The following is a 72,089-nucleotide window of genomic DNA, read 5'->3' on the forward strand; positions in this document are numbered from 1 at the left end:
GGTAAAAAAAGATCATTATGAGAACGTGTGGACAGTGGCACACAATGGGCTTAAAGTGACCGTGCACCATTTACAAATTAGATAAACAGCATCAAATGTCTAGTATTTCTTAAGAAATTAATACTTTAAAACAAAATTACTGTCATTATTATCTTTTAAATAATATAAAAGTGTTGACCTTGGCTTCCCTTATGAGTCACACCACTGGCAGACAGCCTAATAAATTGTTTGCAGGCAAATCTGTGGCCTAGCGCAGTGAAATACCATCAGTCAAATTATTACTCATCCTTACAGTGGGCTCCGCAATTTGGAAAAACATTATATATATTTGCAGCTGTGCTGAGTGTCATGTAGCTATCCATTTTGTAGAGATTACTCAGGTATGCACATGTGTATATTACACAGGTATGCACATGCATATGTCGTAAAAGATTACAAGACAGAAACATTGAACATATTTTAATCTGTATTTATAAAAAAAATACTGTGGATTAGATGGAAGTGCTAAAATTATGATCGATAGTCAAATAATGGCATTATTAAGTGAAGAGTACCTGATGACTTGTTCAGGACTTGAAAAAGATTGGGACTTGGACTTGGACTCGACTTGCCCTTCTCTGTATTTACTTGGGACTTGACTTGGACTTGACAGCTAAGACTTGGGACTTACTTGTGACTTGCCAAACAGTGACTTGGTCCCACCTCTGCTACAGACCACCCCATTTTAGATTTGCGTCAGGCGCAACAGTCATTATCCCGCCGGTAAAATAGCATCAGCGCCCAAGATCCGCCCACAAAGCGATTAGCGCAAAGTCAATTGCGCTAAAGTGCAAAATAGAGCCCACAGTCACATATAAGAAAGTGAGATATTTCAGAAGTATTGACACACACACACAGACACTTATTCACATCCCACACACACACTGACTCATTCTCCTCATCACACACTCACTCCCCTCATTTCACACACACTCCTCATCAACACACATACACTCATCAACACACACACACACTCCTCATCAACACACACACACACACACACTCCTCATCAACAAACATACACACACACACTCCTTATCAACACACACACACTCCTCATCAACACACACACACACACTCCTCATCAACACACACACACCTCATCAACACACACACACACTCCTCATCAACACACACACACACACACTCCTCATCAACACACATACACTCCTCATCAACACACACACACACACCTCATCAACACACTCTCTCTCCTCATCAACATACACTCACTCTCATCGACACACACACTTCTCATCAACACACTCTCTCCTCATCAACACAAACACACTCCTCATCAACACACACACACACACAAGTGTTTCCCATACATTGATTAATCTGTAGTCATAAAATCATCAGCGGCCGCCACAAAATAATGTTCTATTTAGTACTATTTAAAAAGAAACTATGCAGTACTGTTTAAAGGTAAACTATGCAGTATTGGCAATTTCTTCACTATTTTCCCGGATTTTGCGTCTTTTTCGCTGGCTCTGTCATGGCGAATGTCTAAGAAACTCCATCGCTACCTTGTTCTAGCCGGTGCCTGGCGTGTATGTGTATTTGAATGCAGTAAAGCAATTTGTTACACTCGTTATACACTGAGGCCGTCGGCCCGCCGGTCTTTCTGCTCACAGGCGCTAGGGGGAAGCGAGACGGCCACCATTCAACTCGAAAAAAGTCATAACCATTCCAATGACTCCCAAGCTGTTAAGTTAAGGTAAATTAAGCTATAAAACCCTGCATATTAAGCTAAAAAAACCTGCATAGTTCACCTTTAAATTACATAAAATCCTCATTGAGCTGCGCTTTTAACGCACGCAGCCTTTCCTTGCCCCATCCCGCTCTCTCTCGTAATGGACCCGCTGCCCCTCCTCTGCATGTGCATCTAACAACATTAACGATTGTTGAAGTATTGAAGTTGCAATCCTTCCATTAGATAAAGAGATAGATAGATACTGTAGATAAGTTATTTATTCCAAAGGGGAAAGATGACGGGCATCGTGACCATGCTGCGCAAATTTACTTTCATCACAATTCGATACAATATTGATTCTTAAAGACAACAATTCGATTATTTTCGATACTTCAAAATTTGTAGCAATTCGATGTGTTACTGGTCTGTTGTCAATAGGAAATTATAGATTTGGTTAATTTTCATTCAAGAAAGGCAAATATTATAGGCTTAATTACAGGCCAAATACTGAACATTGACTGCGGAATCAGGTAGGTTACAGAGTTTGTTCTCCTTTCCCCCTTTAAGCCTCCTGTCACTCTCTAGATGCTTTCCAATTTAACATGCCCTGCTGAAAAAACCAGCCTGACCAATTGAATATGCCCTGCTGATATTATAAACCTAGCCTGACCAGCTAAAGGTGGTTTGCTGGTTGACTAGCTTGATGATAAACATGGTTTAATCGAAGTTCATATGACATAAATGGCCTCAAAAAACGTCCTCTCAACTAAGGTGGGAAGTCAATATCTGGTCCTCGCAACAGGATAACTCAACATTCACACACACACACACAAACTCACACATATATACGGTCACACACACAATTCTCACACAAACACACAGCCAATCATACACACACATGCAAACACATTCCCACACTCATACACACACACACTCCCTTGTCCAATGTCACAAGAGCCATATTGTCTATTTTGTGAGGTAGCAGAGAGAGTGGAACATCTGGGGATTCCCATCATGCATTGGGGGGGGGGGGGGGGGCATGGGGGAGGGGTCACGTCCTGACTGACAGATGTGCTGCGATGTGGGGGTGCTGTAAATGCCACACACTCATTAATCACACACAAGCCTGCACAGACACACACACACACACACAAACCATTATACATGCAGTCATACACACACACACACATGCCTGCACTCACACACACACACAAACCAATATACATGCAGTCGCTCACACACACACACATGCTTGCACAGACACACACACAAACCAATATATATGCAGTCACACACACATGTCTGCACACACACACACACACCAATATACTGTACATGCAGTCGCACACACACACACACTTCTGAATACACTTCTGCTGCTCTTACATAACTTGCACCACTATGCCACTTGCATACTTAGGTCAAACAGAACTACCTCAGCCATTTATTGGCCTGGCTTTTGCACTATTATATTGACTGTCTACTGTATGCACAATCGCACAATTTCAACCCACATTTTGCTGCTTTTATTTCTTCATTGTATGCAGGGGCGTCGCTAGGTATTTAAAACATTCGGGGCTAGAGCTCAGAAGTTAGTGACCTTTTTGTTTGGGGGTTTGCCCCCCGAGAGATTTTGAAAATCGGGCTGAAAAACATGCAATTTTAACCTACTTTGAGAATGAAAAGGAAGGCCAATTGTAATGACTCACATCACGGCATTCTGAATATTTTGATGTTTAAAGACCGTGTAAGGAGAACGTCTCTTCTGCCAAAGTGCACCACATACAACACCCAAAATATGACATTAAAATAGCCTGTAGAATAAACATCGTCATGCACCTCTGTCAAGTGCACAGGTGTGAGCGTTCGTCTCGGGATAAACATTTGGACGTCACCCCCTTCAATTAATAGGCTATGGGTGCCTTGAAAGCAATGCATTTGGGTTGTGTAGGCTATCACAAACTTTTGCCCAAAGAAAAAGTTCCATTCTGTCAAAATCAAGCCCAACATGCATTGCTTGGAAGCCCCCTCAAACGAGGTCAGGTTTACCATATTTACTGTGCATGTGATTCAATAGTAAATCACAATATATTGAAACTGAGCTGATCGAAATGTCCTCCTGGGTTGCGGGAGATGATGACACACTGTGAGTTTCCACTTCTTGTCCCTGCTCTGCCCTTTTTTCTCTAAAGAAACTTGTGATATCAATTTGTCCTTCTGTACACTTATTTCGCTAAGGCTAGTTAGTAGAAGCACGAAACAGCAATGCGTAATAGCGTAGAGGAGAATTGAAATTGCAACATTTTGCAACAAATGATTCTAAACCTGCCCAGATCACGTCAGATTTTCTTGCACTGCCGTTAATGCACACAATGGACACAAAACACAAAAGTCTCTTCTACGGGGCTATTTATTTCATTCACGATTAGAGTTTTTTTTTTGTTGTTGTTGTTGACGGCCCATAGATCCGAATGCCCAGGTCTAACGACGCCACTGGTAATGGCACAAATTTAATCCAATCAACTAGTACATGTAGCTAAACTACTTTAAAGTAGTGTTGGCAATTCAGCCACTTAGTTTTTTCTGCGTTTTATAATCTCTGGATACCAAAATTCACATTTTATAGACTAGCGACTGTTTTGCCGATTTGTTAATGTTTTTGGTGAGAAACATCAAAATACGTAGTCTAACTTCCCTACAGCGCTCTGTCTCAAGTGCCACACCAGCTTGAAACAGGCAGATAGAGCATATGGGCAACAGTTTTAGCCACATGTACTATGATGAGGCAAGTCAGGGGCCAATTTATACATAGCCTAATTGTGTTGAGTTGAATGCCATGCCAATGATGTTTCATGTTACAGTACCCAGCATTTCTCAGTATTTCACTGATATTTGGGCCTATTACATAAGTGCCCGGGGGTCCAATAGAAACACTCCAAGGGCTGCATCTGGCCCAGGACCTTATGTTGCCCATGTGTATGATTGTGTATGAAATGTCTAACATAGATTAGGAAAAAAATAGTATGAATAACTTACTGTTCATTTGGCTTGGTTAAGTTTCCCTAAACAGGCAAAGACAAAAGACAAAAATTAACAACATGTATTTCTCCTGAAGCAGTAAATGGGATACTTAGGACTACCTATGAATGTTGAATGGAGATAGGGTAAGGTGCCCTGAGAGCAGTATTAGAATGTACAGTATGTTGCAAAAATGTTCTTAGAGCAGCCAATTGTAGACCTAATGTCACATGGTGCTCTCAGAGCAGCATTACAATATCTGCAACAAAAAATGCCCTAAGAGCAGCCAATGAATTGTTGAATGGAGATAGGGTAACGGTACCGATCCACTTGCACGACACTTCATTTTGTCGTGACGCATTCCATTCTAGTCCTATGGGTGACGTCAAGCGACTTTATCGCGCCCGCAAAGCATTCCGGGAAGGCAGCGCTGCATTTGAAAATATGTCGCGAGTCAAAAAGCTGGGCGAAGCCCATCTTTATGCAAATGAATCCGTTGAACGCGAGGCGACTCTTCAATGAAAGGACGAGGTTGTAGGTCCTTTGTTCTACCACAACGGTGCCTGTGAAACTTTGGTTCCGCTTACAAGACAAATAATGTTTTAACGATCTCTTCCACGACCACCTAGTAGTCCATAAAACAAACGAAACAAGGATTTGGATGAATATATTGACTGTTGGTGTTTCTGGTGAGGATTTGAGATTGCATTGAGTAGTTTAAATAAAACAAGATTTCCAAATGGCTTGCATAGTTTGTTTAGGCTATTAATGTGTTGTATACTGTTAAGTACATGCTTAAAATTGTGGTCCATTTGTGGAAAAACACTTAAGATACGTTAAAACGAACAGGGTATGAGCTGGTAACTGACATTTTAAACAAAAATACTGAACGTGGGGAGGCAGCGCGACATCTATGCGACACGACAAAATGAAGTGTCGTGCAAGTGGATCGGTACCGTAAGGTGCCCTGAGAGCAGTATTAGAATGTATGCTGCAAAATAATATTCATGTTTCATGCAGATACTACAAGGTGCCCTGAGAACAGTATTAGAGTAAGGAGGCAGCAAAATGCACTTTATGCCAGTTAATGTTGCCTTCATATAAGGTGCCCTCAGAGCAGCATTAGAATATATGCAACACAAATGCACTAAGAGCAGCCAAAGCACTTTGCTGCATGTAGCTATGACATGAGAAGCAGCAACAATACCACAGCAGAAATATCCCTCAAACATAACGTGCAATGAGAGCAGCTAACTTGCTATCATAGCCAGTAAGAGTTATAACGTTAAATTCAATCCGTCTAATTTAATTAAGTTAATTAATAGAATATAAGCTAACATTAGCTATTATCCTTTCTTAGAGCTAGCTAATTTTGCGAGTTAGCTTACTTCATTATCTTGACATTTTAATCTAATAATCTAATATAGTTCAACATAAAGCATAACATTACCTTAACTGCAACGAAAGTGTGATGTCTCCCGAGTCCTGAGAAAAAAATTAATTAATCCATGTCCCGCCTCCTGCCATTGCTGATTGGACGACTGAGAGAACCAATAAGATGCAATGCTGCCCTGAGAAGATATTTCAAAAACTAAAAGACCCATCTGCGGCTTACATCTGGGATTTATGAGATCTTTTGAGAAATATTGGTGTCTCAGGACACAATGAAATGGATCGGGTATTTGTATGTTGTTATTCGCCAGTTTTTCTGCATATCTGCTCTTTTCTTCGGTTGGTAAACCTAATGCATCTTACATACTCGACGTTCCCGACCAGTAGCGCGACAATGTGACGTCAAAAGTACAGATCTCTTTGGCGCACCAGGATTTTGGCCGGGTAGCGCACCACTCTTTTTTTTTTTCAGCTGAGCGCGCCAAACCGGAAACCGGAAGATGGACTAGTTTGAAGGCAAGTGAGAGTTGCAGTTCGGAGGACTGTTTTGTTAGTCGTGAATTTTTAATAGTCTACTCGATAAGTTAACAAAGTTACCAGCGAGAGTCGAAACACATGGAATTAAAGGGACACCAGGCAAGCCTGATGCTTTTATTATTTAACACTTTATTTGTCCCAGAAGGGCAATTATTTTGCAGCAAGGTTACACACACACACACATAAACACACACACACACACACGCTTCCACAAGATAAGTCAAAACACAGAATTAAAATAAGTCGAAGCACAGAATTAAAAATAATAAATAGAAAGAGAAGTGTATGGGGCAGAGGGTTCTCTCCGTGTCCTAGAGTTCAGTAACTGAACAGCAGATGGTATGAAGGAGTGTTTGTATCTGTTGGTTCGGGCTAATGGATATTTTAAACGGGAACCAGAGGGTAAGATCTCAAATCTCAGAGGGTGGGTATAATTTAACAGGATGGATTCAGCCTTCTTAATTGCCTGTTCCTCATACAGCATTGACATACTTCTCTGTTGGACACCAGTGACTACTACACACCTTAATGACTTTAGAAATGGCATTTTTCTGTTTCACATTGAGCAGGGCATACCAACAGATGGCTCTACTGCACACCTTAAGGACTTTAGAAATGGCATTTGTCTGTTTCACATTGAGCAGGGCATACCAACAGATGGCTGAGAAGGTACGTATTGACTCAATGAAAGATCTATAGAAGAGAGTCATCAGGGATTTATCTACATTAAACTTTGCCAGCTTCCTAAGACAGTATAGACGCTGCTGACCTTTTTTACACAACATGTCTGTGTTATGGGTAAAAGTTAGCTTGTTGTCAATAATGGAACCCAGATACTTGTATTGCTTTTTTCTCTACGAGGCTCCCCCTAGCGTCTGTACGTGTCGATACGTGTGCGAGCCCTCGCTCAGTCTGAAGCTCTTTTCCTTTTCTTTGCATCTTCAGTCAAGGGTTTTCGATACTTCTTCATCGGCTCTGCCATTATACACGTTTGCAACAATCGCTAGCGCTTCGTTAGCCTGCCTCTGTGCTGGGGATGCAGGATGTAAACTGATCCTGCTTCTTGCGATTTCTGAGACTTTGTGAGACTGAAGGTCGGCGGGTCGGATACACCAAACTTGCAAGCGGGATATTCTTCCTACAGGCAGTAGGGGCGGGCGAGAGAGTCTTCATTTGCCCTGTAATGAGTCATTTAACCATATACCGACTTACGAAGATGATTAAATAACACGAAAACGTTGCCTGGTGTCCTCTTAAGAGGAAAGAATAGAAAAGATTTATTTTCAACCAAAGGATATCAAAGGAGGGTTGCCGGTTCGAACCCCGACCAGTAGGCACGGCTGAAGTGCCCTTGAGCAAGGCACCTAACCCCTCACTGCTCCCCGAGCGCCGCTGTTGATGCAGGCAGCTCACTGCGCCGGGATTAGTGTGTGCTTCATCTCACTGTGTGTGTTTCACTAATTCACGGATTGGAATAAATGCAGAGACTAAATTTCCCTCACGGAATCAAAAAGAGTATAAGTAAGCAGTGCATGTTGACCCTAAAGCACGTCCTTTATCATATTGTTTAAAAACCCAAATGTTTGAAAATATTGTCTTAGGCTATGTGACGTATTTATCCAGTTAGAACTAGCTAGCAGCTAAGAATTTGGCTGCTGTATACCAGCACTTGCTGGATCAGCTAGCACTAGGGATCTAAGTCAATTTGCCAATGTGAGTTCTAAAAATATGAACTAATTAACCCCCGTTAGCACTATTTAACACAATAGCTTGGAAGTGCAAGCTTTGTGGTGTGCTGCTTGATAACAGGGGACAGGTCCTGCAACATTATCGTTTACAGCATGTTAGCAATGTTTCCTCCATTAACGTTAGTCCACTGTCTTGATGCACATTTAAGTCAGTAAATTCATTTGACACGGTCACACACAGTTCATGCTCAGTCAGAATGTTTATTATTATTTAAAAAAAATATATTTTTTTATAGCCTATAATTTATTATAAAAAGTATTTCTTTTAAAATATTAATTGCTTAAAAATACTGCTAATTATATGCTGTTTAACAAATGTATAAATTGTGCACTGTCGCTTTAAGACAGTCTCTTTAATTCACGTTTATTTCTCAATGATCTTCTGCCTGCTCCGCTATGGCTAGTGCTGTACCTACGGCTGGGCCCACTCACAGTTTTTAAATGGTCAGTAGTGGGAACTACTGTTGCCTTCATGATTTTCTTTTAAAAGTTTCTTATAAGAAGAAAATATCAATTATCAACAATGACAAGCCAGCTGGAACCTGCGGCTCTCTCTCAGACAGACGCGTTCCCAATTAAATGGATCGCATAATGTTCACGTTAGATCGGCCGCAAAGGAGATAACTAAGAGTTTACTTAGTTTTACATGATGTTATCTCTATTTAACATGATGTTTTGACATTGACATTGTAAACGTTCTCTAAGGAGAGTGAAAAGCAGTTTTCAGTAAAGCTAACCAAGGTTGTCTCTTTCGCAGGAAAAAAATAGCGAGCAGCCTGATAACCACATGAAATGCTTGGCGGGCCGGATGAAAGTGCTTGGCGGGCCGGATTCGGCCCGTGGGCCGCAGTTTGCCCACCCCTGAGCTAGAAAGTAGGGAAGTACCAAAGGCGGAGGGGGAGGAGAGTATTTTTGATCTAATCTACGAATAATGTGAATGAATAATCCCTTCATGAACTTCTACATACGAATCTAATACAACTCCTCCATGCACTTAAGATAAAAAGAATGCTTTGGTTTCAGAAGCTGTACTATCAAAGAAAGGTAATCCTATTGAATTGCATGGTGTAGTTATTAACTGGCTTGACTCCATGTTTTCTCATGCAGGGATCCTCAGATGTAAAAATCCGACGTGCTGTGGCGCTCCGTGGCCTTCTTTTCTACCTCCATGAGGATGATGCCACTTTTCTAAAGACATGGGATTTAAGTAAGCATGTTTTCTATTGACATGACAGTTAAAGCGTAACTGTGGCATTAAGCGACCCATGGCCTGTTGTTTCGAGATCAACGCATGCTATTAGAATGAAAAACAATGAGAAAATTGGGTACAACATAAAGCAAATACTGGTCCAGCAGCTTAAAGGGGTGGTTCAGGATTTTGGACATAGGACCTCATTTCCAAGTTAGCAAGTGTGATATTTATCATTGGAGACCGTTTTTAACACGTTTCATCCAGTCCTCGTCCATCCAGGCGTTATATTTATTTGCCTCCGTGTACTATGGAGTGGGTAAGACTGTTTTTAGTGGCAGGCTTACACATACTGTTGACTTGCGCTAGCCTAGCACCTGCGAACTCTGCAACTAGAAGGACTGGATGAAACGTGTTGAAAACGGTCTCCAACTTGTGTTTTTACCTTGGATCTTGGCACAAGGGATTATAACACCTAATCCTGTGTATTAATGTAATATCACACTTGCTAACTTGGAAATGAGGTCCTATGTCCAAAATCCTGAACCACCCCTTTAAACCCCCCTAACCTAACAAGGCATTTGAACTGAACTGAAACTAAAGCCAAATTCCCTGGTAGGTTATCAATAGCTGCTGGGCCACTACTCGGTCTATGTTGCACCAATTTTTTTTATTCTTTTAATTTTATTCTTACGAACAGCCGTGACCTCGAACAACAGGGCTATACGTCGAATAACGCTGGAGTTACATAATTATTTCAATAATGCAACTGTCCTGGAAAAGTTTGAAGAGAAAATGTTAAACTTAATATGACATGGTATCACTTGACATGTAATGCCTATTAGATATTCAATTAACACACAATTATTCTTTGTTCATTTCTTCAGGTCTCTCAATCGGAGTTCCCAGATATTGAGGACCTTACTGTTCAACTCATTCTGATCAGCACAAACAGTGCAAATGCATCCCTCTGCCCAAAGAAGACTCCTGTTGTTTTGGAGTGAAATGATTGTTGAATTTCCTAGCATTGGGCAGGCATTTGTCATTAGGTATCTATCTATCTATCTATCTATCGATCTATCTAGTCTTTATGCCCTTGATCTAAACTTGTTCTGAACTCCAACCTGTATTTGTTTCCATGGTTTACATGAAAATAAAAGATTAAGAAGAATTTCACTGGCCTTTGTCAACCTTTTTAATATTTTTTTAATAATTTTCTTAATATTCTTTAATAAGTCCTAAGTTGAAACTAATCAAAATTGACAAGTTTGTTCAACTTTCTGGAAATTAAAACTTTTAAGTTTTAAATTTAATTTAAAGAATTGGATGAAGCTAAATGAAATATTTCATGCTGACATTAATTTTATTAATTACTGTGAACTCATCTAGTTGATGTTTCTTTAACTTAAAAAAAACTTGTTGAACACACTCAAAATTTGCTAGTGAAGACTAATTAAAAAAGTTACGTTTCTTTGACTTAGCAAAACCGAGTTACTATTACTTAAAAAAAATTGTGTAATCGGTTTCACCAATTTTTTTGAGTTCAATTAACTTGTCGGGTTTTACAGTGTAAGGAAGTGTTTTTATAGAGTTTTATTAGGTGTTTAGCACAGTGCTATTGAATTATTTTTGTTGAATACAACTTTTTAACAAGTTACAACTAACCCTCTATCTGTTACAACTAACCCGCATATGGGGCAGGTTGTAACATTCTACCTATGTAGGTCCTACAAACAAACTTCCAGTGCACATTTGTAGCAGAGATGTATGTTGCTTGTATAAAAATATGAGCAGTGAAACTAGAATGGTTTTAGAAATATTTAGCCAAAACCAAAAAGTGTTACTTTTCAACGGAACAGGTCATTTAATCATCCAAATTATTTCTTAACAGGTTTATTAAGTTGAAATAGTCACCAAGGTCCCCTTTAAGTGGTTTGAGTTAAATTAATCACAGGAGATCGGTCAAAAGAATAAGGGAGAATAAGAAGTTGTGTGATAACATACAACAATAGGAAAGCATGCACTGTAATAATAATAAGAAGCCTAGGAAGAACAGCATTTTCATGCACTGTTATAATTTCAGTTTTCTTCTCAGTAAGTTGTAGAAAGTTGGTAGTTGAACATATTTTCCAATAAACAAGTACTATCAGGGGTTACTGGAGGGTAGAATTGAGTGTCATCTGCATAACAATGATAACGAAAACTGTATTTCTTAAAGATGGTGCTGAGGGGGAGCATGTATAATGAAAATAACATATGAAATACAGAAATGTCTTAAATCCCAAATAAATGTCCCTATGTAGGATGACCCATGCTAGTCCTTTCGATAGAACTCTGCTATCTCAATGGGAAGGTCGAGCACAGGATATTTTAAAGATCAGCTATGATTTTTCTTTTCCCTGGAACTACAGTACAGTATGTATGAAAGAGACTTAGCCTGTGTTGCCCCGTAACTGCAAGGGTGCACCGACCGGTCGATGTGAGTACTGCAAACAGTTGCTGAAGTGGGCGGCCGCTGGACGGTTTGGCGCTAGATACAATATCCTCCGGGTACCGGCTTGCAGCATCCCTCTACTACGCATTTACTGTATGCTCACGGTCTAATTTGCATAGCGACTGGACTTAACAGTGTAACTTAGACGTTCGTTATTAAACCGAAGTGGTTTGCTCCCTGCAAACCCATTACATTATTTCCCATCGCAGTCACAGAAATAATAATGATGAGGTAAGTGCTTCCGGTCGCCATCTTGTCGCTAGCCGTGTGTTTGAGAGGGTTTGTTTGGAATAACCGGCCAACCTCGTCTATATTTTACTTTTAATTTTAAAAGATGTCTAAAAGACATCGCTTGGATCTAGGCGATGATTATTCGTCGAGTAAGAAAAGAACCTCCTCCGATGGGTAAGTAGGGGTGTGGACGTCCGGAATGGTAACATTATTTCTTTCGATGCTGACTTAAGCGGTTAGAGACCATGACAGCTAAATTGGCTAGGTAGCCGACAGGGCTAAGCCTATGTTGAAGGAGCAGTATAATGGCCTAATATAAGCGTTTCTCTTGGAAATTAGCAAGTAGAAGGACTGTAACGTAATCTGTTTAGACGGTTTCGTTGGAGGACCTTAATAGATCAAAACAAAATAGCCCATTTAATACACCCAACGTAGCTAGCACGTGGACAGTGATTTGATAGGGCCTCGGCACGCTAGCATCAGGGCTAACGCGAATGTTCGTGCTCAACTCGCTAGCTGCTATGTGGCTTCTTGCCGCTCGTTTTGCGCGGCCTAATAATATGGCCTTCGTTTGTGATTGTCGATTTTGAGTTTGTTTAGTTATAGTGAGCAAGTAACGTTGTGTCAGTCATTTAACCTTAAACACAATTGTAGTAGGTAACGTAACTAATTAAAACGCCATAAAGTGTAGTAACTAGCGTTACCGACGTTCACAGATAGCCAGTTAATGTATGATATCAAGAGGACTATTGATATGGAAGTGTTGTAAATAATGTAAGTGTTCGGCAGGCTGCTAGTATTGCATACTGGTTGTAATATACATTTGTTTGTGCATGTTAGTATATTGTAATTGCAGACTGCAAATGTACCCACTCGTAGGTTAACGTTATTACTGCTGTTGTGCTAGCAAGCCAAAGTCGGCAAGTTATTGTCGCAGCTAATAGCTAATTAGCAGTCCAACGTCAAGACAACGTGGGGCTTCGCTGGCCAGTAGACCATAAGACCTGTGTTATCTTAACATGCACCAAACTAACGTTTATGAGGCGCAACGCCGCTGTCCTTGATCAGGGGATTGGATGTGATGTGCATTGACAACTTGAAATGTGTAACGTGAAATTGTAATGTTAACATTGTATCCACGAAGTGGAGTCTGCTTAGATATGACCGGCTCTGTCGCCTACGGTGCAGGTTGTGGAAAGAAACATCTCTAGTGATCTGGTCAACTGATGTGGTTTAGCGTCGTGATTGTGACAGGCATCTAATACTTTGTTTACAAAGATAAAAATACGACGTTTTTTCTTGGATTTCCCCTTGGGGATCAATAACTTGTCAATCTATCAATCAATAACTTGTCAATCTAAATCAATCTAACTAGCTATAACTAACAAATCTTAAATAGACTTAATACCAGAGTTTTGCTGTCTCCGTCATGAATAAATATGGAGTCTCCCAGAAATCTTGCTTATATTAAAGAGCGTTTCCATTTTGCCATATAAGAACATATTAACTGGTCATGTATTGAAACAGCATTTGTCACATTTAATGTTTAATCAAACGGAGAGACATCCTCTAGTATTGATGCATAGTCAGATGCAGAGTATACTCAAACTAGGTTAACCTTACCTAACTAGCAAGAAGAGTGGGAAATGACATTTGTTTTCATGACGTGAACGTTTTTGACCGATGTGGTAAGGTAACGCTGGTAAAAAACGAGATGACTGGCTAGTCCTGCCTGACTAACACACTGCTGTGTTTTCTGTCAGTGACCAACAGAATGTCACCAAAGCCCTGAGCTGAATACTGTGACTGCGATTGTTGGCCTGTGTGTGTGTAATGATGTAGTGGGGGGTTAAATAGTCTCTAACCCTCTATGGGGCCTGTGTGGGTTAAATAGTCTTACTGTTGAGCCCTCTTCTCATCCTCTTCTCCCCTCCTCTCCTCTTCTCCCCTCCTCTCCTCTTCTCCCCTCCTCTCCTCTTTTCTCCTCCTCTTCTCCCTCCTCTCCTCTTCTCCCTCCTCTCCTCTTCTCCCTCCTCTCCTCTTCTCCTCCTCTTCTCCCTCCTCTCCCTCTCCTCCTCTTCTCCCTCCTCTCCTCTTCTCCTCTCCTCTTCTCCTTCTCTTCTCCTCCTCTCCTCTTCTCCCTCCTCTCCTGTAATACTGTAATACAAACCCCTGTCTTCTCTCCACCACAGAAAGGAGCGAGACCGAGATCGTGACGAACGTTCGAAGGACCGAGAGCGCGAGAGGGACCGCGACCGGGATCGAGAGCGCGAGCGAGACAGCCGCAGTTCTGGGGCGCCGATGACCCTGGGCCTGGGTCTGGTGGGGGGGGTTCCGGTGGGGGGCGGCGTGGGTCTGATGCCTCCCTTGAAGCAGACGGCCATGCACCAGCAGATCAACCCCTTCACCAGCCTGCCCCACACCCCCCGCTACTACGACATCCTCAAGAAGCGCCTGCAGCTGCCCGTCTGGGAATACAAGGAGCGCTTCGGCGACATCCTCACCCGCCACCAGACCTTCGTACTGGTGGGAGAGACCGGCTCAGGCAAAACCACACAGGTGTGTGTGTGTGTGTGAGAGAGAGAGAGAGAGAGAGAGAGAGACCAGCTCTGGCAAAACCACACAGGTGTGTGTGTGAGAGAGACCAGCTCTGGCAAAACCACACAGGTGTGTGTGAGAGGGACCAGCTCTGGCAAAACCACACAGGTTTGTGTGTGTGAGTTAGAGAGAGACTGGCTCTGGTAAAACCACACAGGTGTGTGTGGGTGATAGACCGGCTCTGGCAAAACCACACAGGTTTGTGTGCATGTGTGTGTGTGAGGGAGAGAGTGTGAGAGACCAGCTCTGGCAAAACCACACAGGTGTGTGTGTGTGTGTGAGTGAGTGAGAGAGAGAGAGAGAGAGACTCTGGTAAAACCACACAGGTCAGTGTATGTGTGTGAGTGTGAGAGAGACCGGCTCTGGCAAAACCACGAGTGTGTGTGTGTGTGTATGAGTGAGAGACTGGCTCTGGGAAAGCCACACAGTTGTGTGTGTGTGTGTATGAGTGAGAAACCGGCTCTGGTCAGGTGTGTTGGACGATATGGACAAAAAAAAAATCTTTATTTTTTATGATTTTGATAGCAATAATTAGTTGATATCCTTTGAAATTTGTTATTTAAAAGTGTGAGTTACTTTACAGCTCATTATTTATGAATAGCATAATTACAATTGTAACCAATAACCTGTGACTTTAACCAAATCAACCAATGCATTGTCACATGTCTGACACATTTCCAATTCTATTCCATTTCCAACAGTGGCATGGTCTAGTCAGCTACATTAGCTGAGAAGGTAGATAACAGTTTCCCAAGAGAAAGTCTGAAGCTGAAGTTCCTTTCAAACCTTAGGATTCACTGTAAAACGAAGCAGACCAACAGGGTACATCTCAGTTATTTCCTTCAATTTTTTGTTTAAGAGCAATCATGTAGGCTGGCATTACAAGTTACAGAATAGAAACTAATGTGTTAGCTAATGGCTAATGTATATGCAAAATCCCATACAGATGCTAACAGTTAGCATAACCAATTAAAGTAAATATACTGCTCAAAAAAATTAAGGGAATACTTCAATCATACACTGGATCGGTACTCTGACACCGTTTGGTTCTGAACACAAGTAAAACTTTAGAGGCGAGTGTTTTATTTTGCAAGAACTGCCAGACATTCTGTGAATGTAATTTGAGAATAGGGAAAAGGGTGGAAGGTTAAAAAAATGTGTTTTAACAATTGTGGAAAACTGTAAGTGTTCCCTTAATTTTTTTGAGCAGTGTATTTAGAGCAAACTTCAGTCCATTTACAAAAGGGTTACATAAGAAGAGTTGTTTATTTGTAACTTAATATTAAAATACTCAAAGGCTATTGTTTTCTCTCCATATAATACTGTGTAGGAAAAAACGTGACTAACTTATCAATGCCATTTGAACGAAGTAGCCGCACAAAATAAACTTTAGGCGTGCGTGTGACTTCAACCCACTAGTGATTATGTGACAATGCTACCCACTAGCGATCATGTGACTTGCTCTGCTGCAGCCAGGGGCTTCTCCCACTTCTGTTGCATCCTGATTTAGGTAATGTGTGGGGTTTCAGTGTGTGATATCACCTCCTGATTTAGTGGATGTGTGGGTGATTCAGTGCGTGATTTTGAGTGTTTTTTCCCATAAGTAATATAATACTCGATAGTCAATTTGCATATTGTTAAAACAACAACCACAGGCCCCAGCCGTGGCGCAACTGGCTGGGGCACCTGCACCGTACGCCGGCGACCCGGGTTCGATTCCTGCCCGTGGTCCTTTCCGGATCCCACCCCGACTCTCTCTCCCACTCACTTCCTGTCAATCTCCACTGTCCTATCCAATTAAAGGCATAAAAAATATAAAAAAAAACAACAACCACAGTATTATCGTAGTATTTTATGGTGTGTGTGTGTGTGTGCAGATCCCCCAGTGGTGTGTGGACATGGTGCGGTCCCTGCCGGGCCCCAAGCGTGGTGTGGCGTGTACGCAGCCCAGGCGAGTGGCGGCCATGAGTGTGGCTCAGCGTGTGGCCGACGAGATGGACGTCATGCTGGGACAGGAAGTGGGATACTCCATCCGATTCGAAGACTGCAGCTCCGCCAAGACCATTCTCAAGTAAGCACACGCACACACACACACGAAGACGCACGCACAGGCGCACACATGAAGACGCATGCACACGCACGCACACGCATGCACACGCACGCACACGCACACACACAAAGACGCACGCACACACACGAAGACGCACGCACACGCACAGGCGCACACACACAGAGCGTCACACACACACAGCGTCTCACACACACACACACTAGCACAGACGCTGTCAGAAAATAAATACACTTCATACACGTTGAAACTGCATGAAGATGATTCTCCATATTTAGATGAAGTATGTGTACACACACACAAACTTCTGACTGTGCTAAAGATGAAGTATGCACACACACACACGCACTTCTGACTGTGCTAAAGATGACTTCATAGATTGTTCATATGTCCCTGACTGCTATAGATAAAGTCATAGATTCTTTGAGTTAAAAATTTGACTCCAGACATCAGGACGCAGTCTTTTGCCAATACACACAAATTAGGACACACACATTCACAGACTAACACACACACACCAATACACACACATTAGGACACACACATTTACAGACTAACACGCGCACACACACACACCAATACACACACATTAGGACACACACATTCACAGACTCACACACATTAGGACACACACGTTTACACACACACACACACACAGCTAGAACCTTTTCTCACTGACCAGAGCTTGACCCTGATGTTGGTTTGTTGCCATGTTAACTGGTGTGTGTGTGTGTGCGTGCGTGTGTGTGCAGGTACATGTTAACTGGTGTGTGTGTGTGTGTGTGTGATGTAACTGGTGTGTGTGTGTGTGTGTGTGCAGATACATGTTAACTGGTGTGTGTGTGTGTGTGTGTGTGTGTGTGCAGGTACATGTTAACTTGTGTGTGTGCGTGCTTGCGTGCATGACTGACAGTATGCTGTTGAGAGGCGATGACCCTGATGTTGGTTTGTTGCCATGTAAACTGGTGTGTGTGTGTGTAGGTACGACGGGACGGTATGCTGTTGAGAGAGGCGATGACCCTGATGTTGGTTTATTGCCATGTTAACTGGTGTGTGTGTGTGTGTGTGTGTGTGTGTGTGTAGGTACATGACGGACGGTATGCTGTTGAGAGAGGCGATGAATGACCCACTGCTGGAACGGTACGGCGTCATCATCCTGGACGAGGCTCACGAGAGAACACTTGCCACAGACATCCTGATGGGCGTCCTCAAGGAGGTGGTGAAGCAGCGCTCAGACCTGAAGGTACACACACACACACACACACACACACAGGCATATACGAGAGCACACACACACACACTAGGGGTCGACGAATTACCGATTATTAGGGCCGATATTTAGCATTTTTATAATAATCGGTATCGGTCATTTTTCCCGCCGATATTGAAATGGATAAAGAATGAAACACACACTCACTCACTCACTCACTCTCTCTCTCTCTCTCTCTCACTCACTCACTCACTCACTCACTCACTCACTCACTCACTCACTCACTCACTCACTCACTCACTCACTCACTCACTCACTCACTCACTCACTCACTCACTCACTCACTCACTCACTCACTCACTCACTCACTCACTCACTCACTCACTCACGCTCCTTTGTCTGTAAAGCGTCTGTCACTCCCTGCATTTGCTACTCTGTGGTCGAGAGCATTGTCTCGCCCACTACACCGTCTGATTTGTTAGTTAGCACGAATGCAGCCAATCAGGATTGAGGACTGAACACAGAGAAAGTTTAGGATTCTCACTGAGGCAGACTGACTGGGCTTCAGCTGTACGGAGCTATTTTTCGAAGGTAGCCTAAGGAAGGTAGCCTACATTGCTGAAGTTGCAATGAATCACAATCATCTACAAAAACACCACTTTGTAAGCTATTGTCTCTTTGATCCGGATCAATAAGTAAAGCACCCACTTCCTTAATTTAGCGAATTCCTGATTGATGCATGTTAGTGAAATGCTGTTTAGCGTAGTTACAAACTTGGGTGCTGCGCGTCGCGAGTCCTTTGCCTCCGCCTCGTCCATTAATTGTGAATAACGGGACACCTTGGTGGAGGCAGACGTGATCCCTTAGGCCTACATAGTCGACAAGTCCTAAATTAGCGAACGTCAAAAAGTCCTAAATTATGCCATAGCGAACGTCAAAAAGTCTAGTTGCTCCTTTTTGAAACATACTGTCAGAAAAGACCAGGCTACAGGCACCCAGGGCCAGCCGTAATTTAATCCGACCTGAAGTAAATCGCGTCCTGAACTGGCTATTAACGTGCCTTTTACACTCACAAATTGCCTGCTTAAATAGCTACTATAGAACTATTTTAAAACTGTTTTGTTAAACTATTCAACCATAACACTTGCCTTCACGCATGCACCTCTCCCTCTCGTGCACTCACACACACGATGGCAAAGCATCCTCTTTGTGACAGGTCCCTTAACATAGTTAACAAGCCCATTGTGTAGGCCTAGTCTATATAAATAATTGCTATCACTCAGCTCTTGGATTAACATCATACATAGGATTAACACTTGTGATGCAAGTTGATAGACAGTTGTGTATCAAAAGAAGAAAGGAAAGTTTGCATAATGAAATGCTTTTGAATGACCCTCCTTTTTGACAACTGACATATCGGTTATTGGCCTCCTGTTTTGGTAATAATTGATATCGGTATCGGGCCTGAAAAAAACATATCGGTCGATCCCTAACACAGACATATACGCGCATGCGTGCACACACACACACACACACACAGACATATGCGCACACACACACACAGACATATACGCTCACACACACACAGACATATACGCTCACACACACACAGACATATACGCGCACACACACACAAATATATACGCACACACACACAGACATATACGCTCGCGCGCACACACACACACAGATATATACGTGCACACACACAGATATATACATCAGTCCCTCCAGGATTTCGCAAGGATTTTTTGAGGTTCTTGCGACCTAAAATGCCTGATTTCGCGACAACTTTTCTAAAAAATTGTGATGGAAGTAGCGTTGTTTAAAGCTGTTTGTTGCGAAGAAATTGCGGGAGGAAGTAAAATTGCAAAAATAGTTTTTTTATTTAATTCTTTTAATTGAGGGCAATTAAGGTTAGTGAGACCAAAATCACACTGATCATCTTGATGCTTATTAAAAAGGATAAGTAAAGGTAAATAGTAAGGGTTACAGAAAATCAAAGTAGGCCTAGGCTACTTTATTTGTGTAAATACTTTGACTGGGGTAATTCACAAAGCCCCCTAAAGAGATGGCATCATGTCATACGTTTCAATATATTCATATATTTTGTAATTCATATTAAGTTCATATCTTTTTAATAATTCATATTCTGTGACCTGCATAATAACTACTAGCTAAGTATCTAGTAATTTTATATTGATTTAAACTATTCTTGAATTTCCGCTCCTATCTATCTATCTATGATATGTGGATGCAATTCGGGATTTTCTTTGTCATTAGTTAAAATAAATGTTAAAAAATAACTCTAATGAAATCATTCTTGGATCACTGAAGAGGTAAATGTCTTGCAATGTGATTAATGTCTATGATTGTGGTAGCGCTGCACAAACTAAGCCCACGAGCTAAAAGGACATCTCCAGATGTAAACGTTTGCCAATGGGTTGCATAGCCCATCGGTCCCCAACCACCGGACATTCCTAACCGGGCCGTAGCCTACGACAAGAGTTTAAAAAAAAAACTAAATAAACTCAATTTAATTCGCAATAATACCCACTGACGATGGTGAGCCAGATTCCTCAAAGAAAAAGGGGTCATTCAATACGAAATACGACGAGTCATCTTTAAAATAAGGTTTCGCAGAGACCGGTGACTCGCATGCACCAAGTCCTTTATGTGTGGTATTTGGCGATAAGTTGTCAAACGAAGCAATGAAACCATCAAAGCTAATTCGACATCTAGAGTCCAAGCATCCTACACTTAAAGACAAACCCCTTGAGTTCTTTGAGCGTAAGAAACGCGAGCAAGAAGGACAAAAAACTAGTGCGTAAAGCAACCACATCGGTGAACGTGGCTGCGCTAAAAGCCTCATAGTGGCTAGTCTGATTGCTAAATCTAAGAAGCCCTTTATTATTGGGGAAGAGTTAATTCTGCCTGCTGGTAAAGGCATGTGCAATGAACTCCTTGGGGAGGCTGCAGCTAAAAAAATAGCTCAGGTACCGCTTTCTGCAAGCACTGTCCATAGGCGAATTGATGATATGTCAGAGGATATTGAGGCACAGTTGTTAGAGAGGGTGAATGGGTCACCGTGGTACGATATCCAAGTTGGTTGGTTGCAGGTCACTGGCCACAGTGTTTGAGTTGCGAGAGCCGCTGCAGAGATTTCTTACAGAAAAAAAGTCACCGTTAGCTGCATATTTTAGTGATGAGGGCTGGGTGTCAAAACTCGCTTACCTGTGTGACATATTCGGGTTGCTTAATGACCTCAACCGGTCACTGCAGGGGAGAATGACGACTGTCTTTAAACTAGCAGATAAAGTCGCTGCATTTAAAGCCAAGCTTGATTTGTGGGTACGACGAGTGGATCGGGGTGTATTTGATATGTTCCAAACAGTAGTGGAGGTTTTGGGAGAGACTGAGGCAGGGCCCTTTCTCTCGCAGCTGGTGCGCGATCACCTTGTTGCGCTTTCAAATGAGTTTGAGCGTTACTTCCCATCCTCCAAAGATCCACGGCAAACCAATGAATGGGTCCGCAATCCATTTGTCAATATCCCGAATAGTCCTAACTTGTCAGCGCAGGAGGAAGAGCAGTTGATCGAAATTGCAAATGACGGTGGTCTTAAGAGTGTGTAGGCTATGAGGAAACCTCTCTGGCGGGTTTTTGGATCAAAACCAAAGCAGAATATCCCGAGATAGCCGTAAAAGCGCTGAAAACGTTGCTACCATTTCCCACCACTTATCTATGCGAGGCCAGGTTTTCGGCAATGATTGCAACTAAGACCAAATTGCGCAATCGACTGGACATTTCAAACACATTGAGGGTGTCACTGTCTTCCATCACCCCCAGATGGAACCTTCTTGTTGCAGGGAAACAAGCACAGGGCTCCCACTGATTATATTCGTAATGCACGTTTTGTTACCATATTTTGTTAAGCATGTTAAGCTAGTTCTTTTCAAGTAATGCATGCACAACACTGAACATGGAACCCACGGTCCGTGAAAAAAAAATTGGGAATCAAACCGGTCCATGGTACATAAAAGGTTGGGGACCCCTGGCATAGCCTACTCATGTCTGTAAACCAAGTAGACCTTAATGAACTTACTTTCATAGCCTAGGTAGGTTAGCAACACCAGGTTGAGAGATGCAAGTAAGCAGATCATTGTCATCAAAACTGCAGAGGAACGAACAAGTTATAGCTTAAGTTAAATCCCTGAGCGCCGCTGTTGCAGTTGCCTTACCTCACTGTGTGTTCACTGTGTGCCACTGAGTGTGTTCCACTAATTCACGGATTGGGATAAATGCAGAGACCAATGGGATCAAAAGAGTATATATGCTTATGCTTATAGGGCAGTCTCTGGTGTCTGCAGAACTGAGTTCTCATTTCTGGCTCAATATTCTGTTTAGGTAGGAGGTAGGTGGAATTTCACAGGGAAACTATGAAGATTGGTCAAATTTGCGGTTTGCGGTGTTTGGACGAAATTGCAAGGGATTGCGGGGATTTGCTGAATTCGCGTTAATTGTTGCGTTCGCAACATCGCAAATTCCTGGAGGGACTGATCCATGCACATACAAACATACGCGCACACACACACATACACATACACACACAGATATAGACATGCACACACGCACGCACACACTCAGATAAATGCACGCACATACACGGGTTGTGTTGGCTCTGATTGGGTGATGGATGATGGGGGATGGAGCTGATTGGGCTGCACTGGAGGCAGACAGCAAAAGTTTCAGCAGTAAAAGATTCTGACCAGTTGTGTGGTGTGTGTGTGTGTGTGTTGTGACTGCACATGTGTGTGTGTGTTGTGACTGCACATGTGTGTGTGTGTTGTGACTGCACATGTGTGTGTGTGTGGTGACTGCACATGTGTGTATGTGTGGTGACTGCACGTGTGTGTGTGTGTGTGGTGACTGCACGTGTGTGTGTGTGGTGACTGCACGTGTGTGTGTCCCTGTAGATTATTGTGATGAGCGCCACGCTGGATGCGGGGAAGTTCCAGGTGTACTTTGACAGCTGTCCTCTGCTGACCATCCCTGGACGCACACACCCCGTGGAGATCTTCTACACGCCCGAGCCGGAGCGCGACTACCTGGAGGCGGCCATCCGCACAGTCATCCAGATCCACATGTGCGAGGAGGACGAGGGAGACGTGCTGCTCTTCCTCACAGGACAGGAGGTCAGTCACACACACACCATCCCCCACTGACATACCTGGCCTCCTGTGTGAACATCTTTTAACACCTTTTTCCTACTCTCTCTCTCTCCCTCCTCCTCTCTCTCCTCCTCCTCTCTCTCTCCTCCTCCTCTCTCTCTCTCCTCCTCCTCTCTATCCTCCTCTCTATCTCTCTATCTCTCTCTCTCTTCCTCTCTCTGTCTCTCCTCCTCTCTCTCCTCCTCGCTCTCTCTCCCTTCCTCCCTCTCTCTCTGTCTCTCCTCTCTCTCCTCCTCTCTCCTCTCTCTCCCTTCCTCCCTCTCTCTCTGTCTCTCCTCCTCTCTCTCTCCCCTCTCTCTCTCTCTCCCTTCCTCCCTCCCTCTCTCTCTCTCTCTCTCCCTCTCTCTCCTCCTCTCTCCTCCTCTCTCTCTCTCTCCCTCTCTCTCCTCTCTCTCTATCTCTCTCTCTATCTCTCTCTCTCTCTCTCTCTCTCTCCCTCTCCCTATCTCTCCTCCTCTCTCCTCTCTCTCTATCTCTCCCTCTCCTCCTCTCTCTCTCTCTCTCCTCTCTCTCCCTTCCTCTCTCTCTCTCTATCTCTCCTCTCCCTCTCCTCCTCTCTCTCTCCTCCTCTCTCTCCATCCTGGCCTGTGGCAGGAGATAGACGAGGCGTGTAAGCGCATTAAGCGTGAGGTGGATGACCTGGGGCCGGAGGTGGGGGACATTAAGATCATCCCCCTCTACTCTACCCTGCCCCCCCAGCAGCAGCAGCGCATCTTTGAGCCGCCACCGCCACGCAAGCCCAACGGAGCCATCGGCAGGAAGGTAACGCGCACACACACACACACACACACACACACACACACACACACACATATATATATATATATATATATATATATATATATATATATATATATATATAAATAAATAAATATTACACGCACACATATACATGCACACAGACACATATATACACGCACATATACACGCACACAGACACACACACATATATACACGCGCACACACACATATATGCAGACAGACAGACACATATATATATATATATATATATATACACACAGACATTTGTGTTGTTTATGCATATGGTGTTTTTAGTTCAAGGATACAGACTAATGCAGTTCTCTTTCTCTCTGTGTCTGTCTATATCTGGCTCTCTCTGGGCAGCCGTGGCCTACTGGTTAGCACTTCGGACCTGTAACCGGAGGGTTGCCGGTTCGAACCCCGACCAGTAGGCATGGCTGAAGTGCCCTTGAGCAAGGCACCTAACCCCTCACTGCTCCCCGAGCGCCGCTGTTGTTGCAGGCAGCTCACTGCGCCGGGATTAGTGTGTGCTTCACCTCATTGTGTGTTCACTGTGTGCTGAGTGTGTTTCACTAATTCACCGATTGGAATAAATGCAGAGACCAAATTTCCCTCACGGGATCAAAAGAGTATATGTACTTATACTTACTGTCTCCGTCTGTGTGTGTGTGTGTGTGTGTGTGTGTGTGTGTGTGCTTCTCCTACAGGTGGTAGTGTCCACTAACATAGCTGAGACGTCCCTGACCATTGATGGTGTGGTTTTTGTAATCGACCCTGGCTTTGCCAAGCAAAAGGTAAGTTTCTGCCTGTTGGTGCAGAGGGCATAAATGGGCAATCTCTGCCTATATTGGATGGTTTCATTTTAAACTTAAATATCTATGGCTCTACATATGGCATAATAATCAGTTATGGATTAAAGTAAAGAGGACACCTGGGCCATCAACTTCAAACATTTTCAGTATTTTATTAAGTTAATTTTGTGTTAAATTTTACAGCTGCAACAGCAAAAAAAAAAAAAAAAAAATGCCTACTGTTTTGTTTGTTTATTGTAGTGTGGAACTGGTTATGAGAGTCTTAGGAAATTAAAAACTGCACTTAGACTGTTGTGGAAGGCTGATTAGAAAATTAGCTAATGTAATATTATAAACTGCAAGGTCTTAGACTGTTGTGGAAGTTAGTTAATGTAATATTATAAACTGCACTTAGACTGTTGTGGAAGTTAGTTAATGTAATATTATAAACTGCACTTAGACTGTTGTGGAAGTTAGCTAATGTAATATTATAAACTGCACTTAGACTGTTGTGGAAGGCTGATTATTAGAATTAGCTATAGGCGAGTTTCCCTGCAAATAATCAGTTCCAGGACCTACCTACTTTTTTGCTGCACGATCGCGACGCTAATTAGATTAATTAAAGCATAGCAGCTGCAGCAAATACTCTCTCCACACAATACACCTTTGCTAAGTCCTTTATTATCATTTTGCTCATGTGCAGAGACGGTAACCTACACATTTTTACTACCACTACATTAGTCTATCCACCTCGAGGAGAAAAATATCCGTGCTGGTTTGAAACATTTTTGCATGAGCTAAGCCTGTTTTACGCCTTCAAATGGAGTAAACTGAACTCAAGAGACCAAAGGCTACCTTTGAATAGTTGTTCCAAATCAAATGTTTCATTTGTAATTATCACCTACTTTATCTCAATGAATATGCCATCGAAATTCTAACAACAACAAAAGCCCATAGGCAGACGTTTGTTCTTTCAGTATGCTACCTAGCCTAGGCCATTTTCATTACATTAGCTAGCATTAGCTAACTGTAGTTCGCAAAAGGCTAACTTTAGCCAATACATATAGGCAATTCTACATATAGGCATTTCTTAAATATATGTGAATGCAAACTCATTCAAGCTCTTAATGCATGTTCATTTCAGTACGCAATCAAACTACAGATACTTATATGTTCAGGACCCAATTTAGCCTTTCTTCAAATAGGATTCCATGGTGGCTGGAAGCTAGGCCATCAAGAAGACATGTTGCCATCTTCTCCCTCGCTAGAAAGCATGTTGAAAACCTGCTCCCTGTTAAATCTCTTCAATTCTGTTGGTTAATTCTACCAATACTGCGAAAATTATGCAGACCTGACTGGCACAGGCAGGATTCGTCAAGAACACGTGGTGTGCGCAATTGTCAACAAGGCACGTGAGAACAGGACGCACCACTGTCAAGTTTGGTTACGCACCAACCAATCACACCTCAATGTCTTTCGAAGTCAGGCAATTGTCATACCATTTTGAAGCTGAAAGCCAGTACTATTGGATAAAACAGGTGTCAATCAGGTCAGGGACCATGGTTAGAAGAATCATCATGTTAGATGTGCTGGTTTCAAATGCGGAAGTAGTTTAGCTACTTGCGCTAAACATGGAAACTGTTATAAAACAAGGAGTACAATGTATTTGAGTGAATAAAAACCATATAGTATTGTAGAGGACATGTTAAGCTTTCGTAATATAGCCATGGTTTTGGAAAAAACGTTTTTATATGACCCCTACGAGATCGGAAATGTTGATTGCGTCATATGGAAAATTAATACACGTTCTTCACCATTATGTGAGTACGATAATAAACTACTCAAATGTGAATAGATAATCTACCCAGTCTTGTGATTTCATCTTTTAGATATGAAATGATTTTAGATGGTAAAAAAAAATACTTTTTTGACAGCTGTAACATGACTAAATGAACGATTAGTTTGGGAGACATTACCAACAGGTTACAATTCATTGATTTTGAGCAGTTTTTCTTTTATCTGTTTTCTAGTGAACTGTAGGACCTATGCATCTGAAATTGTGTGTGCTTGTATGAATATTAGTTCTTATTATATTGCCACATTGTTTATGAAAATATATTATTTAGTTTTGTTGTTAGTTTATTGTAACTTTGATGTTATCAGTTCGGGATCAGCAGCGATACAACTAGGGGCGCTTCTGCAGGAACAAATAAAAAATAACAAGAAGAACCGTACAGAACCGAAAACCGTGACCTTAAAACCGTGATACGAGCCGAACTGTAGGTTTTACGAACCGTGCCACACCTAGTGTGTATAACCCTGTGGAGTCTCCGCTGGATCCTTACTGGTGTGTGTGTGTAGGTGTATAACCCCCGTATCAGAGTGGAGTCTCTGCTGGTGACGGCCATCAGTAAAGCTTCAGCACAGCAGAGGGCAGGCAGAGCTGGGAGAACGCGCCCAGGGAAGTGCTTTAGACTGTACACAGAGAAGGCCTACAAGACAGAGATGCAGGTAACACACACACACACACACACACACACACACACACACACACACACACACGCCCAGGGAAGTGCTTTAGACTGTACACAGAGAAGGCCTACAAGACAGAGATGCAGGTAACACACACACACACACACACACACACGCCCAGGGAAGTGCTTTAGACTGTACACCGAGAAGTCCTACAAGACAGAGATGCAGGTAACACACACAGACACACACACACACACACACACGCCCAGGGAAGTGTTTTAGACTGTACACAGAGAAGGCCTACAAGACAGAGATGCAGGTAACACACACACACACACTCTCACCCTATCCTAACCCTCTGCAGGACAACTCTCGCGCACACTCGCACACTCACCCTGTCCTAATCCTCCGCAGGACAACACACTCACACACTCACCCTGTCCTAATCCTCCGCAGGACAACACACTCACACACTCACCCTGTCCTAATCCTCCGCAGGACAACACTCTCACACACGTACAGTACAGACACACACTCACCCTGTCCTAACCCTCCGCAGGACAACACACTCACACACTCACCCTGTCCTAATCCTCCGCAGGACAACACGTACCCAGAGATCCTGCGCTCCAATCTGGGCTCTGTGGTGCTGCAGCTCAAGAAGCTGGGCATCGATGACCTGGTGCACTTCGACTTCATGGACCCTCCCGGTAAGGAGTGTGTGTGTGTTTGTGTGTGTGTGCGTGTGAGAGGATGGGGATCGATGACCTTGTGCACTTTGACTTCAGGGACCTCTTTCTCTTTCTCTCTCCCCCCCTCTCTCTGTCTGTCTGTCTCTCTCCCTCTTTCTCTCTGTATACCCCTCTCTCTCTCCCTCCTCTCTCTCTCTCTCTCTCTCTCTCTCTAGCCCCTGAGACGCTGATGCGTGCTCTGGAGCTGCTGAATGATGACCTCTCTCTCTCTCTCTCTCTCTCTCTCTCTCTCTCTCTCTCTCTCTCTCTCTCTCTCTCTCTCTCTCTTTCTCTCTCTCTCTCTTTCTCTCTCTCTCTAGCCCCTGAGACGCTGATGCGTGCTCTGGAGCTGCTGAATGATGACCCCTCTCTCTCTCTCTCTCTCTCTCTCTCTCTCTCTCTCTCTCTCTCTCTCTCTCTCTCTCTCTAGCCCCTGAGACGCTGATGCGTGCTCTGGAGCTGCTGAATGATGACCCCTCTCTCTCTCTCTCAATCTCTCTCTCTAGCCCCTGAGACGCTGATGCGTGCTCTGGAGCTGCTGAACTACCTGGCTGCGCTGAATGATGATGGGGACCTGACTGAGCTGGGCTCCATGATGGCAGAGTTCCCGCTGGACCCCCAGTTGGCCAAGATGGTCATCGCCAGCTGCGAGTTCAACTGCTCTAACGAGATATTGTCCATCACCGCCATGCTGTCAGGTACTCACACTCTCTCTGTCTGCCTCTCTCTTTCTCCTCCTCTCTCTCTGTCTCTCTCTCTCTCTCTCTCTCTCTCTCGTTATCTGTATCTCTTCATTCTGGCCAGACTGCACTTTAAAGCAGGTCAGATCCTGTCGCTTCTGAACAGGATCCATGCGGAAGTGTGTGTGTGTGTGTGTGTATGTGTGCGCGCATGCATGTTAAGCGAGACTGAATTGTTGCTGTGGATAATGTATGTTGGGCTAGTTATTAATGGTTACCGTTGATGACCAGTGAGGCAGTTACTATAGTAAGGTAGTAGCTGCTCTTTGACCCCTGGGTGACCCAACCACGACCCTAAACGCCCTCACATCCTGCTGTCCACCACGCGCACACACACACACACACACACACTGGTAATCCATGAAGCACTCATTTGAATGATGGACCGTCTGAACTATTTCATGGAAGCTGAAATGAAGAATGCACAAGGCTAATGTTCATGGCAGGTGGCATCTGACACAAAGTCTAATTTATTTAGCAGTTGCAAAGGGCCATTGCTGTCCTGGCATCACATTTGTTGATCGATTGCCAAGGGCCATTGCTGTCCTGGCATCACATTTATTGATCAATTGCAAAGAGCCATTGCTGTCCTGGCCCTAAATCTTGTTGGCTAAGTGCCCTGGTTTGCCAAAAGAAAGATGGTTCCCATTTAGTGGGCTTTGGTAAAGAGATCTCAAAGGGTAACCTTGAGCCCTGGTGGAAGGTGTCCGCACTAAAGTGAGTTTGTGTTTGCATGGTCAAGGGTGTGTGTGTGTGTGAGAAAGGCCTGTTGATGTGAGCTCTAGGTCAGTGTTTCTTAAATGGTGGGTCGGGACCTAAAAGTGGGTCGCAGAACCGTTCTGGGTGGGCCACAAAGCTAGTGGTGAAGAAGTGCTTTAAACGCTACGCTATCAGATCTGATGTCGGACCTTTATTGAAATGCAAAACGCTACCCTATCAGATCTGATGTCGGACCTTTATTGAAATGCAAAACGCTACCCTATCAGATCTGATGTCGGACCTTTATTGAAATGCAAAACGCTACCCTATCAGATCTGATGTCGGACCTTTATTTTGGTTATTTCATTTGCCAGTTGAATTGCTGGCACATGAGGACATGAAACCTGTCGACACAGAAGTTGGCGACTTGGCAAATGTGCCTAACATCAGCATGTTCCACACAAGTACAGGCACTTTGCGCTTCTTACCTCGGCAGTTGGCTTGAACACTGAAACATATGGGTTGCGTCTTAATGACCATGGCAAATGGAGGGTCCCAACTTCATGACCATGGCAAATGGAGGGCCCCAACTTCATGACCATGGGAAATGGAGGGTCCCAAAGCCAGACCAGTTAAGAAATACTGCTCTAGGTGGTTCTGTGTGTGTGTGTGCGTGAGAAACTGCCTTTGGTGCCTGTGTGTGTGTGTTAGAGAAAGAAACACCCCATGGTGTGTGCTCTAGGCTGGTGTGTGTGTGTGTGGGGGGGGGGGGGGGGGGGGGGGAGTGAAAGAAACACCTGGGAAAGAGGGGTCTTAAAAGTATTTATTTTACACTCTGCATTTAGTATTGATTTTACACTTACAAAGTTCGGAATTTAGTATTGATTTTACACTTATAAAGCTCTACATTAGAAAAATCAGTTTTTCTTACATAGGATTCAAAAATGATAAGTATGAAATATCAATGTTATGTTTTAACATCACAATTTCTTCTGTTCCATGACCAAATGTGGATCTGTGTAGAGTCTGTGAACCCCATTAGGGTTGGGTATTGATTTGGAGCCCAACACAGACCCTGTACCCCATTAGGGTTGCGTATTGATTTGATGCCCAACACAGACCCTGTACCCCATTAGGGGTTGGGTATGGATTTGGTGCCCAACACAGACCCTGTACCCCATTAGGGTTGGGTATTGATTTGGTGCCCAACACAGACCCTGTACCCCATTAGGGTTGCGTATTGATTTGGTGCCCAACACAGTCTGTGAACCCCGTTAGAGTTGGGTATTGATTTGGTGCCCAACACAGACCCTGTACCCCATTACCCCATTAGGGTTGGGTATTGATTTGTTGCCCAACACAGACCCTGTACCCCATTAGGGTTGGGTATTGATTTGGTGCCCAACAAGGACCCTGTGGACAGCTAGTTGACAGGAAGTGGAGGATGGAGCCATGAAGTCTGCTAATGATGAGGATCACTGTTAGGCAACTCTATCATAACCCTAGGCTACTCTATCATAATTGGTAGACAAGGATACACACAGACTTGACTTTGGGTACCCTGGTGAAAATGCCCTGCAGTTTGTGTGTTTGAATACCGTGGTGCGTGTGTTCTAGGCTGCTGTGTGTTTGAGGAGCTGGCCCTCACCTCTCTGGGCGGCTGTGTGTGTGTTTGTGTGTGTGGAAACGCCCCGCGGTGTGTGTGTTTGAGGAGTCGGCACTCACCTCTCTGGGCGGCTATGTTGGGGCCCATACCAACCTTGTTTAGTCCCACAGTGCTTCGTCCGACCCACTGAGGCCAAGAAGGCAGCAGACGAGTCCAAGATGCGCTTCGCTCACATAGACGGGGACCACCTGACCCTCCTCAACGTCTACCACGCCTTCAAACAGAGTAAGACACACACACACACACACACACACACACACACACACACACACACACACACCTGACCCTCCTCAACGTCTACCATGCCTTCAAACAGAGTAAGACACACACACACACACACACACCTCACCCTACTCAAGGTCTACCATGCCTTCAGAAAGAGTAAGATACACACACAACTCACTAGGGTTGGGCACCAAAACACGGTTCTAATTCGCAGACGGTAGTAAACACATCGAATATATCGCGCCGACACAAACGGTAGTAATCACATCGAATATATCGCTCCGGCGCCGACACAAACGGTAGTAATCACATCGAATATATCACTCCAGCGCCAGCAGTTGTAATGTGAAAATTTCACATTACAACTGTACAGTGTTAGCTTGACAAGCCAGACCCACATTAAAATGTAGGGTCTGGACACTCACCGTTCGCAGTGCTCAGTCCGAGGGGCGGGATAATCAGTTGTCTTTCAAATTCCCTCTGCACGCAATAGGACAGCGGCAGCGCTATGAGTCCCATGCGTTTCCCACTAGCGGAGCTAGTTGGCTAGTTCAAACGTTTGCCAACTTAATAAAAGCTTAACTCGTGTCACACTGTTCGCCAGCAGCAACATCCATCTTATTTGTTTTCAAGTAGCAGGGAATTCAAGCCAAACCGTTGCAACTCTGCCATCAATCATTATGTTAAGCCCACCTAACGACTCTATACACGATTTCATTGGCCTGATTAAGTTTCGATTTCTGGAGCTCACAAGCCAACGGAGAGTTGCTAGACTAGCCCTGGCAGCAAATGTAATTAGCTGCCGCTAGGGGCGCGTCTAGATTTCTAGGCTAGCACAGTGTTCCGAACAACATAATGACATGACATTAGGCATGGGCAGCCGTGGCCTACTGGTAAGCGCTTCGGACTTGTAACCGGAGGGTTGCCGGTTCGAACCCTGACCAGTAGGCACGGCTGAAGTGCCCTTGAGCAAGGCGCCTAACCCCTCACTGCTCCCCGGGCGCCGTTGTTGTTGCAGCTCACTGCGCCGGGATTAGTGTGTGCTTCACCTCACTGTGTGTTCACTGTGTGCCGAGTGTGTTTTGGGATAAATGCAGAGACCACGGGATCAAAAGAGTATATATACTTATACTTATTAATCTTTCATGTGCATGAGGCCCCTATAGCATCACAATGTGCATGAGGCCCATATAGCATCACAATGAATATGACGATCATGCTAAGAGTTAGCTGGCAAAAACATAAATATGTAGGTTACATACCTCTGCATTGATATCCATAAATATGTAGGTTACAATACCTCTGCATTGATATCCATAAATATGTAGGTTATATACCTCTGCATTGATATCCCTGAGCTGTCAAAACATAAATATGTAGGTTACATACCTCTGCATTGATATCCCTGAGCTGTCAAAGAGGCTACAGAATCATCTGCGTACGTTATCGCTAATTAAGCTGCTCGCGTAGCCTGTTAGCGCATAGTTGCTGTTAAAATGCCTACTAGCGCTGGGAATCTAAATACTTCAACACCGGCATATGTCTTGAAGCATTTTGGAACACACTGAATGAACTGGAAAGCAGAGTCCCTGACGTTAGATTAGGTTGCTTGCAAATGCCGTTGTCCATGACCTGGCAGTTCCACGGCAAGCGGTAAGCCGCTTACACTGGATAAACTTGAAAGCAGAGCTTGTTGTGTGTGCATCCATGGCAAGCTGTTTTAACATTTAAATGTATTATGCGTAGAAGCAATGAGACATTGATATTAAATTGAATAGAACAGTTCAATTCCATGTTCCAATTTGTCTTAAAGCGATAAAAACAAAGTACCGTTTTGGCACCGGCACCGTTTTAGAAGTATCGATTTAGCACCGGTATCGGATAAAGCCCAAACGATGGCCAACCCTACACCTCACACTACTCAACGTCTACCATGCCGTCAAATAGAGTAAGATGCGCGCACACACACACACACACACAGTGGCAGAGTAACGCACACACACGCACTGCCAGAGAACCACACACACACTGCCAGAGTAAGAGACACAGACACAATGAAATGGCGCCCCCTGGTGACCATGTGTGGGCATGTTTGTAGAAACACAGCCACAGCCTTGCTTTGGTGAACAGCGCTGCAAATCATCTCCCTCCCTTGCTTTGGTGTCCCATAAAATGTACAACAACAGAACCCAATGGTTAGAACTGTTCGCTGATTGTGTGTGTGTGTGTGTGTTTCAGATCACGAGGCGGTGCAGTGGTGCTATGATAACTTTGTTAACTACCGTTCTCTGATGTCGGCGGATAACGTGCGCCAGCAGCTCTCCCGCATCATGGACCGCTTCAACCTGCCGCGCCGCAGCACAGAGTTCACCAGCAGAGACTACTACATCAACATCAGACGCGCCCTCGTCACTGGCTTCTTCATGCAGGTGTGTGTGTGTGTGTGTACTACATCAACATCAGACGCGCCCTCGTCACCGGCTTCTTCATGCAAGTGTGTGTGTGTGTGTTGACCCTGTGCTTGTGTGTGTGTGTGTGTGTTGACCCTGTGCTTGTGTGTGTGTGTGTGTGTTGACCCTGTGATTGTGTGTGTGTGTTGACCCTGTGATTGTGTGTGTGTGTTGACCCTGTGATTGTGTGTGTGTGTTGACCCTGTGCTTGTGTGTGTGTGTGTGTGTGTGTGTGTTGAACCTGTGCTTGTGTGTGTGTGTTGAACCTGTGCTTGTGTGTGTGTGTTGACCCTGTGCTTGTGTGTGTGTGTGTTGACCCTGTGCTTGTGTGTGTGTGTTGACCCTGTGATTGTGTGTGTGTTGACCCTGTGCTTGTGTGTGTGTGTTGACCCTGTGATTGTGTGTGTGTTGACCCTGTTTTTGTGTGTGTGTGTGTGTGTGTGTGTGTGTGTGTGTGTGTGTGTGTGTGTGTTGACCCTGTGTGTGTGTGTGTGTGTGTGTTGACCCTGTGTGTGTGTGTGTGTGTGTGTGTGTTGACCCTGTGTGTGTGTGTGTGTGTGTGTGTGTTGACCCTGTGTGTGTGTGTGTGTGTGTGTGTTGACCCTGTGTGTGTGTGTGTGTGTGTGTTGACCCTGTGTGTGTGTGTGTGTGTGTGTGTGTTGACCCTGTGTGTGTGTGTGTGTGTGTTGACCCTGTGCTTGTGTGTGTGTGTGTGTGTGTTGACCCTGTGCTTGTGTGTGTGTGTTGACCCTGTGCTTGTGTGTGTGTGTGTGTGTTGACCCCGTGTTGTTGCTCTCCCAGGTGGCGCACCTGGAGCGGACGGGTCACTACCTGACGGTGAAGGACAACCAGGTGGTGCAGCTGCATCCCTCCACGGTGCTGGACCACAAGCCGGAGTGGGTCCTCTACAACGAGTTCGTGCTGACCACCAAGAACTACATCCGCACCTGCACAGACATCAAGCCAGAGTGGTACGCAGGCCTGTGTGTGTTTGTGTGTGGGGCGAGATCAACCAACCTAGGGCAGCGCCTCTCAAACTTCTTTGAGCTGAGGCATGTTAAAGCGATGGTTCGGAGTAATTTCACCCTAGGGTCCTTTGCACCATGACCCCGAGCCAAACACCCTCCCAGAACCTGTTTTCCCTTGAACCCTGGTCGAGTAGCGCTGTCAGAAACTAATGACGTTCTGCAGGCGTAATGGAACCAACTTAGTATCTCGTAAATGACCCCACTAATAATGCCCTGAATGGTACGAAACTTCTACAGTATGTTCTTTACTCATAAAACGAGGCATTGAAAAGTTTGTAAGTACACCAGGAGTTTATTTAAATAACACTTGCCTGATGGATGCTATTATCTGCTACTAAACCGCTGCGTCAACGTTACCTTTTGGGAAAAGTCCTGGCAGGAAGCATGCATGAGCATGTAGATCCAGGAATGCACTAATATTTTGTTCGTAGTACCAGTTTGCAACAATTATTAGTTAACACTAAGTTGTAAACACTTCGGAAAAAAATATATTAAAAACTGGATATACCAAAAAACGTTGATGTAATCACTTCCTGCCAGGACTTCAAGGGCTTTTCCCAAATCTTGAAAGTAACGTTGACGCAGCGGTATAGTAGCAGATAGTAGCATCCATCAGGCAAGTGTTATTTAAATAAACTCCTGGTGTACCTACAAACTTTTCAATGCCTCGTTTTATGAGTAAAGAACATACTGTAGAACTTTCGTACCATTCAGGGCATTATTAGTGGGGTCATTTACGAGATACTAAGTTGGTTCCATTACGCCTGCAGAACGTCATTAGTTTCTGACAGCGCTACTCGACCAGGGTTCAAGGGAAAACAGGTTCTGGGAGGGTGTTTGGCTCGGGGTCATGGTGCAAAGGACCCTAGGGTGAAATTACTCCGAACCATCGCTTTAAGGTGTCTGCGTACTCGCCGTTCCCGACCTGTAGCACGACAATGTGACGTCACGGGAGCGCCATAACCATTTATACCATTTATACTGAACACTGCCATCTAGTTTAGTGTTCAATGATACTATACCACTACCATCTAGTTTAGTGTTCAATGGGCGCCTATACCACCACCATCTAGTTTAGTGTTCAATGGGCGCCTATACCACCACCATCTAGTTTAGTGTTCAATGATGCTATACCACTACCATCTAGTTTAGTGTTCAATGGGCGCCTATACCACCACCAGGTGTGTGTGTGTGTGTGTGTATTTTGGGGTGTACTGATGTGGTCTGTGTGTGTTGGGAAAGTTGATAAGTGTCATGTGTATTGTGTGTGTGTATTGTATAGTGTTAACGTGTTCTCTGTGTGTGTGTGTGTATTGTATAGTGTTTTTGGGTGTTAACTAGGGGTGTAACGGTACACAGAAGTCACGGTTCGGTTCATACCTCGGTTCGGACATCACGGTTCGGTACGAGTTCGGTACAATGGAGGGAAAAGCAAAACAAAAATGCAGAAAGCATTTTTTTTTATTATTGTGCATGTGTCAGGCTGTACCACCTAGTGTCATACAGTCTCTTCCCTGAGCTATCTGCAACAGCCTGAAGTGTGTAAGATGTAGGCTAAACAGTACAATAAGTACCCAGACTCGTGTAACTTTAAACAAGATAAGACAATCGGCTATAAAACTGAAAAAAGGCCTACAGCATCTCTTATTTCTGAAAGTGCAAATTAGATAGAATAGAATAATAATTTTTAAAAATCCACTTAAGCAAGACCTTCAACATCTGTGTTTAGTTGTATATGGAAGGGTCTACAATTTGCCTCAATATATTTCAGTGTGTGTACAGTAATAATCTAGCCTACTAACTGTGAAAATATCACACTATTTTGCCTTCTTTTAAAAAACGAAATTGCTCCTTTCATTTCATAAACAGACTACAACTAGAAGTCACGTGACTTTGCCCTTCGACGTTAACTCACTGTAGCATGGTTTGTTTATTAGCCTGGTTAGCGTTGACACTTTCTGTTACTGTCCATGCACTTAACACTACCAGCTCCACATGTGAGAAGTTACAAGTTACCCCAACATAAAGGTAATTACCAAGCGATTTACATAGCTTTCTGTCATTACGAAATCGTTTAATTTAAGCCATAGGTTTTGGCCCTATTTGTATGTGTATCCAAAGGCTTGTGAAGCACAGGGGAAGGTTTTTGTTTTTTTTCTCGTTTCAGTGATAGGCTACCAATCTTCTCTGGGTGTTGGCTTTGAATATGTATAGCAGATAGCATGTTATATTTCCACTCACATACCCAACAACTGCTGAACAACGGCGACACACAGTTTCATCTTATCCACCACTCTCTCGCTCGCCTGTAACTGAAGTTCTCAAACTTGCGATCTTAAAGAGACCAGCGGATCCTCTAACTATTGTGGGTCGCACCTTAGTGCTGCTATCTCTGCCTGACTGACTCAACCGACTACCTGACAAAAAAAAACATAGGCGCCAATCAGAGCTTCAGAGCTAAGGCGAGGCTACAGATTAGCGTTAAGTGTCGCTAAAGAATTCCCGTAACTCTCGTACGGTAGGCTACTTAACAGTAATTGCGCATGACATTAATTAATCCGCACAAGAGTTTTATGTATTTTTATACCGTGTATTCTCCGTGTAAATTCATGCACCAAACCGTGACGCCCGTACCGTTTCGGTTCAATACGAATACATGAACCGTTACACCCCTAGTGTTAACGTGTTCTGTGTGTGTGTTGTATAGTGTCCTTTGGGTGTTAACGTGTTCTGTGTGTGTATTGTATAGTGTTTTTGGGTGTTAACGTGTTCTGTGTGTGTATTGTATAGTGTTTTTGGGTGTTAACGTGTTCTGGGTGTGTGTGTGTGTATATTGTATAGTATTTTTGGGTGTTAACGTGTTCCCTGTGTGTGGTGGGCAGGTTGGTGAAGATCGCTCCCCAGTACTACGAGATGGGCAACTTCCCTCAGTGTGAAGCCAAGAGACAGCTGGAGAGAATCATCGCCAAGCTTCAAACCAAGGAGTACTCCCAATACTGAATACACACACACACACGCCCCTTCCCGGTGCACATGGACTCTGGTCAGGTGTCGATCTCGTCTGGCGATGAGCGCCTGCTCTAAAACTGTACATTGTCTGAATCTGTTCATTAGTTTGCAGCTTTTGTTTCCATGGATTTTTGTTTTTGTCTCATGTTGTTAAAATTTGATTATTTTTTATAACTTCAGTTTGCCATCCTGCTCTGCCTCAGTGCTTTTTGTCAGGTGATAGCATCTAGTGGGTCTGTTACCATGGGAACAGGATGGCAGGGGGCCGTGATGCGACGCGACCTCTGCATCAAGCATGAGCACTCGTGTGGATGTCGACATTCCTTCTAGACCTCGAGACCTTTTCCTGAGCTGTAACTGAGTAGGACATCCTCATACTGGAATGGGGCTTAGATTCAATAAAAAAACGTCTAAACTGCCACTGTCTCCCCGTCTCCATCTTATTACTCATTGCAGATCAGAACACTTCTGTGCTCTGGTTTCCTTGGTAATGGTCTCCTAGCATTACAAGTTAGAACTTATGTTGACAAAACCTCCTCAGATTGTCAGAATTTGAGCTAGCAGTATTTTATTTAAAGGTCCTATATTAGGGCTAGCCTGGCCTCTGCCTGCCTACGTACTTCCGCTCGATTTCTTTTCCCTACAGTACTCCGTCTAGAATAGGTTGATTCGCCCATCGTTTCCTTCGGTAGTTGGGCAGCCGACCCAACCAGCGAACAGAGGGCGTCCCTGAGAGCGATTACGTTAGTCATGATGTTTCAATTACTACATCCCCGCCCCCGAAGCAGACCGTTTGGAATACATCAACGTAGGGAGCGAAAAGGGCTTATAGCCTATATAGGCTACTTATGAAATCTTTGAGCAAATGTGAATAAAAGGCGCAAATAAGGTTGGTGTGAGTTATTTCAGCTCTTTCTAGTTTAGCCTATTAACAGGAGTGTCAAGAACAGTCACAGTCGAGTAGGATGTTATATCGTCAGCTAAACTTTAGTCATACCTTAATTTTGTCACTTGAAATATGAACGTACCAGAGTCGAACTTTAGTTTAGTAGGCTACATGGTCGCGTCAAAATAGCTATTTTTCAAACACTAAGAAGGCTCGACATATTAAATTCACATTGTGGATTTGGTATTTGGTAGTGAGAAAGTATGGACTACAGACTGAAGCAACGATTCTGAGGTGGATAACCCATGACGAGAGATTCAAACCGGGAATTAGTGATTGGGGCTTTGAGAGATGGGCACATAGGGGTATTACAGCAATATGTACACTAGTTGATGGGGGGGAAATGCAGAGTTTTCAGGCTTCAAGGGAGAAATTTGATTTGGAGGCAAACAAACTTTTTCGATATTTTCAGGTGAGGGATTATTATTTAAAGGAAATAAAGTTAGAAGAACCCAAAGAACAAAATATGATTATTAAAATAATGATATACATATGAAGGGAGAAAATGTAGAGTAATCTTAGCCTGACGAGCCAGACCCACATTAAAATGTAGGGTCTGGGCACTCACCGTTCGCAGTGCTCAGTCCGAGGGGCGGGATAATCAGTTGTCTTTCAAATTCCCTCTGCACGCAATAGGACAGCAGCAGCGCTATGAGTCCCATGCGTTTCCCACCAGCGGAGCTAGTTGGCTAGTTTAAACGTTTGCCAACTTAATAAAAGCTTAACTCGTATCACACTGTTCACCAACAGCAACATCCATCTTATTTGTTTTCAAGTAGCAGGGAATTCAAGCCAAACCGTTGCAACTCTGCCATCAATCATTATGTTAAGCCCACCTAACGACTCTATACACGATTTCATGGGCCTGATTGAATTTCGATTTCTGGAGCTCACAAGCCAACGGAGAGTTGCTAGACTAGCCCTGGCAGCAAATGTAGATTTCTAGGCTAGAGTAATCTCATACCAAGCTCTAGGTGCCAGTGGGAGTAATTCAACTGTCTATATTAAAGAAAAATGGGAAAAAGAGCTTGGAGTAGAAATAACAGAAGATAACTGGTATAATTTGTGCAAGGTTCAGCACTCAGCCACTGGTTCTAGGGTATGGCGAGAATTTGGGTGGAAGAACATTATAAGGTTTTTTCATAACACCAAAGGTCAAAGGGAGATACGCACCAGATCAGAAATCATGTTGTTGGTTATGTGGTCAAGGGGAGGCAGACCGTACTCATGTGTTTTGGAAATGTCAAGATGGAGGGATATTGGGAGGGAGTGTGGAGTGTGCTGAGGGAGATACTGGGATATGAAATACCAAAGATTTGTTTGGTATTATATCTGGGGAACATTTCACAAGAGGAGGTACAAGGAGGAGATGAATACCTGGTGAAAGTATTATTGGTAGCTAGTAGGAAGGCAATTACAAGGGCCTGGTATAAGGTAGACCCCCCAACTAGAGAACAGTGGCTAAACATAGTGGAGGAGATTTATGATATGGAGAGGTTCACACATACCTTGAGAATGCGGGAGGAACAGTTTGAAGGAAAATGGGTGAAATGGAATTATTACAGAATGGGTGAGGACGATACCACTAGTAATGACAACTGAACAGGACAGAATTGTTGCATTGAGACTGAATGGAAGGACCTATAAGCTGTTAATGGAATGTTAATGTTTGTTTTATTGTGGGTATGTGTGTGTGTATTATTGTATTTAAATGAAAAACTCCAAATTTAGAAAAAAAAGAAAGAAGGCTCGACATAAAATGAAACTTTGATCGAAGCATCATCAGTGTCTCTACACATGAACTCGAGCATTGAGAACATTGTTCGTGTACACAGTTTACTAAAAAGAAAGATTTTGGACACTGTGTACACCAACAATGTTCTTAATGCTCGAGTTCATGTGTAGAGACACTGATGATACTTCGATCAAAGTTTCATGTTGTGTCGAGCCTTCTTAGTGTTTGAAAAATAGCGATTTTATAAGTATATAGTATATATACTTTTTTTGATCCCGTGAGGGAAATTTGGTCTCTGCATTTAACCCAATCGGTGAATTAGTGAAACACAAACAGCACACAGTGAACACACAGTGAGGTGAAGCACACACTAATCCCGGCGCAGTGAGCTGCCTGCTACAACGGCGGCGCTCGGGGAGCAGTGAGGGGTTAGGTGCCTTGCTCAAGGGCACTTCAGCCGGGCCTACTGGTCGGGGCTCGAACCGGCAACCCTCCGGTTACAAGTCCAGAGTGCTAACCAGTGGGCCACGGCTGCTGATTTTGACGCAATTGTATCAAAAAAGTAGTGGCAAATGAAACGTGTGACTGTGCTGATAAGATGCAGATGAAACGTGTGAGTGTTTGCTGATAAGATGCAGATGAAACGTGTGACTGTTTGCTGATCAGATGCAGATGAAACGTGTGAGTGCAGATCAGATGCAGATGAAACGTGTGAGTGTTTGCTGATCAGATGCAGATGCAACGTGTGACTGTTTGCTGATCAGATGCAGATGAAATGTGTGAGTGTTTGCTGATAAGATGCAGATGAAACGTGTGATTGTTTGCTGATCAGATGCACGCTTGCTTGTTATGGGCGTGATGCAGAGAAACTTCTCTGTATGACGAAACGCCGGTTGTTAGTGATTGGTTCAAGTTGGTTAGTTAGTTAGTTTATTTGTCCTTACATAAGACATTTGTTTTCACATACCATACAAGCCTCACAGACATGAAATACATAAATACACACAGTCACGGTTCTTCACCCACCACCCTGCCACCACATACCCCACCCACATATTTCACACAGCACATATACCTCACATTACACAGATACAAACAGGAAAACCATCACCAGTTGACATTACAGAGTAATGAGGGCGGCACAGTGATCCATCACCGCTGTGATCTGTTGTTAAGTGCTGCTATTGCAGAGGGCACAAAGCTTTTCCCGAAGTGTACTCGCTTCCACCCCATAGCCCTATATCTGCGTTTTGATGGAAGCAGAATGAAGAAGGGATTGAGGGGGTGGGTGGGGTCATGAGCGATGGTCCGTGCTCTGTTCTTGGTGAGTGTGCTGTTGAGGTCTGATAAATTAGGGGTGGGGAGGCCTATTGCTTTGGCTGTCGTATGGGTGATGCGTGTGAGTCTATTTCTGTTGGCAGCAGTTAGCATGTTTAAAAAAGCAGGGAAGGCAGTAGAGGAGTATGGGCTGGACTATGCTTTTGTACAGGAGGAGCAAGTGATCTGAGCTTACGGATGGCATAGAGTCTCTGTTGACTGCGTTTTTGTATGTCAGTGGTGTGTTGCTCAAAGCTGAGTTTATTGTCTAGGGTGAGTCCAAGGTATTTGAAACAGTCCACTATTTCTATGGTGTCGTTGTTGATGCAGGTGGGGTTGTCGATAGTGTCAGATGGTGTTCTAGTGTTGGTGATTACAAGTTCCTTGGTTTTACTGATGTTGAGCTGAAGGTAGTTGTCAGTGCACCATTGTGTGAGGTGGGAAATGGAGTCTTGGTATGCAGATATGGAGTTATTGTCATTGAGAAGTGCAAGTACAGCAGTGTCATCAGAGTATTTGAAGTATGTGATGATGGGTGTGGGACTGACGCAGTCATTGGTGTAGAGGGTGAAGAGGAAGGGGCTTAGGACACACCCCTGCGGGGCGCCGGTGTTAATTGTGGTGAGTGGTGATGTGACTGTACTAATCTTGGCGGCTTGTGGTCCGTCACTGAGGAAGTTGTGGGTCCAATGGATGAGGGTCGGGGGGATGTGCAGATGGTCGAGTTTGTTGATCATCAGGTGGCGTTGGATGGTGTTGAAGGCAGAACTGAAGTCAATGAAGAGTAATCTGGCGAAGTTTGTAGGTGTTTCAAGATGTTGGAGGAGGGAGTGGAGGAGACATGCCACAGCATCCTCCGTCCCTCTCCTGGCCTTGTAGGCAAACTGGTGGCTGTCCAGCTGTGGGCTGACAACTGGGAGGAGGGTTCTGAGGATCAATTTTTCCAGGCATTTCATGATTATTGAGGTGAGTGCAACTGGCCGGTAGTGGTTGAGTTCGGAGGGGCGGGGTTTCTTGGGTATTGGTATGATAGTAGATGTTTTCCACAGCACTGGTACAGTAGCGGTTTTGTATGACTCAGCAAACAGTGAATAGATGGTGGGGGAGAGCTCAGCTGCACAGTCCCTTAGCACCCGGGCAAGGATGCCGTCTGGACCCGGAGCTTTCCCAGGCTTGCATCTCCTCAGCTGCTGACGCACATCCTCAGTTGTAAATGGGACCTGGGGGTCTGGTTCCAGGGTGGGAATGGCCTCCAGTAGAGTCTTGCAGGTATCTGAGTGGTCCACTGTGTCGAATCTGGAGTAAAAGTTATTTAATTCTATGGCAAAAGAGCTGGGGTCTGATTTATCCACTAGTTTGTGTTTACTGTTCAGTCCTGTGAGTGTTCTTATTTTTTGAAAGGCTTGTTTTGTGTTCATGGTGCTGAATTCATGCTCTAGTCTGTCTTTGTATTTGAGTTTAGCCTTGAAAATGTAATTTTTTATTTGCCGGTTTATGTGTTTGAGTGTAGTCCAGTCCTGCCTCTTAAAGGCCTCCCGCTTCTCCCTCATTCTGAGTTTGATGTGTTTAGTGATCCAGGGTTTAGAGTTCGGAAATGTCCTGATGGTCTTTGTTGGTATGATTGTGTCAACACAGAATTATATGTAGTCCGTGATGACAGGGACCCTTTCCTCCAGATTCCCCTCAAAGACACACCAGTCCGTGCATGCAAAGCAACCTTGCAGCTCTGCCGTGGCGTTCTCCTACCACTGTTTGGCGCTGTGGGTCTCAGGCTTCTCTCGTTTCAGAGCCTGTCTGTAGAGCGGAAGTAGGGTGATGACGTGGTCTGCAGAACCGAGTGGCGGGTGAGCACGGGAGGTGTACGCGTTGTTAATGTTCCCATAACACAGGTCCAGTGTGTTCTTCCTCCTTGTTGGAATGTCCACGTATTGTTGGAAGGAGGGTAGTGAACTGTCAAGCCTGCAGCTGTTAAAGTCGCCCATAATGAACACCGGAGCATCGGGGTACTTCGCCTGCATGCTGATAACGGTGCTAACAACTAGCTCAGCTGCTACTGTGACGTTCGCACTGGGGGGGATGTAAACACAGCTGACCACTATGGTGGGGAATTCCCTTGGGAGGTGGAAGGGGCGCATGGACAGTGTCAGCATCTCCAGGTTCGGTGTGCATACCTGGCCATGAACTTTGATGTTGTTGCACCATCTGTTGTTAACGTACATGCAGACCCCCCCACCCCGCTCCTTGCCCGAATTCCCAGTCCGGTCCGCCCTGAAGATGTTGAAGTTGTCAAGCTGTACCTCATTGTCAGGAACGGTGTCGTTCAGCCAGGTCTCCGTTAGTGCCAGGATACCGGCTTCTTTGTAGTATTTTCGATGTTCCGAGGAGCAGACAAGGATGTTACACTCTCTAACACTATATCAAATTGCAGTTTTGATACACAGTAGGCCTGCAATGTAGGATTTTTTTCGTAAGGGAGATGTTTTAACAGTGACAAACTATAAACCATTAAAGGTGCCATGTGTAATGTCCGCCAAAAAATCAATTCATACTCCACATTCCATAAAAGATGGGGGCAGTATACCTCCAGAAAGTGAGTTGGTCTACCCTAGAGTAACAACCGAGACACGTGTATTGCAGTTTGGCTGGCGGTTATGTTGCCTATCTAGAGGGGGCTGAGACAGCTTTCATTCACCCTGTAATGAGCCATTTAACCATCAAAGTGATTACAAAGCTGATGACATAAACATAAAACAGCATTAAAAAACCCAAGTTTCATGGGGATGAACATGTTCCATGGGAATGTGTTTAAATGTCCACTGAAATGTATGCAAATGCCCTATGCATAAGCAAAGCATTTGTAATTAGAGCTGAAAATTGCAATCTCAAAAGTTCTTTGTATCCTGCAATATAGTGTGTTTTTGTTGGTTTGCCACACACTGATCTGATTCCATGATTTTGTAGAGGGTAGCAGCAAAGCTACAAACAGGAGGAGTAGCCAACAGCAAGAGCAGATAGGCCCAGAGGTGGGACCAAGTCACTGTTTGGCAAGTCACAAGTAAGTCCCAAGTCTTAGCACTCAAGTCCAAGTCAAGTCCCAAGTAAATACAGAGAAGGGCAAGTCGAGTCCAAGTCCAAGTCTCATCAAAGCCAAGTCGAGTCCAAGTCCAAGTCCCAATCTTTTCAAGTCCTGAACAAGTCATCAGGTACTCTTCACTTAATAATGGCATTATTAGACTATCGATCATAATTTTAACACTTCCATCTAATCCACAGATTTTTTTTTATAAATACAGATTAAAATATGTTCAATGTTTCTGTCTTGAAATCTTTTACGATATATGCATGCGCATACAATATACACATGTGCATACCTGAGTAATCTGTACAAAACGGATAGCTACATGACAAATATATATATTGTTTTTCCAAATTGCGGAGCACACTGTAAGTATGAGTAATAATTTGACTGATGGCATTTCACTGCGCTAGGCCACAGATTTGCCTGCAAACAATTTATTAGGCTGTCTGCCAGTGGCGACTCATAAGGGAAGCCAAGGTCAACACTTTTATATTATTTAAATGATAATAATGACACAGTAATTTTGTTTTAAAGTATTCATTTCTTAAGAAATACTACACATGTGATGCTGTTTATCTCATTTGTAAATGGTGCACTGTCACTTTAAGCCCATTGTGTGCCACTGTCCACACGTTCTCATGATGATCTTTTTTACCAGCTCCGTTCATATGGGGAGGTTTAACTGCCATTAATACAATTAAAATGAAAACAGTGAAATTAAAATGAAAAACTCGTTTTGCCATTTAATTTTCAAAGTGTCAGTGCAATTATCCTGCCAAAATTAAAAATAAAATGAAATATATACATTTGGCTTTTAATGTTCCTGATAAACACGATACATTTGTGACAAAAATAAAAATAAATTGAAAACGTCTATTTGTCATTTCATTTTCATTACCATCCTGGTATATTACTGCCAAAAATGTTAGTTGGAAAATGAAAATGCAAACTTCACTTTGACTTTGCCTTTTCCTGACAATGCGCACAATGTATGCCAAAATGATAAATAAAATGAAAACTGACACCTGCTTGCGATTTATTTTCCATTTCTCGATTTTCATTTTCAAGTTCACAACATGCAAATGAGCTGCATTGTTAATGAGATGTATGTGGGTGGTGGGGGTTAAATGACAGCAACAAAAATCGCGAGCCTGCTCAATTCGTCGGAGAGGACAGTACGGCGTAGAATGAAGAGCTTGGATGAACGTAGGCTAATGTCAACGTTTATGCTATGTGTTCAACGTAAAAGGTCGTAAAACAGCCACTCTCTGATTGTTGCCAGCCACATTTGCTGTGTTAAATTAACGTTATATTTTCCCAATGTGTTAGTTCACTGGGTTTTCTAACTATGATGGCCATTACAGGTACACTGATTCATAGTCGACGCATTGCAACGCATACGCGTCCTCTCAATTTTTTGATACGCGCCGACGCGCATGAACATGAAAGTTTATGGAGCAGCCTGCGCTGCTCGTGCCCGTGCTTGCCCGCGTTTCGCTGTAGACCAAGCGTTAGCGTAATAAGTCAATATTCCTCAGGAGAAATTAACCAAATAACTTTCAGTGTCCTGCTGGCGGGACGGTTACCCCCCTCACCCAACCATTCTAAATCAATTGTATGCACCATATTGCTATGTAGCATAGTAATGTTATACACCATTTCAAAGCTTTGGCTCTTGGGAATCCAAAAATGACAACTTTTTTCATGTACAATCTGTATAGTGCTTTACATTCTCAGATTAATTTTATTATGTCTCAATTAAATTTGATCCAAAATGCCCCCCTCCCCCTCCTCCGCTTTTGGTGATACCCTGACTTCTGGCTGCAGTGTAGCTGCAGCACAATAAGTAGATGCCTCATATTGGGTACTGAAATATTCACAAGAATCCATAGAAATTGAATCTTCATGTTGTATTATCCAATATTAGTTGTACAGATGTATAGTCTATCTTATACACACTCATTGAACCAACAAAGTAAATGCAAAAATAGAGACTTTTTTGTAATTATTACATATTTTGTGTAGTCAATCTATATCAGAACACCTGACATACAATCTAAATAGTCCACAAGAAACCTCAAAGTGTTACCTTTCATTTGAGACCAGGATTATGCTTCTACACAAAGGGGTTCATGTGCAGTAAGCATTTGATTGTCAGTATGCATTTTGGATAACAAAAAGTCCTATGGGGAGTATCCATAGGCATTTTACAAAACGTATTGGGCATACCTTGGCAAATAATAGTCTAAAGCACTCATATTTTCATTCTATATTGATCAACTTTTGCACACAGCTTCACAAGACCTGGTGCTAGGGCTCAGTTGTGTTTCTAAGGGATATCAAGTGACCTAGAGGGCTGAAATGTGGTCAGTTCAGAGATGCTTGTAATCCGGCAGAAAGAAAAAACTATATTCTAGCCTCTGTAGCTCTTTGTCAGTACATCACACAGTTATCTTGACTGCTTCCTACGAAAGCTACAGGTTCTCAGCTTCAAAGTCAAAGTCAAAGTCAAAGTCAGCTTTATTGTCAATTTCTTCACATGTTCCAGACATACAAAGAGATCGAAATTACGTTTCTCACTATCCCACGGTGAAGACAAGACATATTTTACCAATTTAAGTCCACAGACAAACATAACATTCAAGTAAACAAAAAAGTAAGTAAATAAGAGGGCACATATAATAATGAAAAAAATAAGAGCAGCAAAATTTGGTTGAAATTGTGCATAGACAGTCAATAAAATACTAGTGCAAAGTCAGGCCAATAAAAGGCTTGTGTAGTTCTGTTTGACCTAAGTAAGAAAGAAAGTGACATAGTGGTGCAAGTTATGTAAGAGCAGCAGATGTGTTGTGTTTTCAGGACAACAACAAGTTGTAAAGTGTACAAGTGTGCAAGTGTGCAAGTGGAGTAGTGCACGCGGCCATTGTGGGTCCAATGTCCAGGATGTTATGTAGCTGAGGGTGGAGGGGGGAGAGGAGGGAGAGAGTTCAGCATCCTTACAGCTTGGTGTATGAAGCTGTTGGTGAGTCTGGTAGTGCGGGAGCGCAGGCTTCTGTACCTCTTCCCAGAGGGCAGTAGATCGAACAGATTGTGAGCGGGGTGACTTGCATCACTCACAATTTTGGTCGCCTTGCGGGTGAGGTGGGTGGTGTAAATGTCCTTCAGGGAGGGGAGTGAAGCACCAATAATCCTTCCAGCTGTGTTCACTATGCGCTGCAGGGCTTTCCTGTTGTATTCAGTGCAGCTTCCGCCCCACACAGCGATACAGCTGGAGAGGATGCTCTCAATGGTGCCTCGGTAGAATGTGGTCATGATGGCTGGTGGAGCACTTGCTCGCCTGAGTTTCCGCAGGAAGTACAGGCGGCGCTGAGCTCTCTTCGCCAGTGATGCAGTGTTGGTGGTCCAGGAGAGGTCTTCGCTGATGTGCACCCCCAGGAATTTGGTGCTGCTCGCTCTCTCCACCACAGCACCGTCGATGGTCAGTGGCAGGTGTTGGGTGTGACCTCTCCGGAAGTCAACAACAATCTCTTTGGTCTTGCTGACGTTCAGCAGGAGGTTGTTGTCCCTGCACCACGTGGTCAGATGGTCGACCTCCAACCTGTATTGGGTCTCGTCGCCCTTGGTGATGAGACCCACCAGAGTTGTGTCGTCAGCAAATTTCACTATGTGATTGTTGCTGTAGGTTGCAGTGCAGTCATGCGTCAGCAGGGTGAAGAGCAGCAGACTGAGCACGCAGCCTTGGGGGGCCCCTGTGCTCAGTGTGATGCTGCTTGAGGTATTGTTGCCAACACGTACTACTTGAGGCCTCTGACAGAGGAAGTCCAGTAGCCAGTTGCAGAGGTAGGTGCTGAGTCCCAGTTTGTCAAGTTTGCTGATGAGTTGTTGTGGTATTATGGTGTTGAATGCAGAACTGAAGTCTATAAACAGCAATCTCACATATGAGTCTCTTTTTTCCAGGTGGGTGAGGGCTGGGTGGAGGGCAGAGCAGATTGCATCCTCTGTAGACCGCTTGGCTCGGTATGCAAACTGGAAGGGGTCCAGGGTGGGGGGGAGAATGGATTTGATATGTGACATGACAAGCCGCTCAAAGCACTTCATGATGATGGGTGTCAGTGCCACAGGGCGGTAGTCATTGAAGCAGGATGGAGCAGTTTTCTTCGGCACAGGTATGATGGTGGCAGCTTTGAAACATGATGGGACGATGGCTTGCTTCAGGGAAGTGTTAAAGATGTCTGTGAAGACATCCTTAAGCTCCCCTGCGCAGTCCTTCAGCGCACGACCTGGAATGTTGTCTGGACCTGTTGCCTTACGGGTGTTGATAGCAGCAAGTGTCCTCTTCACGCTGTCGGCAGAGAGGCACAGAGGCTGCTCATGTAGAGGGGGATGGGTCTTCTGTGGGCAGGTGCTGTTTTGTGCTTCAAAGCGAGCAAAGAAGCAGTTCAGGTTGTTGAGCAGAGGGATGTTGCTCTCACAGCTCTGTGGCGCAGGCTTGTAGTCCGTGAGGGCCTGAATGCCCTGCCATAGGCTTTGTGCGTTCCTGCTGTCTTTGAAGTGGGTGGTTATCTTGTGAGTGTATTCCTTTTTTGCTTCCTTGATGCCACGGGACAGGTTGGCTCTCGCTGTTCTCATGCCAGCTTCATCCCCAGCTCTGTAGGCTTTGTCTCTGGCCCTCAGCAGCCTGAGGACATCCCCTGTCAGCCATGGCTTCCAGTTAGCCCGAGTGATGATGTCTTTTGTGTGGGTCACATCATCAATGCACTTGGTGATGTAAGAGGTTACAGTGTCTGTATACTCCTCTATGTCTGTCCGGTTGTTGTAAGTGGCTGCCTGCTTAAACATTTCCCAGTCTGTTGTGTCAAAGCAGTCTTGAAGAGCATCGGAGGCTCCCTCAGGCCACACTTTTACCTGCTTACGAACCGGTTTGTTCGCTTTTACCCTTTGTCTGTATGCGGGCATTAGCATAACAGTTATATGGTCTGAAAGTCCAATGTGGGGGAGGGGGGTAGCTTTGTATGCTCCTTTGTGTGTAGTGTAGACCAGGTCCAGGATGTTATCTCCCCTTGTTGGAAAATCAACATGCTGGTGTAGCTTTGGAAGTACAGTTTTAAGATCAGCATGGTTAAAATCTCCAGTGAAGATGGTGAAACCGTCTGGGTGTGCCGTCTGTTGTTCACTGACAGCCTGGTACAGTTCACTGAGAGCCGCGTTCTTATCGCTGTTGTTGTTGGTAGGCGGGATGTATACTGCGACTAGCAGAATCGCAGTAATTTCCCTTGGCAGGTAAAAAGGACGGCACTTTATGATCATAAACTCTGCCAGTGGTGAGCAGTGTTTGCATACTACTACAGTGTCCCGACACCATTCGTCACGGATGTAAACACAGATTCCTCCTCCTCGTGATTTACCTCCCTTTACAATGGCCCTGTCTGCTCGATAGCATGCTAGCTGCTCCAGTTGTACAGCAGAGTCCGGAATGTTGTCATTTAACCAAGTCTCAGTGAAGACGAGCACACAGCAGTTACTTACTGTCCGGTTCGTTGATCTCAGCAGTCGTATGTGATCCATTTTGTTGTCCAGTGATCGTACATTTGCCAGGAGAATGGATGGTATGGCTGGGCGAGTTGGGCTGGCCGCTAGCCTGGCCCGGACGCCTCCGCGCTTGCCCCTCTTCTGCTTCCTCGCACACCGCTTCCGACGCTTTCTTTCCCGGGGAGGAGTAGCAGGCGAGTCCGGTGTTGTTGCAGGCCGGAGTAGTCCGAGTTCCTTTAGCGTCTCTGTTGCAAAGTCCAGAACGCTGCAAAACTTGCTTTTGCAGATGTCGATTAAAAACTGCCTGCTGTACTTGTAGTACGACGTAGTAAGACGAGACGAACACGTAAAACTTTCGGACAAACACTTTTTAAACGAACAAAACACCGTACGGTTAGGACAGAGAGAGGTCGCTGCGTGTGTACGCGCCGCCATCTTGGAATTCTCAGCTTTCTATAGAGGTCCAGCACTTGATGGTTGACCCCAAAAGAGGTGGGAACAATGCCCTTGTAAATAGGCACAGTGCAATTTCAGTGCAAAACTTTTTTTTTACAAATTTTTTTACTGAGAACTATGTAGTTAAGTATCTCTGTCTGTCTATCTACTTATCTGTTTATCTACCTGTTTGTCTGTCCGTCTGCCTGTCATCTCTATCTAACAATTAAGTCCAACTCGTTGTCCACAAGCATAGGCCTAAGGCCTGCGGCCTAGTAGCTATACCCCTATATGCCTACACCACCAAGGGCTTTTTTTTAACAAATCTTTTTGTCAGTACAATTGTTGGTAGTACTGTATATTGACTGAGACAGCTTAGGTCTGGGTCTGGGTCATGTGATAGTAGAGTATACAAACCCTGAATGATGTAGGAAAGGGGGCACTAGTAGGGTGTGCAGATTCAGAAAACTGACATTAACAGTTACATTTTATTTTACCTTTAGAGTGTCTGACGTGTACTCTGATGTCAGTGATGCTGACCTTGATCGCCTTGTGGAGGAAATCCAGAGATTACATCCTAACTCTGGATACAGGATGATACATGCCCATCTTGCCTCAAGAGGATTTCGAGTTCAAAGTAGCCCATATGAAACCAAAATGCAGCAAAAACATTTTAATGAAATAAATGCACCCTAAGTGTTGTTAGGGTGCATTAGGAGTTGTGGGTGGGCCTAGAACCTTTAAATTAGACAGAGAGGCCACAGGACATTTGATACTATTTGATATGTACTAATGAATCACAGATGTTGCACAAAGCATTGTTAGATTTTGTGATACATGATTTCACACATTATATTCAACAATTACATTCCTTATTGTCCTTATTGTCCAATGTTGTATTCCAGTCTGGCGTGTACGATGCAGCCTGCGACGGGTGGATCCTGAAGGGTCCCAAATAAGAGCCCTTTCAGCACCCACTGTGAGACGTCGGCAGTACACTGTCCCAATTCATTGTGGCATATAGATGGGAACCATAAGCTCATCAGGTACAAAGATACAAGAAAGTGTATTGGATGCACATGATTACTAGGCTGGGTAAACGCTGCCTGAACTTCCGGGGAATTTGAATTTCGCCCGGCAGCTCAGGCTGGAAACCAGCAGATCTATCTCCTCTGTTCACTGCCAGAATCTTTGGTTCCAATCAGAAACTAGCTTATCCAAAAGACGCACCGGATCGTTGGTCTGATTGGTTGAAGGAGTATCCAAGCGTACGGAGTCAACATACGGAGTGAACGATGCCCATTGATCACGCCGCTTGTGCAGTAGAAACAAAGCGCAGACTCCCCAGACTAATGTTCAATCTTAGAAGATTGAGCTTAGTATGGTGATAACCAGACTACATGATTACCGTCACGTCCCATGATTACTGAATGGAAAGAATGCTGCTTAAATTGTGTGCGTGTGTGGGGAGGGGTGGCTTAGGAAGGTGCAGGGTAACGTGCAAAGTGCAATTATGATCTTTATTATATTTTTTTAACCTTTATGTGTGTTATTTGTGTATGTTGATTCAGATGGAGGATAATTGTACATGGAGGCATTGATGGCTTCAGCCGACTGATAGTGTACCTCTCTGCCTCAACTAATAACAAGGCGACTACTGTGCTGAGCTACTTTCTTGCTGCAGTCAATGAATATGGTTTGCCATCTCGTGTACGCTCTGACAAAGGAGGAGAAAACATTGCCGTTGCAGAGTTCATGGTAGAAAACAGAGGAGAGGGCAGAAATGCCCACATTACTGGCAGAAGTGTACACAATCAACGGTTTGTTTATTTTTATGAAGCTGGATACTCAGGCTGGATTACTGTTGTCAGTGATAAAAGTGTTATTAATCCTGAAGGAAATTAAGTAGCATACACATTAAGGTACAGACCCAAAGACATCATTGCAAATAAAAACATACAATACACATCTATACACATACTAATCTATACTATCTTGTGACACATAGTAGTCTAACCTACCCTACCCTAAACATCCAGATAATACAACCCTATACATCCCTCACTGTACTACCAAAACATTCACACACTTAACATCCTACCCCAATATGGGAGGTACAGTATGGATGCATTATGTTAATCTATGCCTTTAGCCACATTCTACATGTCAGTTGTAAGCAATACACATAAATGAGGGTTCAAACAATATGCTATATTTCTATACAAATTTCAAAAAGATTAGAAAAAAATGCCATTGTTGCTGCAATGAATCTCTAATTTGGTGACTTAGCTAACCCACATCCACTAATGCAACTCTAGTTCTGCCCAATGCCAAACGGAGAACAGGGTAGTATACTGTACATGGTCAACCAAGGTTTTTTTTTTTCACATTAAGAGTGTCAGGGCCAAAATGCCGTACAAGCTGTATTTTTATATCATGCAGTACAGAATTATCTATTGTCCATGGCAGTCAGCTTTGTCTTAATGGTATGTTGAATGCATTGGGTATAATTAGGTTCCCTGACATAAGACTATTTTGAATGGCATAGTGGAAGGTGGAACATATATTCATGTAAACTCACATCTATGGAATGTAAACATTGCATTTTAATTGTGAGTCTGTAACCTTGACCTTTATCCCCCCCCCACCTTCAGTATAGAACGGCTGTGGCGAGATGTCTATGAGCAGGTGCTGTTCTACCACATCTTTTACAATCTCGAAGCAGAAGGACAACTTGATCCAGACTCTGAGACGGACATTTTTGCACTACACTGGAGTCTCCTGCCTCCTTCAAAGATGCTCGGAACTGCCACAGGCTCAGGACGGAACACAGCCAGCCTCCGATCCAGCTTTGGTTGGTAAACAGACCACATGGTGAACATTCCATTCAGGTAAATTGTCAAGAGATATCTCTACTGAATCCCAATGTTAATTTTGCCGATGCAGTGGCCACATATTGCAACACTGTTCAGCAGCTGACACAGTTACTTGCATAATGTTTTAGTCATTGACAGAAATTAAATCAGAATGCATGTTTTATCATTTTTACAATGTATTTCTTATTTTCAGTCATGTTGTATAGTAAGGCTTGGCTTCACATGACATGACTGTTTGTATTTCATGCTACAGTCAATTACATCTGCTTCCTTTTATGAATGTTAAACCTGTATAGCAATTCATGTATTGCATTTGTCACATTACATCTGCTTCCGTTTATGAATGTTAAACCTGTATAGCAATTCATGTATTGCATTTGTCACACATTAACTGAATTTGTTTGTATTCCTCATTCCTAGAAATACTGCAACACATCTATGATATTATATATATCTATGATATTCCTTTATTTCATATTTTAAAAACACCTTGTTGAAAGATAATAGCAATGCAATAAAAAACATTCTTTTTGAAAGACAATGGTAATGCAATAATAAAAAAAGTTGTTTACAACCAAGTACCTTGTAAAGCATTTCAAACTATTAGTTTCAAACTATTAGCTACCCAAACTATTAGGGGGCGGGAGGTCTAGATGACCATTTTTCAAGAGAGCTTTGGCGGTCCTTTCTAAACTAAATCAGAACAAAACAATCATCTGCAGATGAAGCAATTGCAGATTGAACTACCAACACTTTAGAGGCAGTAGAAGGATTTTTTTTTAAATGCCCGTAATATGCCTTCAGTAAACTTCAGTTACTGTACTGAAGTGGGATATATAACACTTTGACAATATGAATGCCATTAAAAACTTCAAACTTGAATGTGACTTCGACTAAACAAGCTAAATCGTACCAAAGCCATAATCTGCAGATGTAACAGCTGTACATAACACTTTAAAGGCAGTAGGAGGATAAAAACAAAAAAACGTCTCACCTGTTAGCCTTTAAACATCAACATTTCTTTTCCTGAAAAACTTTCTGGTAACACTATTTTAACATTTAGACTGCTTTTTCAGTGGCATTTGAACTAAATCAGACCAAAGCCGTAATCTATAGATGAAACAGCTGCTTGTAGATCTGCTTTAAGCTCTTCATAGTTACTGTATCTAAGCGGGAGCCGTAGCATTTCCCTGCATGTGAATGCAGTGGGCATCAGCATGCTGGTGGACGCTTCCACATGCAGATGTTGTGGGAGTGTGGTCCAACCCACCCAGAATTGCAGGAGGTGTTTCAGCTCCTCTGATGAGGCTGTGAACACACACGGAAGAATAAATAAAAATAAAATACAGTTCACTAAGGTGTTGCTACTTAGAATAAATGCTTGCACCCACCATGTTCAATGTATTGGCGGAGAAAGCCTGTAACCTTGCAGCTGTCTTCCAGGGGGTAGTCCATTTCATCATCAGTGTCCGGTTCTGGCCAAACAGTTCGGTCTAGGATCATCTAGATAAGAAACATCACATTTAGGAATACAACATTAAACATTGGACATTTAAGGGTGTGTGAATATGTGTGTGAAGCATAAAGACAAAGACTACTCTGATGTAACTATCAGAGTGAGTGTGTGTGTGTGTGTGTGTGTGTGTGTGTACATGCATCAACATATCTGCCAGCCTGTGTGTGTGTGTCAACGTCAACCATCAAGGTTAGGTGGTAAGGTTTTGAACGTGTAAATAACGCGTTTGGTGGACACAGACCCTGAAAGACCAAAACGTACCATGTTCTAAAAGGTCATCATACCTCTGGCTCAACAATTTGAGACAAAGTTCTTGGGAAGACTTTTGTCAATCAGAGCAGGATTGTCTTCTATTAGCTGGAGAACCCCAGTGTCTTTAAGGCCTTTCTTTAAATGCTGAATTTGTTTTTCACTCCGTCGAATGACCTAAAAGAAACACTTATAATCATCAAACACATAACACATAACTAATGCAGAGAGTTTTATAGAAGAAGCTTAAGAATCTTTGACTAATATAATAACCACCACATACAGCATCATGTAATATACACTGCGCAACCCAATTTCGTTTCTTCTCTGTGACTGGAGGTATGTCCCAACTGAGTCCGATGTTGTTCACCTGCTCCCGTTCAACTTCTGTCAATTCTCTATTATCCCGAAGCTTTAACACAACAGTTAATGATAAATTAGATGCGGAACCCAACACTATAGGATGCGGAACCCAACACTATAGGCCCAAATGACCAAACAGAAGATAGTAATGGAGAGAGGAAGAGAAAGAGTGAGAGAGAGAGAGAGAGAGAGAGAGAAATTAAGGTCAGAACATGACTGAAAAGAGTCATTATTTATAGATAGATAGATAGATAGATAGATACTTTATTGATCCCCGAGGGAAAATTCAGGAATACTCACCAGAGAAACTATTTCAATTATGTCTGTGTCTGCAATGTCTTCCAAATCAACATTTACATGATGATCTACGTCCCCAGTCAGTAGCCCAAACAAAGACTGGCTTAATCCAGTAAGCAAGGATCCACCATGGATGAAGGAGTGCCCAATCATGCGCCCAATGTCGCGGAAAAGGTCGCTCTCGAGTAGGATCCTTGATGTTGATGGGATTAGGTGGTCCTCTTGTCCAGTAAAAAACAGTGTTCTGCCTCCAGAATTATCTTGAAAGTCCACACAAAATAGATTAAGACACACAGTAACATGAGGATGCACACAGCACACTCCTGCCTCCCATTCCACAAACTTTAGCCACATTTCTTACTTTTAAGCCCCCTCCCACTCCCCACACAAACACACACACAGACACCCACCAAGGTTGAGGTCAAAGCCAAACTGAACTTTGGACATCACAAAAGACAAAAAATGGCGCATAACACCATCTCCAATGGCTGCATCACCTAACACTTGCAACTTGCAATGTTTCGGACTGTCTTCGCGACCTAATTGCATTTTAAAGTAGGCTATGCGTGCAGAACATATGTTATTTCAGAAGTGAAAGCATGGCTTTTGTTGTGGATTTGCTTTTCACCTTGACGAGGAGTTACTCGCTCCTCTAAAGATCAACTCATGACAACGTAGCCGGCTAATTCGGCTGACTCGCACTCATAACAAGATAACGTAACCGGCCCGCCCGGGTGATCCGACTGACTCAGGTAGCCTACACAAGCAACTCCATACAGAGCTTGCAATGTTTCGGACTGTCTTTGCGACCTAATTGCATTTTATAGTAGGCTATGCGTGCAGAACATATGTTATTTCAGAAGTGAAAGCATGGCTTTTGTTGTGGATTTGTTTTTCACCTTGACGAGGAGTTACTCGCTGCTCTAAAGATCCACTCATGACAACGTAGCCGGCTGATTCGGCTGACTCGCACTCATAACAACGTAACCGGTCCGCCCGGCTGATTCGACTGACCCAGGTAGATACTCAAGCAGCTCCATGAGCGTGCAGTTCGGACTGTCTGCACGACCTAATTGCATTTTAATATGCTATATCTATACACCAAATCTAATTATGTCTAGGCTATATGCAGAACATTGAATGCTATTTCAGAAGTGGAAAAATGGCTTTTGTTGTGGAATTGCTTTTCACCTCGAGGAGGAGCTACTCGCTCTCGCAGATCCACTCATGACAACGTAGCCGGCTGATTCGACTGACTCGTACTCAACGTAGCCTAACCGGCCGGCTGATCCGACTAACCCGGATTGCTACTCAGCTGCTCCAATCTGAGTCCCATGGTCTGTGAGTCTGCAATGTTTCCGGCTCTGCGGGAAGTTAACCAGTTATCTCGGACTGCCTGCTCACTCAGTCGCTTGAGTTGATTTGTGTTGTGGTTGCCTACGAAATTGTTAATTTTTTTGGCTAGGAGGCTAGCTAATGTTGCAAGAGGTTTGTGTGTGTGTGTTTATCGTTTTAGATTGAATTGTAGTAGGACTCAACTGATCCGAGTTAATGATACTAGAGACTCGCGACTCATGGGTTAATTTAAAGACACAGGTGAAAGATCCGAGTGAATCTCGACTTAAACACCTTTAGTTGATTCTAAAGCATACCTTTTCCATGCTCAAGTCTCTCTGCAGCGGTCTTACATAAACTGTAGCACACTGAATGCCAATGGTCTCTAGAAAATTGGGTGTGTACCCATCCCTTGGGCATGGAATCAACTCCAGTGTCTTTGTGCATGTGGCACCATATGGCCTCAGAAATTGGTATCCACCCCCATCTTTGAGTTTAGGGTACTGCTGCATGACGTGATTTTCAAATTGACTTGCAGAACAGTCCCTATCTGTTATTGATGTAGGATCAGAAAAAAGGGGAAGACTTTCAGTCAGTTACTAACCCAAGAAAAAAACATTTAACTAGAAAAACACTCAGAGACCTTCGCCTGTATTGTTCTTCCTAGGTTGTGATACATTTGAACCTAAACTATTCAGATCGCCACCACGTGGCCATACCATGCAATTACACCACTAAGCAAAATACATAAACGCTTCCAAAATACCGACGGTGATACGGATCACTCCCAAATTTAATCGTTCCTTCCTTGGGTCATTTCTGACCTTCCCTGAAAATTTCATCGAAATCCATCCATTACTTTTTGAGTTATCTAGCTAACAAACAGACAGACAGACAGACCCCGATTAAAACATAACCTCCTTGGCAGAGGTAATTAATCCAGGTGACATCACAGTCTAACATGTATATACGATCTTACTTTCAACAAGTAAGGTCAGCCAGCCAGTTAGCTATGTACACTAATATACCCCAATTTGCCTGTTAGCTAGCTAACCGGGACTAGCGGTAAACATTAGCAATACAAGAGTTAGCCAGCAACATCAGAATATTGCAGGCGAATTTGGCAGGTTATGTACATATTCACAGCACCAATCAATTGTTTTTATGCAAGTCTTTAAAAACGTTATGTTTATCAAATTGTTTAATGCCTTGTAAATTTAAGAGGAGGTGTTTAGTGTCACGGCGATGTTCCAAAATAACGGAAAGTACGCGGATGGTCGAACTCACATTAGTATTAGTTGCTCAACTTTTCAGTTTTTGAAGCAAGCAGATGCTATGTGTGCAGCGAACCTACATTCACGTTTATTAACACCGTTTCCGTAATCCGCAGCACCTGTGACTTACCAGGAAAAACGATCCTTCGCTCACCCAAGCCAGCCTGCTCGAGTCTCCCTCTGACCTGAGGCTTAGGGACGACCTGATCCCGCCGGTCAGAGAGGCAGAAGAATTTGTGGGTGAACGTTCTTCTGTGGGTGAACGTGCGTCTTGGAATAACCCTGGGATTGGGACGGGAACTATAAGGGGCAAACAGCCGGCTAATTTCACCTGAAAGCACAAGCACACCGCTTAACGACGTCTCTTGCCTTACACCTCATCTCAAAATTAGCAGATGTTAGCAGTCTTAGCTGTAACATAGCCCACGCAAACTTACTTTTAACGGAATTCCTCGCCAAAGAGGCGGCTCTGGATTCTGGAGGATTGGACCGGGTTGGTGTTTGTTGTTGCTGCTGCTGTTGCTGTGCCTCCAGTGTGGATGCTGCTTGTCTGAGGAGGTCCACAACTGACGGTGGCCTTTCTGTCGTCGCCATTTTTCTAAAGTAAATCGAAACCATGTGGTCGGTCGTGGCTAAGCCAAAAATTTAGTCACTTGCATTTGTCGTCACCAGAACACCACCCACATACATCTCATTAACAATGCAGCTCATTTGCATGTTGTGAACTTGAAAATGAAAATCGAGAAATGGAAAATAAATCGCAAGCAGGTGTCAGTTTTCATTTTATTTATCATTTTGGCATACATTGTGCGCATTGTCAGGAAAAGGCAAAGTCAAAGTGAAATTTGCATTTTCATTTTCATTTTTGGCAGTAATATACCAGGATGGTAATGAAAATGAAATGACAAATAGACGTTTTCAATTTATTTTTATTTTTGTCACAAATGTATCGTTTTTATCAGGAAAATTAAAAGATTTTAAATTAAATATTTTTAATTAAAAGATTTAATTTAAAAGGCCGATTTAGTCAAATAGGGTGTCATATTTCATTCGACCTCCACTCCACTAGATGGCAGACATGTCATACGTCATCCCCGAGTCCGAAAAAGGTCATGGTTTAAACAAAACTTTTGAGCTACAGCGCATTGAATCAGTGCGTGCAATACCGGAGCTAGTGTGCGTGTGAGCCACTTTGTCAGAGCGATATTGTCAACGTCAGCGAGTATTTGCATTAGATTATCGTCTAATGGCATCAAAAAAGTTTACCTGAAATGAAGTGTTGGGTCTTCTATTCGCGGACCCTGATTCTGAAGGGGGAATATCTGCCTTCAGGAAATGACGGTGATTTGTTTAGTGAGGCTTCAGATGCGTCCCTGCCTTGCAATGATGCAGCTGGACAAAGTGAGAGTTTACTCCATAGTTTAGCTTACACCAAGCACAAACGTTGAATCGTTTGCCCAATGTCACTGGTGGGAATAATGTTTCACGGGTTCGGAGTGTTCATCGGGAAGTTAGCAGGGTATTAGTGGTGTGGTGAACGAGGCTGGAGGTAGCCTAATGTCCATAGCGCTAGCTTCTGTCTTGTGCCTCTCCACAATCGCGGCGACAGTAACGTGGTGGAGCCTTTGTCTAATGCCACTGGGTATGTTAGACGAGGTCGAAGAGCTCGAGGTCGAAGATCTCTACAGCAAAAGGCCTGCTACATAAAAAAAAAAAAAGTCAGTCATTTATTAGTAATGATTTACACTGTTGATTTGCTATCTATTTCCCTGATCATTTAGGACATACACTATGTGTTCCTTTTTGTGTGTTCATGTCCTTGTGATGTGTGTGTCTTTGTCAGCTAAGAAAAAAAACATCAACAAAAACAACAAAAAGAAAAAAAATACTAACATTGTCTCTTGTCTTGTCTCGTCATCTCACTCCTGATCTGTGCCTTGCCGTGGCAAATGAGCTTTTGAACTAAACAGGTCTTGTCTACTTGTGTTTGTGTGTCATCTGAATAATATATATGTGCCCCATACATGGAATCAGAGTGCCTACTGTATGTAGTAAATGGAAAATCTCTACAGCAAAAGGCCAGCATACCACTACATGCATTTGGTTTGTTTCTGCCATTTATTAGTAATGATTTACACAGTTTGTTCACTACTTACTATTTACCTGAGCATTCAGTATTGTGCAATATAGCATACAGAAGGTGAGGGATATTTTGGGGGGAAAGAAGTGGTGCATTTTATCATTCAAACATGCGACTTTTCATGAAAATTCTATAATCCAAGATGGCCGCCACCATATGACGTCATAATATGCAAATTATATATAAACATTTAATCTCTACATAAACTTTGGGTCATCCTTAATATTTCTCTAATTTACAGAAAGTCTCTATCTCTTATCACTTTTAAGATATAGCCTTTTGAAATGAAAATGTCAAAATTGATCGTTTCGGAAAAAAAACTCTGGCGCCTATAGGGTTAATGGCAGGAAAAAACCCCCCATAAAAGTAGACCGTTTAAAAGTTGAAGGTAAATAGTTTAAAAGTTGTTGATAGACTGGAAGTTTAATGAATGTTGATATTCAAATAGTTTAATGGCTGTGTATAGGTAGATATTTGATGATAACTGAAAGTTGGAATGGCTCTAATGTTTGCTTGCAGTTATGCTAACATTTTTAACTATGCTAACCATGCTACTTAGCTAATGTTTTCTAGCAGTTTTGTTAAAAATGCTAGCAATGCTAACCATGCTACTTAGTTAACGTTTTCTAGCAGTTTTGCAAAAATTTGTAACTATGCTAGCAATGCTAACATGCTAACCATGCTACTTAGCTAACCTAGCTAACATTTTCTAGCAGTTTTGCTAAACATGCTAACTATGTTACCAATGCTAACCATGCTACTTAGCTAATGTTTTCTAGCAGTTTTGCTAAAAATACTCATATCTCAATAATATAATAATATAATACTAATACTCAATCACTTCATAAGACCCTTTGTATGGTGTCTCAACGGAGTCGAAATTTGAAGTGGAAAGATGGTTTACATGTGTAAACAGACCAACCGTGATTTTGCAAGCTAAAAACAAGGACGTGAATGGGGTCGTTTTAGTTAATAATGTATTTAGTCTTTGAACAGACTACCTGCCTATCTTCCTTAGACTTTGTAGATGTAGTTATTACAGTTTGGAGTCGAAATTCGAAGTGTAAAAATGGTTTAAATGTGTGAACAGGACGCCTGATGTTTAATGTTTGTTGATGAATGGGAACAGTATTGTAGTGTATACTAATGGGCTATTAGTAGGATGTAAACAGTGCATGTGTATTAGCACTTTAGTGATTTAAATCTTATTTCTTGTCTTTCTAGATAATGGAGCCCAACTTTTCTTTCGAGCCAGCGACCTCCGAGCTGACCTTGCGGCCATCTCAGGAGGCGCGGGCTTTCATGAAAAGCAGCCAGAACAGGGACTGCCCCAGTCCTGGTAGTGGTGAAGAACCCCGAGCTGGTGCGCTCTGAGGCCAGAGGCAGAGAGGTGACCCCACCGATTATCGGCAGTACTGGCTGAGAGCGAGCTGCAGTTCGGCCAGTACAGGGGTCAGACGTTCCGGTGGGTGCTGGAGAACGACGTGGGATGGGCAGTGAGGATCGTTGTGTCCCACGAGGGGGGAGAGAGACGCGGGGGGCAGTAGTCAGCAGAATGCCCTCATGCTACAGAAGGACGCCCTCGTCTCCTACGCCAGGCTGTTCCCGCCGGCAGCCATCGACAGGGCAGCCCCCAGACCATGAGGGGCCTGGTCGACACGCTGGTGGGGTTTGGAGTTCATGGAGACATGACCTACAAGGCCCTGTACGAGTCGACGGACCAGGAGCGGAAAACGTAAGTTGTGTGTGTGTGTGCGTGCGTGCGTGCGCGTGCGTGTGTGTGTGTCTGTGTCTGTCTGTGCCTGTCTGTGCGTGCATGTGTGTGTGTGCACATGCGTGACTACTTTACCCATTGCACTTCTGTTCTCTTTTTAGCTATGTACAGTTTGTGAGGCGGGTGGTGCCGAAGGTCCAATCCTCCAGGATGGTGGACCTCAAAAAATATGTGCTGGCCCGGGATGCAGAGAAGGCAGCCCTGGTGGCAGCTCGGAAGGCAGCCCGGGCAGCACAACCACCCCTGGATCCACCCAAGGCCGGACCATCCGATGCCGACATGATGGTGGCAGCCATGGAGGTCGACCCGTACAGGGATGCCCCACCAGCCGTGCCCCCCTTCTCTCTCTCCCAGCTACCGGAACGTCCCCTTGGCAACACCTGTGGGGAGAGGCCAGTCCCTGGCGCACAGGTATGCTCAGAGATGACTTTTTGTATTGTTGTGTGTGTGTGTGTGTGTGTGTGTGTTACCTTCGGTTCAGTACATTAACGGTCTGACTGCTGTGTGTTTCAGCTGCTACCACGTGGCTGGAGGCTGACCCTCCCCGAGGAGCAGCACGACTGGGTGGGCCGGGCACTGTTCAGGAGGGCACCCAACGGGCAGAGTGTCCTCACAGCTGAACTTCGCCTGTGGTGGCACCCACCAGGCGCCCGGCCCTTCTACACCCAGCCACCCGCCACAGCCCACCCCTTTTTTCAGAGGCCCTTTTTCCTCTGGGTGCCTTACAAGATGTGGGCGTACCACCTCCGGTGCCCCACCGTCGCCTGTGGGGGCAAGCTCGCGGGAGCTGGCCTCTACAAGACGGTGCGCAGGGTCTTGGACAGGATCGGCTGGTACTTCATGGGCACGGAGTACCTGGAATGCAGCTCCTGTCACAAGAGGGTGTCAGGCTGGTCGCAGGACATCTTAGGACAGTTGGACATTGCTCATCGTGAGCAGTTTCCAGCTGTTCTCACGTACAAGTAAGTAATGTAAACAGTAACAGCAACAGCAATGCATTTCTGTGTTTTTCTCCAGTAACCTCTGATTGCCTCTTTTCCCTTCCAGGTTGTCCTGCGACCGAGCTGTGATCGGCCTGATGAAGGAGCGCACTCTGGGCAACAGTGCGTCTCGCCTCCGTGCCTCTCTGGTGGAGCAGCACACCAGAGAGTGGATGGCGCGGTCGATGCTGTACCTTTCCGTGCTCCGCAAGCTTTGGGCACCCGGTGCGGCGCCTCCGCTGGCGGCGGCGTCGCTCCCAACCATGCACCCGGTGTCCACAGTGCTCTGGCTTATCAACGTCTAGGTCAGGGATGCCTTGACGAGGCTGGACGAGACGAAAGCCAGAGTCACTTCCATCTTTGGTGATCTTCTCAAGATGGACTCCACCAAGAAGGTAGGTTTTGTTCTCCACCACAGCGTGCCGTGTACCCAGCGTAGCGTTTGTTTTGTCATGCGTCTAAATGTTTTTGTGTTTCTGTGTCACACAGATCACCAACAAGCTTGCGGGCGGTGCTGCCGGGACGGCCGCCTGGGTGACCAACGTCGGGAATGAGCACGGGCAGGTGCTCATGTCCGTCCTCACCTGAGCTGAGGGGGACGGACTGGTCAACATGGCGGCCGGACTGATGAGGCGGTACCGCGTAGCCGGAAAGGCCCCTCCGAAGGTCTTGTACGTGGACCGGGACTGCTGTGCCACCGAGGGACAGTCACATCGCAGCTGTTCCACGAGTGGCACGAGCTGGTCGTCAGGCTGGACGTGTGGCACCTCATGCGGCGTTTCGCCAGAGGGGTGTCACCACCGACAGCCACCAGCTCTACGGCCTCTTTATGGCGAGGATCTCCTTCGCCATATTTGAGTGGGACGCGGCAGACGTGTCCCGCCTTAAAGAGGCCAAGCAGTCCGAGGAGGGGAGGGACGCCCAGGAGGTCAAGCTGTCCGCCAAGGAGCTCGCCCGTCACTGCCGGCGCCGCACCAGGGGTGTGGCGGAGATGGAGCGGCTTCTCCAGGAGGTACTGGACGCCTTCTGGGAGGTGACGGACAGCATGGGCGTCCCTTTAATCGACCGCGCCAGCATGGAGGAAATCTGGAGCACGCAGCGCCGACACCTCGGCTGCATCCAGGACCCTGCGGGAGTGGACCTCTACACCAAGACGGGTGAGCTCACCAAGGGCGGGGTGAGGCTCCCCGTCTACCGGTGCGGACGAGGCTCCACTTCCCTCGAGTCATTCCACCTGCACCTGTGCCGCTTCATCCCAGGTAAGCACGCGTGTGGTTTAAAACACAGACTCGATTATGTATTTGTGTGTGTCTATTTGTCCTCACATTAACTGTGTTGCTTTGTTTCTGCTTAGGGCAATCTGCAAGTGACCTGCACTTCCAGGTGTACCTGCTGGAGGGCCTGGTGCGGTGGAATGAGAATCGAGGCAGGGCGGCAGTCGAGGGAGGAGAGAGGTCGGCGCTGTGTTGCTACAGCACCCAGCTGCAGCACAGCTTCGACCAGCTGACCCAAGAGCTTCTTGGGCTCACGCTGGTCGACAGCTACACACAGCCCAGGGAGTACACAGGTAAGTCGTAAATCTGACTGAGGTGTCTGTCATTTAACACCTGTCTGAGGTGTCTGTCATTTAACATCTCTCTGTGTGTGTGTGTGTGTGTGTGTGCCTACAGGGGAACTCATTGGGGTGGAGTACCTCTTCTCCCAGACGTGTGCTGTGCTGCAGCAGGACCTGGAGGATCCCGACGCCCCAGGACCATCCGGCAAGGAGGAAGAGGCCGGTGGCATCGATGAGGGGTTCGAGGAGGAGGAGGAGGAGGAGGAACCAGAGGAGATTCGTCTCCTCGAACACCACGGTGCTCTCCTCCAGTCCTCCTCAACCCTCACCCGCCCCCTTCCATCCCAACCGATGGAGGTCCAGCAGGCCGAGGAGGAGGAGGACATTCTCGGGCCAGACGGCTGCGGCGGATACCTGCACGTCGTGGCCCTGGCCCTCGTGGAACTGCGCCACCTGTCTGATTGGGACAAGGTGGCGGTCAAATTCCCCCCCCCGCCACCAGGACCGGCTCGTCCAGGGACGTTTCCGCACGAGCCAGCAGCGGCGCGCTCACACGCCAGGGGTGGATAGTGTGAAGCGGTAAGCAGTCAGAATACATTTCAAAACTTTGTTTCTTGTCTTGTCCTGTCACTCACTAACTCACTCAAACACACTCTCTCTCTCTCTCTCTGTCTATATAGTGCGGTCCTGGGCAAGGGGGCGGAAGTGGCGCAGTTTCCAGATGTGTCGAGGCTAGTGGAGGCTGTCCTGCTGGACCTCAGCATCATCCACTGCAGCGAGGGCAGGACGATCGCCGGGGTCCGCATACCGCTGGGGTGCCGTCATGAGGGACTATAAAACCATTCGTTTATAGTTGTCCGGCCCTCATGACGAGCACCCGCATCCAGCTGTATGAGGTCAACCAGCGGACCCTGACGCAGTGGTAAGACCTGATCCTTTCTCTCACATCTGATCTGTGTGTGTGTGTGTGTGAGACGTCATGGTTACTAATGTGCATTTGTTACATTTGTTTTTTTTAAGGCATAACCAGAGGAGCAAAGCCATGATGAGGGACACCATCGCCATTGCGGTTCCGGGGCCCAGCGCTCCCCAGACTGCAGCGGAGCCCCTGCCCGCCCCACGGACTCTGCTGCAGCATCCTGAGCAGCCAGACCAGCCCCTCCAGCACCACCTGCCCACAGACGCCTCTGGTCTGGCTGCCACCATCAGAGGGCCGCTGGCCCCGGAACTGTATGACCTCATCACGGCCAGCTCCTCCACTGCCTCCTCCTCCTCCTCAACAGCCACCCCACAAACCAGCACCGCCCCATCAACCAGTGCCAGCGCGGACGCCACCGCCGGCGCAGAGACTGGTGCCACCTCCTCCGCAGCCGCAGCCGCCACTGCTCCAACAGTGTCAAGGACTGCCTAGGAGAAAGAGCGCCGTGCCCGGGAGCTGGGAGAGGACCTCAAGCCAGTGAAGAAGGTCACTCACTTCAACTGCAGGCGCTGTGGCCAACCTAGAACCAGAGAGTTTGGCCACAGTCGCTACAAGAAGGAGACCTTCTGCTCCCGGGCCGAAGGGAGAGGGAGAACAGTGGCTGGCAGAAATGAAGCTGAGGGATGAGGCAGTTCCCCCTCCTTGAGTGGACACTGTGTGTGTGTGTAATGGGGCAGCTCCCCCTCCCTGAGTGGACACTTTGTGCGTGTGTGTGTGTGTGTGTGCGTGCGCGCGTGTTTGTTTGAGAGGGGTTTGTAAATATTGTGTATATAGTTTGTGTTGGATTCTCTGGTTGTTGCGTTGTGTTTTAGTTCTAATGTCTGTATTGAAGATGGTCAATAAAGCTTGACGGCGGGATCAGGATCGGCGATTAGATGATGATTTATTGTAGATGGTACAACAATGAATAACAGAACACAGGCTAAGTCTCAAACAGTAAAACTGTGCAGAGTCTAACAGTTGTGGTTGTTATTAGAAGCGGCTGCTGAGCCTTCCGACAGAAGATGCGCCTTGGGTTGCTTCCTCGATCCGTCTCCGTGTCAAAACCTAAGACAAAGCCTGTTATACTAAAACATACAAACGTCAATCATGCCAACGTGGCAGGTGCCAACCAGTGTACACAACTCGGCCCTGGCCAGATGGAGATACTAGCCCGAATAGGCAGACATGCTGTCTCCCTCGGCCCATGTTATCACTGATGTTCCTCGGATGTTCCTAAACATCGGCTTGTATGACCTTCCTGCTGGTACACAGGCCTAAGGCACAGTTATGTACAATAATATGGACTTCTCTCTGTTGTATACTACACACAGATGTAACATATGAACACATCAGAATACAGTAAGAATACCCCAGAATTCTACATTTGTGTTTCATAATAAATATTATATAGTTGTTTTAATTGTTTTTGTTCTAAATAAACTTTTCTTTTTTTTTAAATTTGCTTTCTCCTGCTTTTTTTTTCTACCTTTAAAAATCTAGACTAGGTGTCTGATATCACTAAATCCCCACAAGTTAGTCACACAATACATCATTCCCTCTCCTCACTTCAAACAAGGATCAAGGGGGTCAAACCAGGGACATCAAGGGGGTCAAACCAGGGACAAGTTCAAAGACCACCTCTAAGGTAGAGACTAGGGTCTGAAATGGACAGTGTAAAACAACGGGGTGCCGAGGCTCCTTCCCAACAGGGGGTGCCTGCACACCTCCTGAAAGGGCTGATGAAAACAATAGAGGTGCCTTCCTGTGCCGTCCTGCGAGAACCTGGGGGTTTGACCGGACTGGTAGGTGTGTCTTGGTAGGTGTGTCTCCCCCAAGAGGGTCTTTTAAAAGGCAAAAAACAGACTGTCAAATCATTCAATCATTTTATTTGGACAGAATGGAAGGCAGAAAAGCAACACAAAAGACCAAACATCTGGAGTCTTCTTTAGGTTTGTTAGAAATATACTTTGTTAAACTGTATCTATGTTTCTATGTACCTTGACTAACAGCTTTCTGTATTGTATTTTAGTGGCCTATGACTGCATGTCGTCCTCCTCCTCCAGCTCCTCTCCTCGACAGCCTCCCTCTCCTTCCCAACCATCGTCCTCCTCCAGCTCCTCTCCTCGACGGCCTCCCTCTCCCTCCAAACCGTCGTCCCCATGCTGGCTCTGCGGTGATTTGCGGACCCTGGAAACTGGCCAAGGGTCCTTCCAGGGGTACACATTCTGCTATATGGAGGCTGGCCCAGCCGGGCCTACGGCTCAACAGTGGCTGGAGGCGCAGCAGCAGCCAGCACCAGCTGCCACCGCAGCAGCAGATCCAGCCCCAGAGCCAGTCACAGCAGCACCAGAGCCGGCCGCAGCAGATCCAGAGCCGGCCGCAGATCCAGAGCCGGCCGCAGCAGATCCAGCAGCAGAGCCAGCCGAGCCGGTGGCGGGGCCCAGCAGACCCACCCGGAATACTCTGTACAAGAGGAAAAGAAACGCTGAAAAGGAAAGTAGCAGGGGAAAGCCACCGCACAAGCCTGGTGACCCCTGCGACATCTGTGGCCAAGCACGCACAGTGGCTGGGGGCCACGCATACATCAAGGGCCAATACTTCTGCGCTGAGGAAGAGGGCCCTGGTGGACGCACGGTTCAGCAGTGGACCAGGGAAAAACTTAGTGCGGGAGACCTACAGAAGCTGCCAAGGACATCAGCCTGGAACCTAAAAAAGAGGTGTGACAGACCGGAGAAACCAGGTGTTAAGCAGAGGAAGCCACATAAACTCTGAATCTGCCAGCTCTGTGGCCAGCCACAGCAGAAGGACTATGGCCACAGCCAGTATAGGGGAGAGCACTTCTGTGCTCTTTATGAAGGGAAGACTGTGGAGCTGTGGCTGGCTGAAAAAAGAGCAAAAAAAGACTAAGTAATTATTTTTTTACCTATTTTTTATTTATTTATAGCATATTTTTATTATAATTGTTATATTTTTATTATTATTACTATTCTTATCTGTTTTATTGCTCTGTTATACATTTTAAATATTTTTAATAAACATTTCATTGATTACAACCTTGTCTTTGTCTATTTACATACTTTTTACTTTACTTTTTAAACCTGGAGCCATTCATAAGGTTAAAACCATGCAAATAACTCCAAAACAACAATACTAATAAATATTTTGTTTATTCAAATGCAGACACAAGTCATAATATCAATATTTAACTTTACTTTTTAAACTTTGAGCCATTCATAAGGCTAAAACCATGCAAATATAAATGTACCTTTTAAAAAACAGGCCTCGTTGCTTTAAATGCGTGCTGGTGCCTTTAATTCGCGATATGGTAAGTAGCCATGTGCTCGGGGTGACATCGAACAACAGCTTTTGAGTGACACATGATGGTTAAAGGAGGGGGAAAGGGGGTATTGTTCCAAAAAGATTCCAATTTTTTAGTGCAAACATCGGGAAAAATATAACGAGAGGCTTTTTCGGCCCGATTTTTCACACACAAGGCCTAGCAAATGTACTGACCTCGCCACCAGGGGCCTCATTTATAAAGCGTTCTTACGCACAGATTTGATCTTAGACCGTGCGTACGCTCAAATCCATGCCAACGCTCAGATTTATAAAAACCGTCTTTGACGTGGAAAAGTGCTTATCTCCACGTCAGGTTCAAACTTGACGTACGACCATTTCCTTGTGGTAATGCTGGGGTACTGCAAGTAATCTGAGGTCTAAGTGCGATGCATTTTCAAAATTCCAAGACCAACGATCTCATGTCTTTCTTTGCCATATGCATGATCAATATCAGAAGATTTTTAAAGACGTTTTTGGACGCAGCTTAATGTTTCATGGTTTGGCATAAAACTGCTAATGAGAACTATAGCCCACTTAAGAAAGTGAAAAAACGTATAGCTTACTTATTTCATAATATCTAAAAAACACCAAGACCTACGATGGAATGACTGAAACATTTTTACAGGTGATCTAGTATATTTGGTGTTCTCACCAATCTAATATTGACCATAAAATGTCCAATTGCCCTCGTTTAGGAGAGGAAAAGTACATTTGTGCCAGGGATGTAGTGGTAAAATAAGAGGTGATTGAACTATGAATTCTGCGATCTCGGTGAGGTGGACTGCGCCATGCGTTATCAGATTTTTTAAAAAGACATTCGAACATGTTTGATAATGGTGGAGGTTATTATGCAGTATTGGGAATAGGCCTATAGGATAGTATTGGATAATACAGTTTTGAATGTTAAAAGTGAATAAACTCTTTTGAGAGGTGGATAAACTCTAATACGAGGTGGGTAGGCCTAAACTCTGAAATTTCTGAAATGTCAGAGGTAGATAAACTGCGTTTACTCGCGTTTAGCCTCCACTACATCCTAATTTGCGCTCATAGGCCTTCCCAGCTTCGTAACAGAAAGGTAATATTTGAATGTAAGCTATACAATGTAGGCTATATATGATATAAAATATCTATAGCCTACATTGTATAGCACAACAAAGAAAACAGAAGTTATCCTCTGAAAGCAGGGCATCTTCATATTTAGTGTTGCGTCGGAGTTGCGTAAAGAGGTGCAGAGCGCGCACTTGTTTGCTTTTTTTGACTCACAGTGCCCAAGATCAGATGACAATACGTGAGTTGGATAATGTAGGCTAAAAATATAAAGGTAGGCTTAAAGCAAACAATAAAGGACAATGTTTAAGCCATTGGACATTATTGAAAGAAAACGATAGCAAAGATATGCAGAATGAATGAATAATGACAGGCGAACTAGGCTACTTTTTCAGCAAAAACATAGCCTATCGTAAAAGAAACGTTAAGCCTACATGACATATCACGCTTAATTTAGTCCTCTGTTTTGTAGACTAAATCAGCATATTACCCTGGGTCATATTGGAAACGTACAGTAGCCTACTGTACCATAACGTACAGGATTATGCTGTAGGCCTAGGTCTTTCCTTCATAAGGTAGGCCTACCCATTTTTTTTTCCAACAAAGTAGGCCTAAACATAGGATACTAAATGTTGATTATTCACATTACTGCAAGCAAAAGGAATGAAAGCGAGCAGAGGACAATGGACATGGATGCATACGATCTCTTTCCAGAAAGCTCTGCTGGAAAAAACATAATTAGTTAAGCTATTCAAACTGACGCATATAAGCTAGTTAACATCAGATGGCATAGGCTAGGCCTATACAATGTTTTCAATATATAATTTTACATAGGCTACAGATTTTAGGCCATTGATTTCATTAAAACATATGCTAATGATATTGATGAGGGGGTGTTTACAAGGCGGAGACCTAAACCGGAATCACACGTACGATCATTTCAGGGTTAGGGTTAGGGTTAGGGTTAGGGGATAGGGGGTAATAGCCACAAGTGCACCGGGGTGCAGTTGGTTTTTTGGCCACAAGTCGTGCAGCGTTGGTGTTAGACTGGCGGCACCCCCATGCACCCCCATGTTTTCTGACGCTCCGGACGCAATGGCGCCACTCCCGTCTCGCTGTGACCTTGCGTCGCGGAGATAGGCGGTTGGCTAGGGCCAGAATCGTATGTGAATCCGCAGCTAGCGTGACATGTTCATCACATACGACTCTTGACTTAGCGGGTTTTCACTCTTGGCCCCTTAGTGGCAGTATGGGAGAATGACAGTCTGTTACATTTTTCATCACATACGAGTCTTGAGTTAGCGCTTTTTCAGTCTT

The 72,089-nt window shown here is 44.5% G+C and overlaps 2 protein-coding genes across 7 annotated transcripts; both read left to right on the top strand.

Annotated features, from left to right (window-relative positions):
* The first annotated feature begins 12,135 nt into the window (after window positions 1-12,135).
* Window positions 12,136-38,444, top strand: dhx15 (DEAH (Asp-Glu-Ala-His) box helicase 15). 6 transcript variants are annotated; one of them, XM_042069577.1, is made up of 14 exons: window positions 12,136-12,344; window positions 14,537-14,903; window positions 16,820-17,013; window positions 18,094-18,253; window positions 23,195-23,413; window positions 24,044-24,211; window positions 24,919-25,005; window positions 27,364-27,513; window positions 28,079-28,187; window positions 28,715-28,906; window positions 31,416-31,538; window positions 33,777-33,967; window positions 34,790-34,959; window positions 37,899-38,444. In XM_042069577.1, the coding sequence occupies exons 1-14, from the start codon at window positions 12,337-12,339 to the stop codon at window positions 38,014-38,016; spliced, it is 2,256 nt and encodes a 751-aa protein (XP_041925511.1). In that variant the 5' UTR covers window positions 12,136-12,336; the 3' UTR covers window positions 38,017-38,444. The 6 variants fall into 6 exon arrangements, with proteins under 6 accessions (XP_041925511.1, XP_041925510.1, XP_041925512.1 ...); XM_042069576.1 differs by lacking the exon at window positions 12,136-12,344 and adding an exon at window positions 12,358-12,518; XM_042069578.1 differs by lacking the exon at window positions 12,136-12,344 and adding an exon at window positions 12,911-13,118.
* A 27,841-nt stretch (window positions 38,445-66,285) lies between these two features.
* Window positions 66,286-67,156, top strand: LOC121689992 (predicted GPI-anchored protein 58). The gene is made up of 2 exons (XM_042070266.1): window positions 66,286-66,347; window positions 66,446-67,156. The coding sequence occupies exons 1-2, from the start codon at window positions 66,292-66,294 to the stop codon at window positions 66,834-66,836; spliced, it is 447 nt and encodes a 148-aa protein (XP_041926200.1). The 5' UTR covers window positions 66,286-66,291; the 3' UTR covers window positions 66,837-67,156.
* Window positions 67,157-72,089: the final 4,933 nt, after the last annotated feature.

This window comes from Alosa sapidissima, chromosome 18 (genome assembly GCF_018492685.1).
Source record: "Alosa sapidissima isolate fAloSap1 chromosome 18, fAloSap1.pri, whole genome shotgun sequence".
NCBI lineage: Eukaryota > Metazoa > Chordata > Actinopteri > Clupeiformes > Clupeidae > Alosa > Alosa sapidissima.

Coding starts and splice junctions, on each gene's coding strand:
- dhx15 (XM_042069576.1), top strand. CDS start 12,448: ATGTCTAAAAGACATCGCTTGGATCTAGGCGATGATTATTCGTCGAGT. Junction 12,519..14,536: donor AAAAGAACCTCCTCCGATGG/GTAAGTAGGGGT, acceptor TCTCCACCACAG/AAAGGAGCGAGACCGAGATC. Junction 33,968..34,789: donor TCACTGGCTTCTTCATGCAG/GTGTGTGTGTGT, acceptor TTGCTCTCCCAG/GTGGCGCACCTGGAGCGGAC.
- LOC121689992 (XM_042070266.1), top strand. CDS start 66,292: ATGACGAGCACCCGCATCCAGCTGTATGAGGTCAACCAGCGGACCCTG. Junction 66,348..66,445: donor CAGCGGACCCTGACGCAGTG/GTAAGACCTGAT, acceptor GTTTTTTTTAAG/GCATAACCAGAGGAGCAAAG.